Source organism: Maylandia zebra, linkage group LG4, assembly GCF_041146795.1.
Source record: "Maylandia zebra isolate NMK-2024a linkage group LG4, Mzebra_GT3a, whole genome shotgun sequence".
In the NCBI taxonomy this organism is placed as follows: Eukaryota; Metazoa; Chordata; class Actinopteri; order Cichliformes; family Cichlidae; genus Maylandia; species Maylandia zebra.
In genome coordinates, this window is record NC_135170.1 from 24,975,939 (window position 1) to 25,046,826 (window position 70,888).

Here is a 70,888-nt window from a genome sequence, read left to right on the forward strand (position 1 = left end):
CTTGTCCTTTACTGAGAATCGCCAAGCAAGTGTTTATCTTAGGAAGCCTCAAACAGTAAAACCTTTTGTTCTGCAATCTTGTCTGACGTGTTCAACCTGCTGGAGAACCACATATCACAGCCCATAGATAGTAAATCCAATAAAAGTGGACACAGTAACGTAATTGAACTGTTAAAAAGGTGAAGAAAACAATCACTTTGCTGTTAGAGCTGCTAACTTTAGTTGTGTTACCCTGTTTGTTGTTCAACACCCTGTTTCCAAGCAGGAGCAAATACCTTTGTGCGCAAAGCCAAGCTGCACATTCAACCCCGATCTCAGGATTGTTTAGTTTGTCTGCATTTGCCCAAAAAAGAAAGTCAAAATGGTACATTTAATATGAACTTGACCTTGGTTTATTTATTTTTGCAGACAAAATGAGATGATAGAACTTAAAAAACACACATACTTGCAAATGATATATTAAAAATATACACTAAGTTTAACATTAAACGTTTGAGCAAACTGTTAAAACACTTGTATATGGCAGTGCAGGTGGAGCCTCATGACAAATGCAAAGACTCATTTTGACAGTGTGCTGTGCAGTTATCACCACCATACTGGGAAACCCGTACACTCCTAGTTTCTGTCAGTCTCTGGGTTGGTTGTCTTGCTGAGCCAGTCCTACAAGTTGCAACCTGCAGAGGGTTCTTCCTTTCAGATATATTTGTCTCCATAATGGTAATATTAAAAAGTATTAGTTTATCTTTTAGATAATATACCCTGTTACTGGATTCCATATTGATAGATGGCCCCACATTGAGAATACATTTGTGATGATACAAGAGCACAAGAGAAATAGCCTCGAATTATTGACAGCAAAAAGTGAACATGTTCATACTGTGTGTGTTTTTAGACATAGAATATTTACATAAATTAAACCATTTGAGAGGAGAACTGTCTATATATGTCTTTTTCTCTTTAATTATCAAAGATTATCAAAGTGAAACTGCAGCATCTGTTATATGATTATTGTAGAAACATCTTTGAATGTTCTGAGCTACAATATTGGCTAATGACACAAGTAAACATGCAATCAGACTAACAACACAGGCTGATAACTATATTTATTTACATTACGTATGGCTAGGAAATTTTTTTTTATGTATTTTTCTCTCTGCTTTTACTGCAAGGGGTCGAAGGTCATTGAACCTGAAGCACTTGATACAAACTTAAGAAAGAAAATCATTAAATCTTAAGTCAGTCCAGTCAATCATCAAACGGATACAACACAGTTACTTCTCAGTGCGACTAACAAAATGCACAATATAAAGCACTGCCATTCTCAGACCTTTCAGATGTAAATTGAACATATTAGCTCGTCAGGAAAAACATTATGGGGCTTTCTTTCCTCCTCAGTAACAGATGGAGGTACAAACATTTTAATTGAAATAGGATTCTACATGCTTTGCTGGTATGAAGTGGGTATATTAGAGAGAAACAATGTACACTGTACTCAAGTATTGAAAAGCTTTGATACCTTATTTTGAGATATGTACATTTTGCTGTGTGAATGTAGCTAAGCCACAGATCAGTATATAAACTAGATCCAGCTGCAATATATACTGAATATGCTGTCCATCATAAAATATATTATCTCAAGTGCTTAAGGTATTTATCTTATGTCAGATATATTGAATGCAGGATTTGTATTTTTTAAGTAGAAAAGGAAAGCAGCATTTAATGAACAAAGTGTAGCAATGTTTCAATATAAGGAAAATATATCTGCCATGCTAATGGTGCTTTGTAAGTTTTTAGCTATAATTATTCAGTAAGAGATGCTTACATTTAATTCAAAAGTATTTTTTTAAATCGAAATGCTGAATAATGTTTTTTGAAAATCACAAACAAGTCTCGTAAAACTATTAAGTTATTTTTGATGAAAAGTTGGATTTTTAAATATAATCCTTTGAAAGTAAATATGAAATAGAACTGACTGCTGTGTATTTATGGCAGAGGATATGAATTAAACAGGCAGTCACTTCTGATGCTAATAACACTAAGGTCGAAATTAAGTATCAAAAACTGCTTTTTTTAAGACCTCTGAGGGCTGGCTTCCAATTTTTTAGACTCCTAACTTTAGAATAAACACTTTTAGGACTGGTTTGAAAAGTAATTTTATTATCTATAGCTTATATATAATTTCATGACAACTAATTACATGTTTAACTGTATTAGGTCTTGAGGCTGCTGTACCTTAAAAGTTAGATGGCATTAGATGACAAAACTGTGCAAAAAACATAATGTATGATGATACACTGATATTTACAATTTTCAACTTACACTGATTGTATATATTTTAACAATCACTCCCAATCAGTACCATCAAATGGTCATTAATTCTTTCCAAAATGTCTTTCCAAACTTCATACCCAGCTGAAATGTGGTGTTTATTAGTCTCAAATGAGTGACCCATGACAAAGGACTGCTAAGTCCTGTGTTTCAAGGCAACTTTCAAGGCTATATAAATAAAACCGATTTGAATTAAGTTGAATTTACCCAAAACTCAATAGAATATACTGTAATTTATGCACAGATATTTGTTGCATCTACTGAGTTTGTGGATTTATTCATTAATGTCAGTGCACATATGTGTCAGTCAATGACATACATGCACATACTGGTCAAGCAAGTTTGTCCTCAGTGAAGACAGTTAACACATTGTGTTTGGGTCAGGTTTAACCTGTTTTGATATTTGACAGCAGCAGAAACTCTGTTATTCTTTCAGCCCGAAATGAGACTATTCTGGTAAAAATTTAACCAGCATCTATTTGAAAGCTTTTCAGATCCAGTCAGTGTTAAATGAAGAAAATTAAGACTTTAGATGAATCTTGAAACTTTTTTTTCCAATGGGTTCCTGCAGAGACATCTGCTGGTCTTACAAGGGTCATGGGTGAATCTACAAACAGTGTTGCTTATATGCAACAGAGGTCATACAGAGGTTGGAGGGTGTCTTGACCCAGAGATGTGACCTGAAAAAGGGTGGTATGGTAGTAGAGTAGTTAGCACCATCACATCACGGTAAGGTGATTTTTTAGTTAAATAACAGCAGGGTCTTTCCTCCATTTATTCTTAAATAAGTTAGATTAAAATTATAGTAATTATTGTGTGACAATAGTTGCTTTGTCTAAAAGTGATTGTAAAACCTTTAAAAAAAAATTTCCGCTGCTCTTGAAACCATTAAAGCTTAATCATCCATTTATTATATACACAGACATGGCTTTATAAACATCCTAAACAGATCTGTAGCTCAAAATTTGAGGAGATTTGACAGGGGGAGTTTTTAGCCTAGGTCAAAATGAACTCAAACCATGTTGTGAAGGCACAGAATATGAACACTAGTAAGAGCTAAATGTATTTACTGGGATACTTTTAACTTGGCCGCTGGCATAAAGAAATGTGTCAGAAATATGTCACTACCAGGGACATCCTGTAGAGGGCATAGCTTAACTCATTAATGAACCTGCCTAAATTGGCACTGATGTACAAAATTTAACGGATGATATCTAATGGAGAGATATAAAGATGAGTATGGTAAACAGAGTAGATAAAACAGAGCAACAGGAACAGAAGAGGAATTTTGATAGAAAAAAAATTGCAAGGTTTCAGGTGGTTGATTGAAGTTATATAAAATTTAACTTCAATCATGTTAAACGATGTTTTCACAAAATAACTTTGCATACTGAGTCAGATTTATTCCTCAGAAAGTTATTTTATTATAGTTTATGATTTATGATGCAAATCTTTTCAAAACCTCTTTACTACAAACTTGACATTAATGTAGTCATAAAATATAGCAAATACTTGTGTGCACTTATATTGGTGATATGATTCTCCCATCTTACTCTCCATCTTAAAACATCAAGTACTCTACCTTCAGATATTTTTCAGATATCATTGTCTTAAAGATGACAGGATCCTCCTGAAACAGAAGAGGGCAGTGTAGTATGATGTTAACTTGTGATTTCACAAGCATTTGAAGCAATCATCAAGTAAAGACAGTTATATTTTTCTTAGTAATGAAAGTCTACTTTTCCATTTGCCTGGATTTGTTGTTCCTGTTTAGATGTCAAACATGACTCAGAAGTAAATTCTCAACCAGATGACCCATTATGTGTCCTCTAAAATCATCTGAACTCAGTGGAAGCAGGGAGTGTAAAAAGAGGCCACTTACCACCCCTGTGCAGTAATAACTACACAAGCCAAAGTTTCAAGCATTGGCTGTGCTCAGAATGCATCAGTCAACATGCGTCAAGGTCGACACGTGCTGGGTAGACCTTAATTTATTGCAAGTGTGTAAGATGATTGACACTCGAAAATGAGATGTTAGCAGACAGCACAAATAATTGTGATGCCTTCATGACTATGAATGGCCACCAGCATTTTGACAAGACAATCGTAGCCAAAAGCATGTCTACAAATCAAAATTCCTTTGGTGCCAAGACGCATTCTTGTTGTATTGCTGGGATTATGGCACCCAGCTGAATCAATATTCAGTTTGTATGTAATTTTGCTAAAACAATGTCTGACTCATTCTCTGTTCCTCTCAGCAGTAAAACCGCTCTGTGGTAGGAGTTTTTGTGCTAGCATGGCTTTTGGTAAACCAGTTTAGAGGATGTCCTGGCTGCAGACTTCCAGTGTCCATTCGCAAGACAGATCTTGAGATACAAGATATTTGCCCACACCAGCAACAGTAAGACCAAATTATGATTGGTGCTTTCAGAGATACAACCATGACTGATTATTGATCTCTATTTTTTTAAATTATTGAGATCAATTTTAAGAAGAACATAAATCCAGTTGTTGTACCCAAACAAGTACAAGGCTGAAGACAATAGTATCAATACTGTAGGCAATTGATACTGAAGATAGCCAAAGGGACTCAAGAATGTTCAATATGCTGTAAATGTTTCTTCCCCAGCTACTGAACATGTACAATAAACATGACAACATTGCTGTTTAAAATTATGGAACACAATATCCTGTATGCTCAGAATCGGTTTTTCAATCTGTTTTTGCACGAAAGACATTGTTATCTGCAGACAAGCTCTGCTGCCTGGTCAAAACCCACAGTGTCAAAATAGGCCCAGCAAGGGTCAGAGACAAAACATGGAGACAAGTTTGCTCACACTGACAATGGTAAGGCTCAGTCATACTCACTGGTGCTTCAAGAGAGACCATAAGAAAGTCAAAATCTACCTTTGCTCATTACCATTATATGTTAACAAACCGCAAACCAAGAGAGAACCAGTTTCTGTACCCAAAGCACAAGGTTGAATGCAGTGATGCTGCACTGTAATAGAGGTAAAAACAGCCAGGACGGTGTGCTCAGAATGTGTTCCGGGCACACATTAATGTAATGCTCTCATTACAACATCCTGGTAGCCATCATACTGCAGCAAAGTAAGCCCTCACTGCTGGTATATTATAGCCATCAAGAGACAAGAAGCACCTGAGTCACTTGGAGCAGATATTCCACATAAAGGACAGGAGTGGCTTTTCTATCAGTGCTGAAACCTTTGATGGTTTCAAACACAAGAGTTAGGGATGACATACTCGTGTGGTCTAATGCTCTTTCTGATACTGGAATTACAAAGATATGAATATGTTATGTCGGTATGCTACCCAACAGTGTTTAATTAGAACTCGCTAAAGATAAATAAACATGTTGGCTTCCTCAAATTGCTCTGCTTATCTCACAGCACAACTTTTAACCCTTTCACACACAGTGGTCAGCCAGTTGTCCACATGTAAAAAAAAAAAAAAAAAAAAACTCTTTGAAAAGTATGTTTAAAAAAATGAAGTTCAAAAATCTTTTTCTCATGCCTTAAGATGAATAAAAATACTTAAGAATCAGAATCAGCATACTTTATTAATCCCTAAGGAAATTATTAGGATTAAATTAGTGGAGTGTGAGGTGAACTAAACCATTTTGCCTAACTTTGAATGAGTGATAAAAGAAAGGCTCCAGTATTTAATTATTTATTTTAATCAAAGTACAGTCACACAATTGATTTATTCGGGCAACTTATTTGGATCTCAATTATTTAGAAATAAAAATGGCAAACAGATACAAACTCTTCATTCCAGGTTTCCAAGGGCTCCTCCAACTGCTTGGATCTTGGGTAGTTACAATTACTGGCCTCCATTAGGTTCTGTACTGTAATACTTTCCAATCTTGTAAATGAGTTTCAGCTGCTATCTTGTACACAAAGGATTATCACAACAGCCCATTCCAGATGTTTTATTTGGCAGATTTTTATACTACATCCCCTTCCAGATGTAAGCCCAAAGGTTCTCACAGAATCAAATTGGCAATGTGTAAACCACTACACTACAAGGCCATTTGTTAATACATTAAGAAACAAATTACTGTCAGCAATTGTAGATCTTACTGAGGAAGCCTGTAGGCTATAATACAAACGTATAGACACAAAATATCCTGGTGTGTTGGAAACTTGTCAGGAGCACAAATACTGAAGAATCAGCAGCTGCAGCTTGTTGTGGACGTTTCTGTTTTGTCTGCACGACCTCTGGCAGGATATTTCATTAATGCATCTACAAAGAACCAGAAACAACTTAAGAAAACTTACAATTTCACATTTAATAAACATCATAAAAGGCTCTGTTATTTTATTAACTTCCAGAATGAAATTTCTAAACAAACCCCCCTGCTTCATGTTTGAGACAAACAGCCACACTATTTAAGTTACATCAATTTTTTTTGTTCTTAAAAATACAGAGCACAATAAATGTAGTGATTAAATAAATACAAAAATGAATGAATAAAAGAGCCTTACCATTATCAAAATCTGCGCTAACCTCTCTGGGGCCTCGATATCTGGAAGTCGGAAACAGCCAAAATATCCATCAAACGAAAGACAAATGGTTGATAGCAAAATAGTCAAAATCTCCAGTAGCATCAAGAGAAAGTCTAGCCCAGTAAACTGAGAGTCACTGTGGATTTGGCTGGGCTGTGGTTCAAGCTGATCTATATCAGCAGCCTCATCAGCCATTGTTCTCGTTTGTTGTGCTTCTGCTGAAGATGTATGGCCAAGAACTAGTTTTGGGTTGCTGCTGCTACAGTGAAGTGCTCCCCGAATTCTTTCCTTAGCAAGATCTCTCTGCCCTTTTAGTCTGTGTGTGCAGGACCAAGGGTCTCTATCAAGTTTCAGTACGGGGTACCACTGTGGGTGGGAGTTATTCAGTATACCCCTAACTGTCTTAACCCGGTGTCCCTCAAAAAATCAAAACAACTATGTAATACTAAACAACACAGTGTTTTCCTTTTAAAACACTTGTGCTAATCAAACATATAAAACACTTGATATATGTAAGACGTTATCCCTCCTCACAGACTTCAAATTAGTTTAGTCCGCTGCCTACCAACCCCCAAACCTTACACAATGGTGTGAGTGTTGTTGAGTAGGTATCTCTGGTAGTATTTGGTTAGAGGGCTGACCTTTTATCTTAGGTTATCTTAGTTCTATTAAAATAAAGCACATTTAAAATTGTAACCAACCTGGTTGACTTTTTAAAATGTTAATTAAAATCCCAATTAAAGCCATAACTCACTCTGACTTTCAAGTGCTTTTAGTTTATTACAATTGTTATTTTTATGATTAAAAAAATAAATCTTTGCTTATAACCTTAGAGCTTTACAATCCAAAGATGTTCTCTTCCTAATACTGTTATAAATATATATTATACTGTTTTTAGTGAATGTCTTTGGAGATTCTCAGCCATTCAAGTTACTTAAATTCGGTAGTATACAAGCCTCTAAAAATCACTCTACGCTGTACATTAAGCATAAATGGGAGAGGGAATCAGGCCCTTGAGATAAACAAAATAATTGGGATTACAATAGACTATTCATTTGATACGTTGTATCTTGGCAAACTGCCTACGGCACTCCCACATAAAGATATTTATTTATTGAAAATACTTTTGGCTGGCTGCAGAAAGGCCATAACCCGTAGGTGGCTAAAGGCAGACCCTCCAACTCGGGCCCAATGGCGTGGGATAGTGGAAGAAATTTTTGGAATGGAAAGGCTTACCTTTGTCCTTAGACTCGAGCTCGAGAAATTTAAGAAGCTCTGGGAAAAATGGGTTGTGTACTCCCCTTTGCACTGAATAAATGAATATTACCATGATGTAAGTAGATGCTATTACTGGAACTGTGAATGTCTCCCATGCTGACCTTAAGTTTTGTATTCCCATACTGTAAAATGATAAATAAAAAGTTATAAAAAAAACAATTGTTATTTTTATGATTAAAAAAATAAATCTTTGCTTATAACCTTAGAGCTTTACAATCCAAAGATGTTCTCTTCCTAATACTGTTATAAATATATATTATACTGTTTTTAGTGGATGTCTTTGGAGATTCTCAGCCATTCAAGTTACTTAAATTCATGCAAGTTTTCCAAGATAATTTCCAGCATTGCATTCACTGCTAGTGAAACTTTCACATTCCTACATTCCACCCCACCCCCAAGCCCAAGGGTGGAGGCAGGAGCCCCTTGTAAAACATGACCTGTTGTTAGGTCATTTTATCTTTAGTTATTCATGTGTGATAGTTCATCCTGCCATGTGCCATTGTCAGGTCATCAAATTTGCAAATTTGATTTCATTTAGTGTAAATTTTCTCATGTAAATATACTTTTGCATATAAGGCATGTGGCTTTTTATATAGTCTAAAAAATAATTGTTACATTTTTCTGAAAAAAAACCCCCCAAACAAACGCAAAAAAACATAAAAAGGCTGGCTTGAGATGAAAATGTTTATATTTAAAACCTAAATGATCAAATACATGCTTGTAGGACATTTCAACAAGTACAGCCATGTGGCTTTAAAATGGCTCAAAGAAAAAACAGCCAAAAAAACCCAAAACAACAAAACAACACAATGGGAAGATTTAACAAATACATCATGGGCATGATGTGTGATGTCTGTGGAAGTTTACCCATAGACTTATACGAGTGAGTTGTTTCTGTAGGCACATGAGTTTTGTTGTTTACTACTGGAAATATTTGATCACACTTCATTTTTCTAGGTGCAGAACTATGTGCATCCAATTCAGTATTATTCTTATAGCAGCAAATCATGTTGTCTCAAAGCCATCCATAATCTATCCCAACAGGAGTTAGACATCACAGGTGGCTGTGGCTTAGATGGTTTTGAGGTGTGATGTTTGCTGTGATGACTGAAGTTTTAACCACTGCCATGAAGAATAGTGGAGATGTTAAAAATAAATAAAAATTCTTATAAAACTCTTAAATCTGTGATTATTAGACACTACAATTAATCCAACTAGTTAATCAGATTAAGACTGGAGGGTACCAAACTGAAAATGATTGACTATAGGTGTGTGTGTGTGTGTGTGTGTGTGTGTGTGTGTGTGTGTGTGTGTGTGTGTGTGTGCGTGTGTGTGTGTGTGTGTGTGTGTTGTGTATAGATACACACACAGCTTTGATTAGAGTGTGTGTGTGTAATTTCTTCTTTGCATAAGCCATTTATGCAAAGAGTTATTGTTTGTATTTATTACAACACACAAAACCAGAGTTCTAAAATCTTTAATCTTGACCAACTGTAGAAAAGGTGTGGGCCTCTTGAATCAACTATAAACAAGCAATATATAAAAATACAAAGTGCAGCAATAGGTATTTATAAAGTGACTCTGACGTTTTCAAACATAATTTGTTGGCCACAGCGATTCATAAAACAATGAAAAAAGCATTCTAAACATTTTTTTTCATTTTTCCAGTCATTACTGGAAAAAGTCAAACTATAAAATATTAAATATTAAACATAATAATAAATAATCGTCGGTTTTCCTGATAGCAGCTCATTGTGGGGCTTCCCATTCACAGGTCCTCTGGAAGGAGACTGGATTGATGCATCTGCAGACAGAAACAATGTTATAACAAAATGTCTGAGGGACGAGAACAAGCTACAAGTTAAAGTCAGCACGAGCTGACTCAGCTCATTAACTCTCTCCTTTCAACTGTGTACACCCAACAAGTCAAACGCAACAGGGAAAAGAAGAAAAAAAACTACAGAACATAGTAAATAATAAAGTCTTACCGTTATCACAAAGTGAGGCAATGTGTCAGTCCTGAGAATGGATGTTGGAGTCTGCACATCCTCATAGGTGACTCACCAGAAGCCACACCAGAAGCCACATCAGTGCGATCAAACAAATCACCACTACCAGGCAAATGCAGACGGATTTGGTGACCTGACAATCAGGAGGTTCAGCAGGAATTCCGACAGCAGTATCGCTGCATGTCGTTGGTCTCACGTGGTCGCTGATTATGAAAACCTCAGACCCATTCCTGTAGATGACCGTTTGGTTGCTGCTTCGGCGAGAAAGTGTCCTCAAATGACGCATCATCCAGTTTCCTCCACGCAACACACCGTCTATGGAGGCCCTCGCCGCAATCACAAGATACCCCATCGGGAGAGGAAGAGCCACCCCCTGTGTGGTGTCCACATCTGCAGCCAGGGTATCGTCAGCTGGGTTCTCTTTGTTAAGATAAGTGGCTTGACGGCAGAGAGGACAAATGATAGATCCTCGACTCCGGGCGACTACCATTATTTTGCTCAGGCAGTCCTGGCAAAAGACGTGCCTGCAGCTCAGAGTGCGTTTTGCAAGCAGAACATTTTCAAAGCATACAGGACACTCCTGTGGGGCCTCGTGTCTATTTTCTGCTGCCAGTGCCATTATTCCGTCGTAAAATCAGCTGATTACTGGTACAGTAGTGTTCTCCAACTTCTGTTCACAACACGGAACTTTCTGCCCTTTTAAAGTGTGTGGTGGAGCAGGGGCCTGTACAAAGTTGTGGCACGGGGTGGCACTACCCACACATAACCCCCCCAAAAAATCGGATGCCTCGCACAGGTGTCCAAATAAAATGGAATAAAATCATAAAATATTTAATAGCATAATGTTTTGCATTTACAACATTTATGCTGATAAAAAATATATTTAAAAAATATAATTTTTAAAAGAAGCTAGCCCCCTGATATTCCTGAAAATGGTTCAGTCCAACCCCCACCTCTAAACACAATGGTATGAGTCTCAATGACCAGTATCTGATATTGTCCTCTAAAGGGGCTAGCCTAGCTAGATTATTTAACGCCAGCATGTGCAAATCACACGACCAATTTAAGATTCAGTTAAACTTGTATTTAAAGTGCAGACACCAAACTATATAACAGTTTATAATTGTGTTGATAGGCCACATAAAACCAATCTAATCTAAATAAAATCTAATTAATCCAATGTAATTTAAAAGCATAGGCGATGCATTTTTCTGAATACTATCGTCACATTTAGTGAAATAACTGTAAAAACTGCACTTTCTAAGGACAGCGTTCACAAGAACTCTGTTTTTACGACAAACTCTTTTTTGAAATAGCACAAATAATTTGTGTGGCAACTTATTGTGACACCTAATTGTTCTGTAATTTTATTTTAAGTTTAGTGGTTTGAAATTGTTGTACAAAAAAACTTTTTTTTAAAAAAGAAATATAAATTTAAAAAAAAATGTAAATTTATATTTCAAGTTATGAAAATGATTCGTTAAACATGTTTGTGGTTTTTAAAGTCAAATTAGTCAAGGTAAATAGTTTTTAAAGGAGAAATACAAAGGTAAAATCAAAAGTAGTGAAAAACAGCCAATTAAAACCTGGACCCCAGAGGGTTAAACAAGTAATGTGTCAGATAATATTGTTTATCTTTATCACTGAATAGAAAATCGTCATTCATTCCGTTATTCTTGTACAGCGTCAGCTTCTGAGCCCAAACATGGCCTCTTATTACAACTGTTGAATTGTTATTTTTGGATTACTCAGTCGTGCTGGTCAATGTATACCTTAGTGCTGGAACTGGAGTTTCAGGTTTTACCTGACTGGTGAGGCACTTTAATGATCACAGTGTCAGGGTGTCGGGAGTCTTTGACCCACCCAGCATTGATTTAAAGCATACTGGAAACCTACATCATATTCTTTCACCAGCCCTGATACCCAGGCCCACAGCCTGCAGGTGATGAGGTAATCCCTCAGGTGTGGAGGGGGAAAGCTGACTTGTAAAACAGGTCCTTTTATTATGTTCTTTTCCTCTTTCCTCCCTGTTTCTGTTGTTCGTTTCATTCAGACAACTGCATACCAGCATGAGGTCGTCCAAAAAAAGGTGGTGTGAGTATTTCTTGTCTAAAGAAGAAATCAGAGACAATTTGCTTAAATTTTCCTTAAGTGGCTGAGTGTTCTTATTTTACAAGAGTGTAAATGTGTAATAGTTTAAGTTCTAGGGGACACAAGGAGTAGATGATTGACTTAAACAAACAGCACCTGTTTAAGGAGGGGTTCTGGCCTCCACCCTGGGGCTTGGGGTGGGGTGTAATGACAAAATGCGAAAAGTTCACTAGAAGTGAATGCAATGTTAAAACTTGCAAAAATGTGTATGACGACAGCTGAACAGTGTCAAAGTATCTTTAATATTCGTGGGTTCCTGTGGATTATCACTCTGAAGTCTAACCCGACCATAAAAATAGGACTTACTCAGATTTAGAGTAGAGGGAATCACAGAACTGAAAAACAGTAATAGCTAGTAAGAGTTTTTCCAGACTGTGTATGAAACTGAGTGTAAAATCTTTGCATAATTCTCCTGTACTCACAAACCAAACTGCACCTAACTGACGGACAATGCCGCCATTAGCTTCATAATGAAAAACATTTGTGAATCACAAAGTACATTTAGGTAAAAACAACAAAAAAATAAACATTGCCTCGAAAAGACAATAAAAACTCAGGTATTTTAGGACAAAATGTCTCAATTGAAATAAAGAAAACAACAGCAAAAAATCTATACGAAAAGTGGGACAATCATTTCTAGTTAGTGCATTTCTCACACCTCCACCAAGATGTTTGAGTATCCAGATAGACCTGCTGTAGGTTAGCAAAACAATCCATGTCAATGCTGGGTGGGTCTAAGACTCACAGATGACCATCTCTTGGATCTGTGCCTCACTATTCACGTAAAACCTGAAACTTAAGCAAGTAAGTCCAGTTCCAGCACTAATGTGTGTGCTGACCTGCATTATTTGAGAAAGTTAACATAAGATTACAGCAGTAGAAGGGGACATTTCTTGGGGGGAAATGGTCTTGCTGTCGCACAGCAAGAAAGTCCTTGGCTGGAATCCACCACCATGGCTGCATTGTGTGGAGTTTGCATGTACCAGGTTCATTCTGGATACTCTGGCTTCCTCCCACAGTCCATAGACAAGCAGTTGGGAAGGATTAATGTGATTCTATGTGATGTGATTCTGTCTGTCCAGCCGGTCCAGCTAGGCTTTTCCTAGTTAAAAAATCAAGACAAACAAAAAGAGTTTGGAATCAAAGGTTAAATGAAGACGGCTAACAGACTACAAGAAAAAAAGAAAAACAACTCCATGTGGAGGACAAAAACCATGGAGCCTAATGTCCCAGCCCAACATGAGAAACTTAATGAAACTCAATGAAAAGAAACAAATACCCTGATACCCTGCATCTATGAGATGACACAAACAAATGATACTGTGATGACATCAAGCAATAATATAAGTAATTTAAAACCCAGTTTGATGTAATTCTAAGCATTTTGTGACTTATGGTGCTTTGGAAAACCATAAATAATGACCGAAAGGCAATGATAATTATAACTATTATTGTTATTAATAGCACTAGTAGTTGCTGAATTTATTTTAAAGACTACTGTTTAAAGTCCTAGGCAGCCAGTCTGTCATTTGTTCAAATCCATATTCAGAGGGACTGCTATATTTGCATGTGACAAATAAAGGATTGATTGATTGAAAGCCGGTTGGAGCGGACACGCTCCATTTTGCGTAACTATTTTTAAATCCCGGTAGCACTGCAACCACGTAAGCTAGCGCAATAATTTTTTTTGCATATGAAACCGGAGGAGTTGTACTTACATCTTATGCCATCAGCTTGTCCTAGGTCACGGTTTCTTTCCACATATAGCTTTGCAAAAACTGCATAAAAAGCACTTGCAGCAACAAAAACATAATATTCCAGAAACACGCTTTGCCGATCCGATCAGCTGTTTGTAACACTTCCTACGTCCATCAGCGTGAACTATCACATGACCGCATGACCTGCCCGAAACCGGAAGTGACGTCATTTTGCGGAAATGTCGTTTTTTACCATCGTGGCCTTATGAGCCTATACTTGTGTTTTTAAAAGTTATGTTTGACTTTATGACTTTCTGTGTTGTTTCTGGGATGCTGAGGACTCATATTGCACTGCTGGAAATATTTTATTTTGATGCATATGCTGTTATTTTGCAAATTTGCACTATAATATATTTTTTCGTTTTTCCTGCAGTAAATGAAAATTGGTGTATCTCAAAAATAAAACTATGAAGACACTTAAAATAAATTTCCTTTGGTGGGAAACTAGTTTGTGCAACTTTTTTGTATTTACAGTTTTGAGGGATAAGCCTCTTAAATTTCTTTAACTAGAAATATATGTTAAAAAATCAAAAACGATTTTCAATTTTTTTGTAGTTTATTGCACTTTTTTGCAATTTATGTAATTACTATGCACTTAATGCAGACATATTATTAAAATTTGGGCTATAATAGTTGTATTGATGTACAGCAACTTGAAATGCTCCAAAAAATGGCTCCACAGCATGTAAAAATATACTATAAGCTCTAGCGGACTTGGTTCTATGGTAGGTCTTAAAGGGTTAAAATACGAACACATTCAGGTACAAACAACATTGATAACCTTTGAGGGTTCACTACCAGAGATACTGGCTCAACAACACTCATACAGCTGTGTTTAGAGTTGGGGATTGGACTGAACCATTTTCAAGCATTTCAGGGGAAAACTGCATTTAAATATGTAATGTTTTTTAAAATATTTGATAAAAATGTAATTACAAAACATTATGTTATTTATGATTTCAAAATTTTAGTGAATTTTAGTGGGTCACCAAGTCAAGACATCAGATTTGGGAAAGTGGTTGAGGGTGGGGTCGGTGCCACCCCTTCCCATCACTTTGTACAGGCCCCTGCTCCCTATACAATTAAAAAAGGACAGAAAGTCTTGTGCTGAGAACAGAAGAACTTGAAGAGCACTGCAGTGTACAAGTGACCTACAAATTCTAGAACAGGAAAATGGCACTGACACAGGAAAACAGACACGAGGCCTCACAGGAGGGCTCCATATGCTTTGAAACTATTTTGGCTGCAAAAAGCACATTGGTCTGCAGGCATGTCCTCTGCCAGGACTGCCTGAGTAAAATACTGGTGGTCGCTCAGACTGAAGGATCCATCGTTTGTCCTCTCTGCTGTCACCCCACTAATCATGATGAACAGAAGGAAGACGGCGAAAACCTGGCAGCAGATGAAGGCCACACACAGGAGGCCCCTCTTCTTCTCCCTGTGGGTTGTTTTCAGTTAGTGCCGCACACCTCCACAGGTGCTGTGTGCCACGGAGGTAACTGGGTGTCACCACACCTGAGAGAAATTTCTCAGCAAGGCGCTGAACAGACAGTTACTGCAAGTGAATCGCATATTTCCACTGGAAACAGGCAAGGAAGACAGACCACAGACAACTGTACTACTGTCAATATAACCGAGGACCGTGCTCCGGGGTGTACGGCGTATCAGCTCATCTGTGGAGGCCTCTTTTGCCTAGTAGTGCTGATTTTTTTTTATCTCACGGTGGCATATTTGGTTGCACCTGTGCGACCAACTGTTCGGGTAGCAAAAAAAAAAAAAAAAAAAAATCTGCAACCTTCCCTGTGGTCAACAACAAATCAGACTAAACTAATCAGAGATAGTAAAGGGCGGGACCTCTCTGATCGGCCGTGGTCCAGTTGAAAGTGTAGGTGGAAGTGTGAGGTGAGTAGCTTGAATAAAGCGATATCAATTCATTAAATCCTGAATCGACTTTTAAATATAACTGTGTTTTGCCAGAAACGCCAGATTCTCAGATTAAAGCTCACAAAACCATTTCAACAACAACCACACAGCAATACATATACATACATATCGTTATCGTTCTATCGCCCAGCTCTATTTGCAACATGAAGTGACGGCATCCTCAATAGTTACATTTTGTGCAGCAATGAGGAAAATCTTTATACAACAAAAAGAAAAGCTAGAAAAACACAACTATTATATACAGGTGGTCTGTTTCTTCACAATTTTCAACCAGAGCAGTTTGACGTTGAGGAAAGTTTCTTCATGTTTCAGAAGTTTCTCAGCAGTGGATGATATAAAGATGTGTGTGAAATGGACTGTTATGACTGGTCAGAGTTAACCTGTGAAAATGTGATAAATGTTAACTTTTTATAAAGAAGCAAAACACATTTAGTCTTTTGATTTAAATATATATTTTTAGACTTAAACAGGTTTAAAAGATTGAAATACTGCCATTATAAGATGAATAAGAATCAAAACTATGAAAAGTACTTGATTAAAGAAATGACAAATGAGCTCAATAAAAATATAGTTTTTAATACACTGGGAGGAGAACTTAATTCTGTTAGTTTTATGTATAAATGAACCTCAGTGTGGAGCCCCTCCCACTCTTCAAACTCTGGAGGGTAATTAGCTGAAATTAGATGGTCATCAGTTAATCCAGTTCACCTGAGCCTTCAGTCTTTAAAAGCTGGATCATGTGTTCACTGCTGTCTATTCTCAGTTGGTGTGACATCAACTTTCTTTGGTGGGGCTGGTGGTTTAGTTTAGAATTGGTGCTGGTTTGTTTCAGTCAAGCTCTTGTGTGGATCGGTATACCTGGTGTCTCCGCATACCTGGTGTCTCCGCTTGTGTCTTCAATTCATTCGTTAAGGTTTGAGTGTTATTTACTGATAATGACCAATTTGACTTGTCATTTTAGCGTTTGTCAATATTTCTGCTTTTGAGGACTCTGGCTGTAGTCCTTATTTTGTTGGGTTTTCAAAGATTTTTGTCAAAAGCCTTTTGTATCTATTACTGAGTAAATGGCCTGTATTTGTATACTATATTAGACATGAGCCAAGCTCCTCTTGTAGGTTGAAGGGGCTGATCTCAATAGGAGATCAACCAGCTTGTTTTCACTTTATTGCAATGGAGAACGTGGCTAAAGAAAGTGTCTTGGGAGCACTTCCCTGGTTACCAGAAGGTTGCCAGTTTCTGGTTGCCTTTTGGCTCTGGTGGAATCAGTGCATAAGTACCCACCACAAGTATCTGTCTGAAGACTAGGGTTGAGACTAGTTAGGGAATGGGTTTGCTACTTATGGAGCTTGGGCTCAGTGGGCTTTTAAACCTTAATTTGTTCTGTCTGCTTCTTGAAAACTACATTGCTTTAAACATTCAAAACTCTGTTAACCAGACTTGGAGCCTATTTGAAGACAAAACCGTTCTGTGGAGAAGTCAAAGGTTTTGGCAGGAAATCAGCCTTTTTTGGGGGGGTTGTTTTTTAATACTGGACTTGTGAACTGCACCAGTGCCGCTATATGATGCTCCTGTGTCAGTTCTTCGTGTGGGTTGTCTGCTGTAAGAAACTTGAGGGCTTCTGGTGTCTTTATGGCTGTAACACATCAGAAGACAGGGCTCAGCATTTGATGGTCACCAGCATGTTGATGACTGAGTTGTAATGGAGAGCAACCACACATCATTTCGCCTGATGTCTGGTAGAGAGATTACAGCACACTGGATGTTTAGTAATCTTGTTTTTCACGTTACCTTAATTTGTCTGAAGTGCCAGTGTGAATAAATCACCACTACCAGGCAAATGCAGTCTCATTTAGGAAGCCCTAGTGACAGCAGTATCGTTGCGTGTCGTGGGTTTCAGTTGGTTGCTGATTATAAAAACCTGAGTATGGGCAGAAATCTGTGCCATCAGAAACTGAATTTGAATAAGTTCAATTTGAATTTGAATTGCTCAGATTGAATCTGAATTGTAACTTGAATGAATGCTTTTGAAAACTGAATTTGAATTAGTCTAATTTGAAATTGAATTTATGGTTTGAAAATGATCATCACTAAATTGAAACTGCATTTTATCCTTTAAAAATTCAGCTCTCGAATAATTTCAGTTTCACTTCTCACCATTCAGTTTCAGTTCTACAATTCAATTTCAGTTCCAAAATTCAGTTTTTTGGAACTTACATCCGGTTCAAGCGCAGATTAATAGAACTAAGTTTTACTAGCGGACCGAAAGTGTTACTGACGGGAATCTACAGCGTCTTGAGCTGAATTAAGACTTCAGAAGTCATTCGTCATGTCGAATGACCAGCGGATAAACTCTCAGGTTGGTAATAAATGTATTACATGTATAAGAACAAGCGTCATGTTAACAAATAATAGCCGTACAGTAACTTTTATGCTTATTGTAGCTGTTAGCTAAAAACGCTAATTTAGCGTAGTTTGCCCTGAATTCAGCTTTGACAAACAAATATGATTGACTGTTTCTAGTAGAATTCCAAAGTTGTCATCTTGTACCCTCTCAGAGTACCCCCTCTGTATGCTTGCAGAGACCCCTACAGTAGGGAAATATGCAAAACGGGGCCCAAACCTTTGTATTTTAGCTTTATTTATGTCTTACACAGCATCCCAACTCTTTAGCTAACTTAATAACTTTAGCTAAAGTGAATAGTTAGTCTAATTCATTAGTGCAGCATTACTGGATCACCTCTGTTTGAAGTGATTTACAACTATCACTGAAACAGCAAACTTTGTAAATAAACAACACTTCTCATTCTCTAAACGTTTGGCCACAGCTGTAGATTACACTATCAGTGCTTGTTCACTCTTGACAATAATTACATTTCTAAATTCTCTTTGTGCATTTACTGAATTAGGTTGGCAAATGTAAAAAAAAATGGTTGACTACAGGTGTATGTATAAATTTTAGTAGTATTTTCCTCTTGCTGGGGAAACGTCCCCCTCCTATGTTTTATTATTCCGCTTTCAGCGTTTTTGCTTCACGACTAAAGCGTGCAGTTTACTTTGTGTGCACTAACATGGACTCGAATCAACCAGCGCCACCTCTGTACCTTTCAATTGTCTGTTTGTGCGTCATGCAAACCTTTGACATTAATGAAATGATATCATGTATTTATTTTTGGCCTACATCTGTTAAAACAAAAAATGTTAAATTACATACACAAAGTAATAGGAATCACCACTCCAATTGGTCATCGTGATTTTAATATTCTCTTTTTCCATAACAATGAAATACGCCTTGGAAAAATAAGACTATGTTGGTAGTTATAGACAGTCTGTATAAGTGTGGTTAATCCAGTAAACATTTGTAAGGAGATGGCAGTTACACAGTGATTAGTAATAAACAGAGCCAGTGAGAGTGAGTGGATTTAAGAAAGTGAGTGGCTCAGGCGTGTCGATTGGTTTGTCATCTGTTTTTGAGTCTGGACTAGACATAGAAATTTGTTTTAAATCTAAGTTAGGAAGATTCATGTTTTAAAACAACCACTTTTTGTGAGAAATGCAAGAAGTACATCTGCAGAAAGCACACAGTTACATTCTGTCCATCATGTGGACAAAATTGAAAATGTTGAACATTGAAAAACCGAGAACATCGGGCAAGTTCAAAAGAAATGTGTTTGTAGGAAGGAAAAACCTTTACCAAATTGTTCCTAAAAATAGTTATGTAAAGTCAAACTGTATGTCTGTCCTACATGTTTATGTAATGGAAAATAAAGTTGCTATTGTTTTATTGCAGTTTTTTTGACAATTCTGAGTGGATTTACTCACTACGGGTCAAAATGACCCGCAACAACAATTTTTTTTTTTTTTTTTAAAACATAATGCAAGGGCTAAGGGCTTGCATATGATCTTCAATTTGTAGCAGATCCACTATCACATAGCAGCTGGACCAGTCTCCAATGGAGCGTCAGTCCACTGCTGCCACCTGTGGCTAAGTGCCATAGCCTACTACTAGATTAACTTGTGACACATCTGCACCTGCATATGGTCACATTGAGTAGAGACTGAGTGGCTGCACTTACACCTAGTGCATTCAAATTCACCCACAGACATGTTGAAAGATGTAATGCCAGCAATGTAGATTGTCAACACTAAAAACAGTCATTAAGCAAAGACCACAGGGATCTTCCCCCCCCCCCCCCATGTTTATTTGGCATGCACACATTTGTAGTCGCCTTCTTTACAGGGGAAGTCCACAAACACTGCATGGTACCAATTTACACAGAAGGTACATTCAATCTGCAGGAAAAATTAGATTGTCAGAGTCATTCATCTGACGTCAGGCTGTTGAGTGACGCAATTAAACATGTTCAAATGTGCAGGTAATGTAGTTTTCTGTGCAAAAGCCTTATCTGTGAATCAGTCTATATTTTCATGTGTCCTTTAGGGGCTCCAGTCTCTTTAAAGTGCAAAGGCATGCAGGTTACCTGAACTATACGTTTTCTGTTGGTGCATCAATGTGACATTTCACCCAGTGATGTTTAAGTAACCCATTCAAGGTGTTTCCGTCTAATGGTATCAATTTGGTTATCTTACACACTGATCAGTTTCTGCACCTGAGCTTCTCTCACCACTGGCACGACATACCTGGGAAAGGTAATTGAAAATATATTCCACAATAGGGATAGACATATGAATGCTGACTGTGCTGACAGAATGTGTTGTGACAACAGTAGTCAAACAATCTGTAATATATTTGTTGAATACAAATGTTTTTGCTGTGAAATGATATAAACAAAAGCAGTGCTGATTTTGGAATCTTCAAGCGTATGATAAGCTCAAAATAAGCAAAACTGCATTTCATGTAGTTCAACGGGTTTTCTTTTGTTACAAGTGTATTGTGCATGAAAAGAATTCAAAGTGGTGATAGAGCCAGCTGCAGATGTGTCACAAGTTGATTTGGCTGTAGGCTATGGCACTTGGCCAGAGGTGGCGCTGGTTGATTCGAGTCCATGTTAGTTCACACAAAGTAAACTGCACGCTTTAGTTGAGAAGTTAAAACGCTGAAATCAGAATAATAAAACGTACGAGGGGGACGATAATGACGACTCGATTCTCCCGATCGTCTACTCTTGCTGTCCTGTGAACAACATCGGCGTGGTGTTAATTGTTTGCTGTTTTCGCAATCGCGTTGTGCATGAGAATATCACCAGGTAAACTCGCAATATTTTTAAACATTTTGTTGTTCAACAGCATCAAGACTGACGGGGTGTGTTTGAGTTAACCTCACAAGGGTCACAGATGATATCTTTGGCGTTGTTTGTTTTTTGTTTTTTGTTTTTTTGCTGATTTGTCGGTAGCAGCTCTTGAAAAGCAAGTCTGCCACACATCTGTTCGACCAAATCCAGTTAATCTGGAACACCGGTGTTTCAGATTAACTGGTGACGGTGAAAAAGATGTGTGGCAAACTTGCTTTTCATGAGCCGCTACCGACAAACCAGCAAATAAACACTGAATATATAATCTGCAACATTTGTGAGGTCCCCTTAAACACAGGCTTATTGCACTTGAACAATAAAACATTAAAAACTGTCACGAGTTTACCTGGCGATATTCTCAATCACGAGGCGACCGCGAAAACGGCAAACAAATAAACGTCACCACGCCGATGATGTTCACAGGACAGCAAGAATCAACAATCTTGTCTTGATAAATGCCAAATTATATACACAAAGTTCTAGAAATAACCACTCGTATTGTTCATGATGATTTTAATATTTTTTCCATAACAAAGAAATGTCTTCAACAAATATTACACATTAATATTTGACTTATTGTAGATAAAAAGCGTCCCCAACGAGCTGTCATCAGAAAAACTGACAGTTTATGAATGTAATTATTTTAATTAGATATCTATACAATTTGATACTTGTTTTTACACGCTTTTAAAAAAAACTGAAAAGCAACTGATCAACTTTTGTTTGGAGTTAAATTTTAGCGACCTCTAGTGTTCATCATGCCCGACTAGGGTCATGAATGGTCTGTTATCTCCCGGAGAAAACCAACGACCGTAGAAAACCGATATTTTCTTAGATTTGTTTTTGGGGGTTTAACAAAAACATTTTAAAAAGCTCACAGATAAGTGGCATAAACTTTTGGACTTTCAGTTGTGCTTTCATAGGTTTTACACCTTTTCCTACTGATTGATTATTCATACCATATTAAAGCAATTAAGTAATAGATGACAATGGCAGAAAAGCTCTTGTTTTTTATCTGTTTTTAACAAGTGTTCTACAATTTAAAACAAAATCTGTGAATGAACAAAGATGTTATGTTTTAAAGAACAGTTTTACACATTGTTTTCTTACAGTCTTACATTTTGGGCACTATTTTCTAAAGTGTTCATATGTGCTGTATTTGAGTGTAGAAATGAATTATTTATGTTGTCATTGGAATTGGGTAACCTGTCATGAGGGAATTCCCCACTGGGGTAGAGGGGAAAGCTGCATGGTAAAAGAGGTCAGGAATCTGTAGCAGCAGGGATTACTTAGTGTGGCAATCTTTAACAATTGGACACACTAGTACATAAATATTAAATAAATTATATACTCTAAAAATTATAGGCACATCTATAGAGTCTGAAAATCAGGCATAGTCTATTCTTAGACAATTTCCAGAACTGCATTTATCCCTGCTGGAACTTTTCCATTCCTTTGGCACAAATGTGCCACCTCCATGATCGAGATGAGTAAGGCAGGTAGGTCACAACATAGAGGCAAGTAAGAAATCCACCCCAGGTTGGATCCAGGGGCCCTTAACAAGTCCTGTTAGTATTCTGTGTTTAACAAGCAAAGAATGAAATACTAATGTAAATGTTTCAAAGGCAACTCGGACTATAAGATTATGTAAAACATTTAACCATGATGGTATAACCCTCAATTAACTTAATTTACCAGTGTTAGTTAAAAATTCCTTTGTATATATGTAACATCTGTTTACAGCATATTACGTAAGACCACGTGTGTTATGACAGGGCACTACAAAAACCCTTAAAATCACGTACAGTGCTTTTTAAGACAATTTTCAAGGTTGCTTTTGTTTTGAATAGTCATTTCCGATTCCTGTTCCCTGACTCTCCCTCACCTACACCTGGAGTGGAGGCAAATCAGAATCCTCCCTGAGGTGGAGAGACGAGCTGCTATGTAAAACAGGTCCTGTTGCCAGTGGGAACAGTGACGTGACTGACTGGTTCCCCTGGTTGTGAAGTTTTGGTTTGCGTGTTTTGTTCCAGTTTCAGTTGTCATATGGGGCTTTTTATGAGTATTCTTCAAAGATTTTCAATATTTATCCATCAGGAACACAATTCATTTTCCCAAGGTGCCACTTGAGAAATCAGGACCATTGTAGTGGGTCACACCACCTAGGCCTGTCACCTAGACCTATTTCAAAGGTACATCCTATCAAGACGAACATAGATATATGATTTCAAATTAAAAAGGTTTCTTGAACTGTCTTGTCCCAATTTGGTATTCCGTTCTCTTGTATCACCACAGTTCACATAAATGTTATAAATAATAATAATTTGAGATTTAAAAAAAGGCCACATCACTTGGTGTACAAGAGGCCAATCTAAGGTATCACAGTACTAAGCAGTTTTACAAATAAAGCTGACGAAGCATCAAAGATATCTTTATCACATATATTTGTTATCTTATATATTTGTTAGTTCGTTTCATGATAATCAATGATATTTGTCCATGTACTGTAAGTTTGAGATTGCTTTAAGCTTAACAGTCATTTATGTAGTTTGTGTGAAAAAGAACAATTTTTTCTTTACATGCTATTTACTTAAGTTTTTTAATTTATTTTTTTTTATGTTTGATATTTGCCCTTTTTGTTGTTTTTTCTTCTTGAATTATTTGATAGGCAGGGGTTTGATAATCATGCCTATTTATTTGACGACATTTCATGGAATAGAAAAAAAAAGTTATTGTTTAGTGGAGGTTCAGTCCGAAAAAAGGGTGTGGTGTGGTTAAATCGCGAAGATCTATTTCAGGAGCAGACCTACGTGTGATGTAACGTGAAATCACGTCATCACGTACGCCCCTGTCAGGATTTACGTTGGTTCCGGGAGACGCGTTGGCAATTTCCTAAACAGAGCTCAGTTACCTCATTGGGGAAACGTCAGTATCACCCGAGGCCCGGCAAAGAGGAGCTCTGCTTATCGTTGGGTGTTTTACCGGCTGGAAATCGACTCGCTGCTACGGAAGACAACAGTAGACCGACTTGACATGAGCAGGTAGCCGTTTAAATCTCTTAAATTTGACCTCTAACGCGTTTTTAGTGTTTGACCTGTCCGTGTAACCAGCTGTCGAGGCATTTGTGTGTGTGTTTTTTAGACTTTACTCTCCTAAACGTTACGAAGATTATATGGTTATTTCGGGATAAATATCGAGAAGTGTCACCTTAAATGTTTGCTTCATACACCTTTAAATCCCGCTCGTTCTGTGTGCTGCATTTTTACTTGTAACGCGAGAGCGAGCCGACAGTTTTTGGCGTGAGCCCGAGCCTCTGTGCGGTCATACCTCCCACTATCAGATACCGACACGTTCAAACGTCTAAAAATCATCAGCGTCGTTAAATCACAGCCTGTAGCTGCTGGGCTGAATTAGACCTTTTGATACATTTGAGATCAATACCAGCCGTCACATAATCGATAAGAGGTTCTTGGTCTCATGCTTTTTATTGAATCTTACGCTTTTTTTTGTCTCATTAAACATGTTTGTCTGTATGGTGGGCTAATCCATAACATGGAGACCAAAATATGGACCCAGGGCAGGGGTTGTGCCACCACACCCTATAAAGCTATACAAACCAGCAAAACTTCAAGAAGGAATCTGAAGAAAAATGTAGGATTTTTCTGTACAGGAGGGGGGAAAAGTGACTTTGTCAGCATCAACAGAGACACAAATGTGGAAAAGGAAGCACTCTCTTTACTTGCCTTCCCTTGTCTGTAATTTCCAGATCTTTGCTGGATTCGGGCCATGTCTGTAGCGGTGTTGTTGCAGTAGACAAACAGATCCAGGGATGAACCAGAGAGCTATCCAAAGGAAATGAAAAATAACAGGAGCTATCCTGTTCTGACTGTCTCTGCTTTTACCTGGTACAGGATATGACTTTGGGTTATTGTCCTGTGTAGGGCTTTGATGGGCTACAAGATTTAGCAGAAAGCACCAGATCCCTTTCAAGCCTCTGTATCCTAGCATTGAGAGAGATGTGTAGTGTTTGATCTTTGTCTAGTAAATCAAAAGAAACTTTTTAGGTACTTCCCTAGAGTGTTGTGTCTGGTCTCCTGACATCCAGCATGTTTTGTCAGAGGAAGCTTTGAAAAATTTCCCTTACTTTCTGTTACCCCCTCGTTATTATGGTCTGCAGCGCGCTGACACGTGAGGGTCTTATAGACGGGAAGCTGTTCATGACGGCATCTCTGAGGAATGCTGTAAAGGAAACTGCAGTCAAAGTCATCATCTCTCTGAGTCTAGACTTAGAAGCAACACCCAGGCCCAAGCCAAGCAAGCCACTAGATTCTCTTTATTTATTTATTTTATAGGAGACTTTTGTCGAGGCAGTTTACACAAAAATCAGAGCACATTTGATTTCAGCTCAGGGTTTTCCTGTGTCATGTCCACTTGCTGCTGGTCCTATCTGCAGGAAATCCTTAAAATCCAGGGCCAGATTATAAATATTCCCGGGGCTACAGCAGTGGTAGTGCTGGTTTTGGCAGCTGTTTCACCAGACCCACACATGAAGCCAACAGCAGCTCTTTCCAGATGTGTTTAATGATTCCCTGACAACAGCTGCGTAGGTCCATATACATCAGAGTTGAATTGCTCACCAGAAAAGAGGAACGACTGTCTGTTAAAGTGGTAACTCTGCAAACAGGAAGGAAGATGAAAAACGTACCCACTTGCGAAAAATGTAAGAACTGGACTCACATGTTGATCTTTTTAGCAAATGAACTCGTCATGTTGAGGTTGCATGAGTTGAGCGAGCTAAGAGGTTAAAACTTAATAATTTAATGCACATAACACTGAAGATTTCCCAGGTATATAAAGGCATTGGCACACTGAGCACACGTTATTATCAATTATTTGTGGTATTTGGAAGTAATTGCTTCAAACTGTACTTAAGTTGGGGGGGGTTCTTAGCATTGTTGATTTATGAGTAACTGAGGATGGACGACCTCATCCCACAGGGTTACGTGGTCAGGATGGTCTGTCGCTGAGATAGGGCCTTTCTTCTCCAGTGATGAATGAGGAGAATGTTTGATGGTGGCTCTGCTCTGAGATAAGAACGGAATGTGCTCCGCTTGATTTAACATGTCAGAGGATGCAAATGGCAAAACTGCTGAGCTGTCCGTTTACTAATTCTAATCTAACTGAAAAAATCTGTAAATGTAATACAAATGTGCCTTCAATCCTCAGGTTGCCCTGACATGGACACAGAGATGATTCCCAAATTTTCGTCAAAGGATGAGGAGGTTGATTACTGGAAGTCCCAAGCCCTCAAATATAAGAAAAGGTAGGTGGCATTTGTGTCGCATCTGACAGCAATGCATGCCTGAATTTATTTATGGTATGAGTTGGTGTGTATGGCTTCATTTCTTCAAAGAACAGGCCTGTGTGAGTTTTTCATTTCAGTTTGATATTAAGCCAAAATTAGGTTACATAACATACTGTCTTGAAAGAAAGCGGAGTTGGAAATCGAATGATAGCGATTCTTCAAATATAGCATAAGATGAAAAACAGCTTTTGGGGACAGTAGATGCTCATCCTTGCATAATAAGCAGCTGCTTTGTTTTGCTGACTATGTGGTTTGCGCAGTAGTTTTGAAAGATGTGATTACATAATAACTTTGTGCCAAAAGTTTCCACACAGGCTGTGTTTAGCCGTATAAGGCAAATGGCCAGAAAAGAGTAATGAAATCAGCACTGACAAACTTCATGGTTTACTCAATAGGAAATGACACAGGCCACAGGATGGGCATTAGTGTCACTTAAGAGTGTCATTTGACATTTGTTTAGTCTTCCTTTCCTATTTGTGGACGTACAGTCTATGAGAAGAAGTGTAAAAGTGCACAGCAGGGGTTAAAGTCCTGCTTACTTTGAGACATTCCTGTGGGCACATGGTGGAAAAAAAACATCAGTGCATGGAAAGAAAAGTGGCTTCAAGTAGATTTGCCATAGTGTGTTGCAGTTTTTAGGGCATGCATTTTCTCAGAATATCCTTCCACTGAAGTGATATTTTTAAACTTTTTATTTTGAGTTTATTTACAAGGCAACCGCAACATTGTTTATCATTATCATTAATAGAACTTTTTTTTCATTCTGATGTATGGAATACTATTGGCCAATTTAATCTATTAGGGTTACATAGTTATGTTACAGGGCCCTGTGTTTGCTGATCAAGCACCATGTGTGATGCTGGTATGTGTCGAACACACAACAACTGATTCATGCATTTCAGTGCTCTGTGGAGCCACTGTGAAGGCATTATCCCAGCACAGAGTCAGCTGACCAGTGTTACCAAGTGTCAGCTCGGCAGGAGAAAAATAAATTATATTAAGAAGCCTTTTCCTCTCTTTTCTACCTTTACATAAATGCATTTACAAATAATTACTATTTTATGCAATATTTAGTGTGTAAAAACATCCTGTTTCATAACTTTTATCCTCCTGTTTTTTTTCCCTGCTTGTGACCTTTAACCTGTTCCACTCTGGAGATGCATGGCAGCATGCCTGTTCTTCTCACCTATTTTTGAACCAGCTACTGTCACAGTTCAGCTGTCTCTTCAGAGCTGTATATTTAGAATGCTTAACTCGACAATGCTGAGCTGAACCCTTATTTCCTCTTTGACAGAGGCCAGACTACAAATACGAACCTGTAACTGGCTTTCATACAGGTTTATTTCTGGCCATTAGTGGGGTAGAAAGCTGCTAGAACATGCTTGGCTTGGCTCAGCTTGCAGGACAAAGGTCTGTCAGTTTTCTAGAGCTCATAGGCACAGTCATTCAGCCGGTTAGCTGTGCAGAACTGAATGGGGGACGATGAACAGGAAAGCTTTTATCACAATGACCGTTTATGGTTTTACCCACTCTCTCTGTATTTTTGCCATTTAGTTGCCATGAAGCCCAAGAGGAGTTGCAGGAGTTCCAGGAGGGGAGCAGAGAACTGGAAGCTGAGTTGGAGGCACAACTTGGTCAAGCTGAACAACGTCTTCGAGACCTACAGAGTGAAAACGAGAGGCTAAAGAATGAGGTTTCCAACCTCAAGGTAACGGGCCTTTTTGATCTTCATTAAGTGTTTACCTTTGGCTAGAACACTAATAAAGTCATTTGTGATTACCTAAGAGGTTATCTGATCTTTGTTGGATCCTGCACACAAGGTCTAATGCCTCATTTGTATGGTAGGTGTTAATCTGGGTTTTCTTAGGTAATCCTCCAGCACTTCTTAATAGGATGTCAGGATAAAGAAGAAGAAAATAGAAAACTGCAAGGCAAGCCTAGTTCTTATCACAGTAGACATGAACACTGGTTTCAGTGTGCTTGTTTGGTTATGCACATTGGTGACTGTACTGTACAACTACACCAGAGAGCTCATAAATTATGCCTTCCTTTAACAACTGTCGGACAACGATGTTCTTTGAAACCTTGTGACCGTCCTGAGATTCGTTCTGACTGATGCTGATCTTTGTAGTGGATAAAACGTTATTTTTAAACTAGATTCCTCATCAAGTAGCGTCTTTGTTGTCCTTGTTTCTCTTTATAGACTCACTATTCTCTTATCTGCACATTTTCCATGTCTTCCAGGAAAAGCTGGAGCAGCAATATGCCCAGAGTTATAAACAGATCTCTTTGCTAGAGGACGACCTGGGACAGACTCGCAGCATCAAGGATCAACTCCATAAATATGTCCGAGAGCTTGAACAGGCCAACGATGACCTCGAGAGAGCAAAAAGGTGAGAATGACGTGCAATGTGCAAATTCTGTTTGTATTCTAGCATTTACCTCAAACATGTCAGCACTCATAAAATACTTATCACTGTTTTTGTAGGGCTACAATAGTGTCTCTTGAAGACTTTGAGACCCGTTTGAACCAGGCAATTGAAAGGAATGCCTTTCTGGAGAGTGAACTGGATGAGAAAGAGTCTCTCCTTGTATCTGTGCAGCGGTTGAAAGATGAAGCACGAGGTAAAGATAAAGCCCACATAAATGAATTCTTCCCCTTTCTGGGCCGTGCATCATTTGTGCAAGAGCCGGTGTTTCTTAACTTTCTCTCTTTTTTGTTTTCCTTCTTTAGACCTGAGGCAGGAGCTGGCAGTGCGCGAAAGGACCACAGACAGGATGTCAGCACCCAGCTCACCCACTTTAGACATAGACAAGATTGATTCAGCTGTACAAGCCTCTTTATCCCTCCCAGCAACACCTGTAGGAAAGAATATAGAGCACTCTTTTATCAGCCCCAAAGGTTAGAATTATTCCTACTCCATTTTCCTCTTGTTTGAGTAAAAGTTGTAATATGAGTTAACTCTGGCTTATATGTCCTAGCACTGACCAACGGCTGCGGTAACTCGTCTCTGACTCCCTCTGCAAGAATCTCAGCTCTTAACATTGTTGGCGACCTTCTGAGAAAAGTCGGGGTAGGTGTTACTCACTTTACTGTTTTGGCTTTACATTTTAACAGCTCTGCACATGTTGCACTGAGGAGCAAGTCTTTTCAGCGACGCTAAAAGGAAAGATAATTATGATGATGCTAATTTGAGATTTCCTGTTTTGTCATTAGGCTTTGGAGTCGAAACTTGCTGCCTGTAGGAACTTTGCCAAAGACCAGGCAGCAAGAAAAAACTACTCCACAGACAAAAGCATGCTTCTCAACAGCAATGCCACCAATTTCTCTCACTCACTACATGCTACCTACTTCGACAAAACGTAAGTCTTTTAGCATGTGCTTTTCTCCTTTCCCTGTCTGTTTGTCCTTCTGTTATTTAGTTTGATGTTAAAATCGGATGCCCCGGCTGTGTGTATATCTTTGCTAATGTTGAGTATGTCTTTTGACATCTGCAGCACTGTTAATGGATTGGACCCCAGCACCTTGACTTCCATGACACCATCCAGAGCCCTGTCTCCACCGGGCATGCTGCCTTTGAGTGTGTGATTGAGGAGCTCCTCAAGCCAGAGAAAGCTCTAAAGAAACTCTTATCTCCTCAACACAGTCTGGGAACACAGAGGGTGTGTATGTGTGTGTGTGTGTATGTGTGTGTAAGTGTGTGAGTGAATGAAAACAGAGCTGGAGTGATGTGTGAATTTTTTAGCTCGGTGTGTGCAAGAGAGGCTTGTGTCTGTTTTGCAGCTCTAAGTGCATCTGTGAGTAGGTGCAGTCATTTGCACCAGTCAGCCAAAAAAGCATTGAAAGCACTTTCCTATATTGTGTATATACCCATCGGGGCATGGACCTGGTGGGCTTCTGGAGCAGCTGTGGTGTCTGGGGAGCACGGGAAGCAGATGTTTCTGGTGCCTCCCACACAGATGTTCAGTAAGTTTGGGAGCTGGGGACTCTGGAGATCAATGCCTTATACTCTTTCTCAGGCAGTTTAGGAGCTGTTTTGGAGTGTGGCTGGGTGTGTTCTCCTCCAGAAGGAAGGGCACTACCATCAGGGAGTGATATACCATGAGGTTAAGCTTAGTACCTGGGGCTTTGCAGCAGAACAGTGCTTCGTAACCAGGTGATCATCATTTTTCACATCAGCTTTTAGTGGTTTTAATGTTGTGGCTGACTGGTGTGTGTTCCTACCACATTCTCTTCTTGCTTGTGCCTAAAGCTGTACTGCACTGTGCTTGAATGAATGTCACTGCAATGTTTTGACCTTAAGATGTCAACTTTGAACTGGCACGGTTACCTAGGTGATTCCACAGTTCATATGAAGACTCATCCTTGACAACTGGTCTATGAGAGACCACAGCTTCCTTTGAACTTTCCTTCCTTTTCTGTTTCATTGCATTGCACAGTTAAACTAATTTCTGTTTAGATTTTTCTATATTTAAAAAGGGATATGTTCACATTAACTAATTTATCTCACAGTATACTTTAAAGTGAAATTTTCCTGTATGATTTTATTTTATTTTTTTCTTGCATGTGTTTAAATTGAAGAATGACCGAAATGAATGTTGACTGTTTAAAGCCATGTAGCCGTGCTGCAGTTGTTCCTCTTGTTACTGGCTGATGTCTGGAGTGCTTGTGGAAATATCAGCTTGTTCTCCCCTCTGGGTTAAACCTGAATTTACAGGTTTCTGCTGCTGTCGAGTGTATTCCTCTGCAGACGTCCACTGACGTTTTTTCAAGAGAACAGTATTGCCTTTTTATAATATTTAATGTATTGATTTTTTTTTTTTTGTGTCGTTCCAGGCTTATTACCTCATTGTGACATGTTAGGAGTTAGCAGCTATTAATTATTGATGGGTGTCATTTTTGGCTCATACAAATCAAACTGCTTAAAACTGACTCAAGGATTTTTTTTTCCCCTCAGTTTTATCTGGAGTTATGGTGCATTAATAACAACAACTATAATGTTATTTTGGCAATACTTACATTTTTACATATTTGGCTCTGCATCCCCTCACTTACATATCTTTAATTCCTCAGCGTCACCAATTTGCACCCTAAAGGCTCACACAAAGACTTGTATTCATTGTTAGTTGATCATTTGATGCCACTTGGGGCACAATAGGAGCCTGTTACTTAAATTGGTTCTATAGTTGGTGTATAGCTTGTATAGATGACAATTTTGCCTACCACTTTGTGGATATTGACATTTGGCAATAAGGTCCTATTTATTTCAGATTCTGTATGGCATGTGTTCGGATAATGGGTTTTACTATTGTACGGTGGTTAAGCCCATTGTATTATGATATCAAATTGTTTAAATAAAGATTGATATGATGGATGTGTTGTTTTTTTTGTTTTTTGTTTTTTTTTTGAAATGTACACAGTAGTAGTGAATCAAGATATAGTGGTTTTGTTTACTAATCAGAAGGTTGATGGTTTGATCTCTGGCTCTTCCAGCCTTTGTGTTGAAGTATCCTTAAACAAGATATTAAACCCAGCGCATCCATCAGGAGTGAGAATGTTACAAGGTTACAACTTGTTCGACATAGAAAATGAGCAATAATTTGAACATCTGTGTAAATGAGACTAGTAATAAGAAAAAACTTTGAGTGCACAAACTGAATAGAAAAGCACCATTACTAACCATTCAACAGTGTCCCAGGTTAGAAGGGTGGTAGTGGTTTAAAGGAGCTTCATGATTACACAGCACAAAGAGCGCTTACTTTTACTTTTCCAAAGCATCGTTTTCCCAAAGGTTTTTTTGTTTTGTTCTTTTTGTCACACTGCACAATGGTACAATTTGTCTTTTAATTCAGTGAAATATTGGTGTTGTCATAGATCTTAAAAAAAACAGAACAGTTCGGCAATTTAAGTTTCATAGTTTGGTTAAGAAAGTTTTATGGTTGGTTTAAAAACAACAACAACAACAATGTAATAATTTTTATTTATATAGCACCCACAACTACAATTTAAAAAGAACATGGAAATGTTCCAGTTTCCACTGTTCTGCATTTCAGGTGCTCTCCAACCGTGGACACAAAATTAAAGGCCCAACTTCTTCTCCATTGTTTCCTTTAATATGTTCTTCTTGATCTAGAAAAATATTTCATTTCATATTAATTATGTGTTATGAGTATATAAATACATGGCGGAAACAGATGGCATGTTGGTGTGAACGTTTCCTACCTTTCCAGAGACCGTGAGAGGGTAGCTGTCCACAAATAACACATAGTGTGGGATCTTGAAGTGAGAAATCTAAAAGCAAGAGTGGGCAAGCTACAGTCATGCTTCAATTTAAAGTGGTTACAGGTGCTAGCAGTCTTATGTTTTATCTCTTCCTACCTGGCCTTTGCAGAAAGCTCTTATCTCTTCCGCACTGGAACTCTGACCCTCCTTCAGCTTGATGCAAGCACAAACTTGCTCACCCAGCCGCTCATCTTTCACTCCAACCACCTGAAAGCACGGGAAGGAAGAGTTACAGTTTATACCGAACACTACAGCTGATTAATGCGTATTCTCAGAGGCTGCTTATTGCTTACAACAACCAAAATAGTATTTTTAAGCTCTATACCCACACAGAGACACTACTTAGTACTCATATGCTGCCCCCAAGTGGTTTAATCTTACCTGCACTTCCTTTACTTTGGGATGCTTGTAGAGAAATTGCTCTATCTCAACTGGATAGATGTTCTCTCCTCCTCGAATGATCATATCCTTTATGCGTCCTTCAATGGAGCAGTATCCCAGACTGTTCAGACTGGCTGTGTCACTGTACAGACAACAACTACACTTCCCACACTGCCCTCTACTCAACAATTGTGTATCTAGGGACATATGTGAAACTCCACCTTACCCAGTCCTGTACCAGCGGTCTTGGGAGATCACCTCTCTGGTTTTCTCTGGCTCATCCCAGTACCCATGCATCACACAGCTGCCTCTGATCAGCAGCTCACCTGAGGCCCCAAGAGGGACAATCTCCCCAGTAGTGGGGTCCACCAATTTAGCCTAAGGTTAAGGCATGCAAAAATACCACGTGTCACTGTGTTAGAGGGATGTGTAGATGAAGGTTTGTGTGGGAAAGAAATTATACCTCAGTGTGACCCAGGATGCATCCTACGGTGTTAATCTTCAGCTTCTCGTTGTCCTCTGGAAACCCAAGAAATGTAACAGGACTATTTTCAGTTGTTCCATAGCATAACTGGGGGAAAAATGATTTGCATATGTTGCTATGTGCTGGTACGTGCTTCTCCGGTAAGTTTTAGTGTTATCTGAAGAGGTATCATCTCACTGTTATCTCCTTCATATTCATGTCTGTTGTCAGTCTTCTCACAATCTCTGGAGGGCACGGAGAACCTCCCATGATCCCTAAAAATGCAGTAGCAAATATGAAGGGTAGACATGACACCAATTTTAACCCATTAAATGTGGTGTCATGTCTTTTGGTCTCTCACCAGCTTCAACTGAAGACAAATCATATTTTTGTAAATCTTGGCTTAGCAGATCAGTGAACATGGTGGGGGTACCGTACACAAAATTGCACCTGGAGTAAAAGAAAAGACATGGATGGTAATCTGTGAAAGTGCTTATTCTCGTACAGCTGGACACTTATGATAGTGAAGATGAGTGGTGCTGTACTTTTCACTTTGAATGGCCTCTAAATTGGCACAGCTGTTGTAGGCTGCGGAAGGAAAAACTAGCGTGATGCCGTGAACTGCCATGCTCATTCCTCCAAGCACGGAGCCGAAGCAGTGGTAGAATGGAACAGGCACACACACTCGCACCCGAGGCTGATGGTGAATAGAGATAAGGAAGTAATTCACTATTATTTGTGCTTTCTTCTTGTTAGTAACACGTACATGAACTTACTCTCCATCCGTAACCGACGCGGAGGCCCAGGAAGTAGGCATTATTTACAATGTTGTGGTGGGAAAGCACAGCTCCTTTTGGGTTCCCAGTCGTACCCTTATACAAATGAGCAATTTGTACAACAATGAGCAGAATGATTATTAGATCGTTTTCAATGCTCTAATTGTTGTTACAGGTCAATATGATACATGTGTGCCCTGGAAAAAGTTGAAACACTGAATGTTACTGATGTAAACTGAATGTTGATGGGGTCATCAAAGGAAAGCTTGCTCTGCAGATCCATCAGCTCTCTGTGGTGCCGACTCTCCCCTGCTTGCATCACATCATCTACGTGGAGCATCCCTGGCTGCCTGCTGTCGGTCACAATCACCATTTCCAAGTATGGCAACCTAAAAAAAAACATGACCATATCTTTGTCTCAAATCCTAAACAGCTTCAACTTCAACACTATCATTTTTTTAAAAGTGATAAGTTATAAAAAGATTTCATAGTCCCTTAATATCAGCAGAGGAGGGATATTTGAATCTGACTAACCTGGAGCTTTTAAATTTGCCTCCTGGTGTTGTGCCAATCTCTGGGCAAATCTCCCTCAGCATCTCACAAAATCTCTGGGTTTTAAAGCTGGTTGGACATACCACTGCCTTACACTGGACCTAGATGCAACAAATCTGTTTAAATACATTCAAATTCCTTTACGCTTGAATAATCCAGTAAATTATCAGTAACCGATGGAAGTACAGCATAGAAATTGTAAGCAGGCTAAACATTTCTATTCAATTTCAGGCTATTGTCCCAATAGGGCCAACTGACTGTACCTTTAGTATAGTGAACTCCACTTCCTTTACCTGATAGGCTGGGTTCAAGGGCACCTGCAAAGATAACAGTTCAAAGACAAAAGTTTTATCCATGCAAAGCTTCACTGTCTTTTTTCAAAAGACTACAGAAATCATACCATATCATTCAAATCAATTTTATTTAAAGAGCACCAAATCACAATAACAGTTGCCTCAAGATGCTTTATATTGTAGGTAGACCCTACAATAATGCATACAGAGAAAAACCCAACAATCATATGACCCCCTATGAGCGAGCAGGTTGGCGACAGTAGGAAGGAAAAACTCCCTCACACGAGAGAAGGAAGACAGGATAAAAGACATGCTGTGGAAGAGAGCCAGAGATTAATAACAAGTATGATTTAATGCAGAGAGGTCTGTTAACACATAGTGAGTGAGAAAGGTGTCTGATTATGCACATTATACTATAGGTGATGATGACAGATTACTTTTGAGCTGGTGAGCATAAAATTGTGAGATTACATAACAGCTCCTCTATGCAACTGTCAGGTTCAATGTCCTTGTCACTTACATTTGACTGTGTTTGATAACACAAGCTACGGTGCTGTAAAAGCTGTTTCAAGGGCATGTACACAGCTCCTGTACTAACCAGTATGATTCCAGCCTTGGCTGAAGCAAACTGGAAAAGGATCCACTGATATGTGTTTGGCCCCCAGACTCCCAGTCGATCGCCTCGCTTCAGCCCCAGAGCAAGAAGGCCTGCAGCAGCCTTGTCAACCTGCACAAAAATAAAATGACAAAAAAAAAAAAACACACAACACTTTCAAAAGTTAAAAATGATTAACAGGGTTCTGTGGTAAAAAGCAGCAAACTTAAATAAGCTTCTTCTGTCTTTTCTTTTTGTTTTTAAGTCTCTTTCTGATGTCAGTAAGATGGGCTTTTTCACACAGCTAATCTTATTTTTTAATTTCTTCAAAAGACAAACTACAGATGGTGCACAGAGAGTCACTATCAAACCAGGTTAATACTTTCCAGGAACCACATTTTATGTCCATGCTTTTCTTAAAATGATGTAATCGGGTTTAACAATCAACCAGATTCTTATGCAAAGTCATCACTGACAGTAAAGGTCCTACATCTTGGATCTTAATGGGAAAAGCCCATATTAATATGATTAAAACGTCAGATTCAACCACTAAAACAACAACTAAATACATATAAATAACATGTAAGGGTTGTCAAATGCATGAAAAAGCAAAAGCTAAATGGATGAAATCACGTACGTCTTGTTGAAACTGTGCAAACGTTTTTCGGATGCCATCCTGCACAAAGATCACAGCTTCCCGTTCAGGCCAGCGTTGGGCAGTTGCATCCAGACTCTGGCTCACAGTCAGGGGGAGTAGTGAGAAAGAGGAGGTGCCGTGGACATAGCTGGTGGTCAGTGATGGGTTTTGAGGAGGACTGTCCACGTGAAGAGCCCTGATATAGAACACAGGGTTCGGAGATCAGATGGTACGACCTGTGAGTTTAGTGCATTTTTAGTGATATTATTGCCGATAATACCCAACTGGAATCCACAGGTCGTAATTGTCATTAATGAGGAGATTGTTGCAAAGGCTCACCTTTTAGCACATTCACTTCACCAGATGCACCTTGTTTCTTTTCCTCACCTTTGATTGGGTGTGGTGCTTGGCCTTAATTGCACTCACCTGTCACTCGTTATATAAGGACTGCACTCACCTACCGCTCACTCTTTCTTCACTCCCACAAGGGGCAGCCGCTGAGGTGAGTTTCTCTTTGAGTCGCCTGAGTTCATGTATCATTTTGAGTCACTTAAATCATACTTTGTCCTTTTTAGAGATAGCAGTCCATGTGTCTTTCCTTCCTTTACCCATTATTCAATAAAATGACAAAACCTGTAAATGATTGACTGCTTATTCTCATTCTAATCAGATGAGCCCATGATGATGACTACTTAAACCCTGAACCTTCCTTCCTCCAAAACAGAGATTGTTTAAATATTTACCTTTAAGTCAAATAAATAAAAAATGCATTCAAACATGCACCAGTGCACAGTAATCAAGCTCAGTCTCACTGTTAAAAGCTAAGAACAATCAGGGCATAAAATGACTAATGCAATTAAAATGATCGTTTTGAAGAGCCAATGCAATGAAAAAACCTAAAAAATGATGAATCTTTATGCTGCTCAGAATTGCACATGTGCTAAAAATTAGTCACATAAACTTACCGGCACCACTGCAGTAAAGCTGCGGAGCATGATTTCCACGTGTTGCTGTATTTGAGTCCATTCACACATCTGAGACTGTGGGCACAGGATCCGAGCAGCAAGGATAAAATCTGTGTCGGCATTAGACTGACAGCTGGATCTAAGTAGAGTGAAAATACATCTAGGTTGCAAAATGCTGGGTCTTGTAAATAAATATTGCTGACTGCTGGTTTGCTCTGGATTTTATTACTTCATGTGTAATCTTTAACTTCCACTCACCCTCACTGGCTGACGTGCGTGTATATTCAGGGTTAATCATTTCCAAGTGAATGTCAGTGGTTAATTTCAGTGCATTCAGGATTGCAATCTTTGATTTCATTGATATTAAGTGTTAACTGTGTGCATGATGCACCACAGGCTCATGAAACCAAAGACAAAGTAAAAGCATATTCACCCAAATTTTGATTGTCTGCTTGTGTTCCCCTTGGAGTATTCCAGGACTACAGTGATCTTCTGATAGTCATCACTGATCACTTATCGCTCAGTCTGTCAGAAGAAATGCAGTTGTCTGATACAACAGAGCAGCCTACACTATACAACAGCGAATCTGGACAGTTTTAGGAGTGTATGTAGTCAGTATTAAATTCAAAGTTCAACATTTTTCTTTGTAACTCAGCTGTCCTCCTATCATTAACAATGTCAGTCTGTCTTGTCTGTGCAATCATTCACTGCAGTCCAGAGCAGATTATTTATTATTCACAGTTATCCACATGTTCATCTTATGTGAAATGCTACTAAGATTTTGTTTTTTGGTTTTTTTGTTGTTGTTTTTTAAAAACCAGCATGAGCACCTCTATAAAAGTAGAGGTTTTGGCAGTTTTCTGGTGTGGAGCATTCAGGTGTATGCTAACACAATCTCACACTCTTCCCCAGCAAATACACCCCAAGGTCAGGCAATGCAATGCTCAGTGGCACTGTAATAAAAACAAACTAACAAAACAGGAGCTACATCTCAGACACTACGGGGCTCAGTTCAAATGTTAAAGTCCATGACAATTAGAACAGTTAGAAAAAGACTAATTACCATGGGTTGTTTGGAAGGGTTAACAGGAAGAAGCACCTTCTCTCTGAAGAAACATGGTAGCACGGCTTATTCGATTCCCAGCTATTGGAAACTAGTCTTGTAGTCACTGATTCAAGTACGAACCTCTCTGTATACCAAAGTGTTCTAGAGCCAAATGTGAAGCCATTTGTCCGACACAAAGTTTGGCCATAATTTGTTTATTCTTAATAAAAAAAAAAAAATGTAACAGTTGTAAAATAAAGTTTCTCATTTTACCAGTATTTCTTCTTGTAGTGTTTTGTTTTCAGGTCTCTGAAAGATTATTAATTATTGGTTTATTTTGGCTTGAAATCAGCTAAAAATTTTACAAATTTTACTTTATTGTAAAAATTACCAGGTTTGTGGTTCATTTCATTCAGCTCTTTAGAGTAAAGCTGGAAAAATTAGTAAAGCACATTCATGCCAAATTACAGCTATTTACTTGCATTTATTATCAGAATAATTCATTTCAGCATTGAATGTTATGTTTAGTTGATTTCTATTTTTTTCTTCTTTTTTTTTCTTTGTTTCATTGTACTATTTGTCCTTCGTCCCTATTCACGATCGTCACACACACCAAACAGCAGATGGCAATTTTAAGCCATGTAGGCAGTTAAACTGTTTGACCGTCTTCCGTAAATGATGGAAGTGATACAAGAGTGAATGTTATAACAGGGTCCGAATCAGCAATTGGCCTTACTTTGGAGTCAAACTCATTGGGAGGTAATTGTTCCTGGCAGGTACTGAAAGTGACCATTATCCTATAATGACAGAGATTGAGTTGATTATAGAGAAACAGGATATAAGGGGGTGAAGAAGTGGTGTTTTAATGATCCTGATTGGGATACATTTAGAATAGTTAGTGATCAAGAAATGCAAAAGATTGATATGAATGTGGGGGTGGATGAGTTAAATTATTCTATTTGTGAGGCAGTTTTAGAGGCGGCAAGCAGGGTGATAAAAAGGAAAGAAGGTAGAAGGAAGAAGACAATTGTACCTTGGTGGACGAAGAAGTGTGATAAAGTGATTAGGCTTTTAAGATATTAAAGAAGAATCACAATTTTCAGAATTTCACTGAATATAAAAGATAACAAGCTAAGGTAAAAACAACCATTAAAAATGCAAAGAGGGAATTCTGGAGGGGTTTTTGTAATTCAGTGGGGAGGGAGACAAAAATACAGAATGTTTGGTCAATGATTAGAAGGATGAATGGTATGAAAAGGGAGTATCGTTATCCAATCTTGAGGGATGGAGTAGTAACATGAGATGAGAAAAAGGCAAATGTGTTGGCAAAAACTTTTAACATCCACAGTTCAGGCAATGTTAGTAAGGAAGGGCGATGAGGAAGAGAAATGACAATTACAGAGAATGGAGACTTATTGGAACTGGTAGAGGATACAGATGATTCATTAAATATTCCTTTTACAAAGACAGAACTACATCGAGTACTCTAGAAATCTAAATTATCAGCACCAGGAATAGATCAGGCATGCTATATCATGTTAAACCAACTCAGTGAGTCAGCTAAAGATCTTTTGTTAGAGTTGTATAACAGAGTTTGGGAGGGTGGAAAACTGCCACAAAGCTGGAAGGAGGCTGTGGTGGTGTCCACCCAGGAAATTTACAGGCCTATCGCTTTAACATCAAATGTCTGCAAAGTAATGGAACGAATGATAAATGAAAGATTAATATACTATACAGAAAGTAAAGGCTATATATCTAAACATCAAAGTGGGTTCCGAAGAGGGAGAAATGCAATGGATCCGGTATTGTGTTTGGAACATGAACTCAGCAGAAATAAATAAAGAGAATGTAGTTGCAGTGTTTTTTGACATAGAAAAGGCTTACAATATGATGTGGAGAGAAACTGGTGTAGCAGTTGTGGTCCCAGAGTTTATGGTGGAAATAGGGAAAAGGATTAATGATGGGCTTTGTTTGTTTGGGTTTTTTAGGGTTTTTTGAGTGATATTCCAGACCACACTCCATACCAGTTGGTGGCGGTAATGCACCTTTCAGTTGTTTGCCAACCGCCAATATATATGTAGAAGAAGAAGACAGTCTTCCGCTTCCTGTCGGCGGTCTGTCCCTGCGGAGTTGGTATGTACATGAAGTTCAGATTTATCAAAACAAACCTTAAAACTAATCGCCACAGTCTAATCTTGGACATCTTTTTCAAAGTTGTTCACAAAATGTTAGAAAAAATAAAACGACAGCAACGTATAAACTGTGTTTACTGCGTGCTAACCTCGGGATGCTTATGCTGCTAATGTTTAGCTACGTTTTAAGTTCATTAGACTGAAGGCACATTGCGTTAGCTGTATAACATAAGTGTGCGGATGGGACATTTTAATAAGAACAACAATAATAAATAAAAAAAAACAATCTGTTAAGAAAAACAACCCTTTAATGGCTCTCACTGAGCAATATTTTACCCAGAAAGTTAAAGCAGCATCGTTATTGATTGTAAGGTGATAATCAGTATGAAAATTATCTTCAGACAACGATTACATTATTTTAATTAAAAACAAATAAATAAATATTAAAAAGCCTTCTGTCCGGTCGCGCACCTTTGTGTTTCTGTAACATAAATCACAAGCCGATATTTTCCCTATGACAGCACCGATCAGCTCCACCGACTTTCGGGTTTCCCTGCATGGTGCTGTTCACCCAGTCAGTCTAACGTGGGCAGCTATATGCTCAGTGCTCATTCTCCATTTTTAGACAATGACCAGCTCAATGTGTTTTAAACATACCAGGATATTTTAAATATTCCCGAAAGCTTTCTTTGATGTGAGATCGATCATCACTGCAACTACACCATACAATTACACATACACGTATCTGCACTCAGATTGGATGTCAGCCCATGTTACGCTGTCATTGTGACAGTAAACCCGGTTAACCTGTGACACAACTACACCTGGAATGCTTTCCAAAAGTACCTCCTGTATCCTAGTCCTAATCTCTTTTCCTAAACTCTTACAAGGAAAAGTGGATAGGAGAATTTCTCAGGACTTAGGAAAAGAGAACAGCCTTACACTTGTCTCTCCTTAACGATGTGACTCAGGATGTCCGCCGTGTTGAAGATGGACTACAAAGCGGCACACTGCGTTCCAACCCTGTTGTTTTATGGGGTGATTTAAATGAGAAAAGCCTGTGAAAAAATATCCCTTATTACAAAGGCTGGCATTTTAAAGATGGAAGAACGTTTAGGGTAGAGCTGGGCGATAGAACGATAACGATATGTATCGCGATATAACTTTTACTCGATAGAGAAATTAAGCTATCGCGATAGACCTCGCCGCTCTTGTCCTCAAAAAAAAAAAAAAAAAGGTCAGCCAATCCAAATTAAGTAGCGCAGAGCCGAACCAATCACAGCCGCAGCGTCACGTCGCGTGACTTGTTATGTACAGCACAAGTGCCAAGCCGCACGTGTGTTTGTTTGGGAAGCAGCCAGCGGGTAATGGAGCCAGCGCATAATGGAGGACATGAGTGTGCCGACTAGAAAAATCAACCGAGCGTGACCGAAGAGAAAACAGATGATGGTTCCAATGCCGGAGAGATTGTCAAACGGAAGAGCCATAGAAGTTCCCTAGTGTGAAGGTATTTCGGCTATTTCAAGTCTGACAAAAATAGAGTAGCGTGCACTGTAAATTGTGCCGAAAGCAAGTCTGGAAATACAATAAACTGGTGCATGCGTCACACTGCGCCACGTTATTGTTTCGGTGAAATGAATTTCTACAATACTGTTACTGTTAATTCTACTCTCTGCAGTGTTTAAATGCTTACATATACACACAGTTACTGTCCGTCCACACATACGACTCTGTTCTGCTTCTATGCCCCAGCTTTGTTTACTTTTTCCCACCGAGGCTTCTAGACTTCTGATTGGCCAACATTTAGGCACGGTTAGGAATCTAGCGCCACCTGCTGCTTTGGCATGTTCATAGCAGCGTTTTCCTTCATTTCTCCCTTTATGTGTGGACGGGATTATTTTTTAAAACGAAAATGGAAAATCTCCGTTTTCAAAAATACCCGTGTACGTGTGTACGTAGCCTCAGTCTCTGACTGGAAGCGCTAATTCGTCATTCGGCTTTTGTCAGACTAAAGTAACTGTTAAAACTGTTTGAAAAGCTCAGCTATACAACAAGGAGAGATTGAGAATTTCCTTTTAGTTCTCAGTTTATTTGATATTGACAAAAGTTAGTCAGTTTTGTCTGTTCTTCTGTAAAACAAACTAAGATTTATTTTTAGAATTAATATTTTGTTTCTAAGTGGAATTGACAATTTAGTCTGTTTCGTTTGTCCTATTTTGAAACTTAAACGCTTTAGCGGCTGCCTTTTGTGTAGTTTGCAATATTTGCCTTTATTTATCTGAAAAAGTCTCATGTTCCTTAAGTACATCTACCCTGTTAAACTTATTATGGGAAATAAATATTTAACATTTCACTACATATCGTACTGTGTATGACTGTGTACGTGACAAATAAAAAAAAAAAAAAAAATTGAATTTGAATTTTAAATAAAAACAAGATGCTGATTATTTCACATTTTACTTGTGAGCAACGGCACATTTAAATCTTACAAATATAGTTATTTGGCTTATATCGTGATAGATATCGTTATCGCCTGAAATGAAAAAAACATATCGTGATATGAAAAAATCTCATATCGCCCAGCTCTAGTTTAGGGTCAGATTTACTAATGTCTGCAGCAGCGCAGAGCCTTCTTTTGATGTTAAAAAGCTGCTGGATTTACTAAATGGCCTCAATATAAGTTTGTCACCTGAAAGTTGGGAACAGAGGTATTTGTAGGAGTTTCACTTTCAGGAGAAGAATCTTTAAATGAGTCAAGCAAATGTAAATATGTTTCTTATGAAAACCAGTACAACCTTTTTATGGAATACTTTTATTTGTTTTCAGATTTTGTTTAGTGTCTTTCTGATGACTGAAGTGTTGCATTAAAAACAACCAGCACAGGAATCCAAATGTAAAGCTGAAATTGTGACAGCTTCAGTCCCCACCAGTTAATCTGAAACACCGGTCTCTGGTCTTGTTGTCCTCTTCAGCTCACACATTCCCAAACATGGCTGGGAGACGAGCTGCACTGAAGGCCATTGACTGGACGGCTTTCGCTGAGAGGGTGCCGCCCAACCAGAGGACCATGTTCAACAACCTGAAGACACGAAGTGATGCCATTGCTGCCAAGTGTGTATTCAGTCTTCAAACCCTGTTCCAGCATTTTACAAAGGCGCATTGCGCCCATAAAATAGCCTGATGTGAAGTCACCAGCATGCTCTTCTTTGCCACCCGTGTCATACATGTTTGGTATTATTTCTTAGTATTTAGTTAACTGTAATTAACTTTATTTAGACGACCTCTGCATCTGTTATTGGCATTGCATCATGAGTATGCCCAGAATACATCTGTGAAAGTGTGCAGATTTTGTCAATAGGAGCTCTTCTGTCATGTCTTGTCTGTTTACATGTCTTGTGATGACAGTAAGTTAGCTGTTGTGTGTTCACAGACTCACCTCTCTACCCGAGAAACCTCCTGCTATTGACTGGAGCTACTACAGATCTGTTGTGGCTAAAGCAGGCATGGTGGATGAGTTTGAAAAGAAGGTAAGCCTGCACTAAATGTACCGATTCAAAAGAAGTTGGCACCCACGCAACATACAAATAAACATAGAATGCAATGATTTGTAAATCTCATAAGCTCCTTTTTTTTATTCATAGTAAAACCTAGAAACGTGTTTGAAACATATCAAATATGAAAAATCTACCACTTTTAATAAAAGTCTGTTGATGGGTGAACCTCTGCCCACCTTTCCTTTTGAGATTCTGCCTATCTAAGCTGCTTTTTATATAACCAAGCATGCAACTGCCCTGTTGCCAATTAACCTAATTAGTTACAAAATGAGATGTTTTATTAGCAACGAATTGCAAATGAAATATGATTTGAATTCTGTTCTTTACATTTTACACAGTGTCCCAACATTTTTAGAATCAGTGTCGTAGTGCCTCTACGATAGCTTTAATGAAGAAATGTAAAATGTTAACGTCATATTAATATTACTGATATTTTCCAGTTACAGGCTTTTGGCAAAATAATCATGCTTTTTAATTTGCACTCATTTTTTCCAGCATTTTTTAAAGTTTAAACCAAAACAGCAGCCAGATTCACTTTAGTTACAGTTTTTCACAGGGGTTAGAAACATTTGAACCAGTGCTTAAAAATACTGGGAAAAAATTAGCAGCTGTGCTTTGTGTATTTTGCGTACTTGTGGCCTTTTTTCCAGTTACTTGAATGTATAAACCTTATATTTAATGTGTCCCACAGTTCAGTGCCCTGAAGGTCCCGGAGCCTGTAGACACTCAGACAGCAATTATAAATGCTCAGGAGGAGGAAGCGGTGAGTGCCTCTGTTTGGAGATGGTGGATGTAAGAATGTGTGTCCCATCCTGAACATAAAGCTGAGAAGGACAAAATCCAAAGTTTAATTTTGAAAAAATAAAAAAAGTCAAGCACAACATAAACACGGATAATGAACATGCACATGAATGAGTCTTTTGTAATGTTTACTTGTCTTCCAGAACAAAACAGCCACTGCCTACATTGAAGCATCCAAGGCTCGTATCGCTCAGTATGAAAAACAGGTGAGCCTTATACTTTTCATTTGTTATTTTTGGACAACTTAAGTGACATTTAACTTTTTCAACACCATCTTTCCTTAAGCTCAAACATCAGGCTATTTTCCGCTAGCATCTACTTGACTTGACTCGGTTTTGCATTAGGTGTTAGTACCTGGCAGCAGTTTGTCAGGAGCTGGAGCAGAAACACAGGAAGCGATGACGGGATTTTCACTTGCCTCGGGGGTCCAGAAAACGTTTGCACCTGTTAGATCAGGTTAAAGTATCATAGCCACACCCGAGACAACAGGTGACTGCTGGAAAAAGTGCACTGGGGCGCACAGCGTTAACATCACAGAATTAATTAGCAGAAAAGGCAGTTTGGAGCTCCACCTGTTTGAGGCGAAGGGCAGTCTTCAGATACTCTGTAATCATTATAGCATTTATCCAAGTTGCAATGGCAGCCTCCGCTCCCCCCTCAACACTTATACTCCCAGAAGTACAAGTATATGTATATATACACACGTATACATTATTATGTATACGTGTCTCCACCAACTCTGACAGCCACAGTTTAATTTCAGGCTGGCACACATTCAGAGACAGAGGAATATTAAATAAATTGGCAGTCCAGAACACAGTCACAGTCAGTGATAATAATGATAATAATAATGATGTATACTTTATTGATCCCCGTGGGGAAATTACTTGTTTTTTTTCTCTGCATTTGGCCCATTCACTCAGTGAAGCAGTGGGCAGCCACTGAGCAGGCGCCCGGAGAGCAGTGTGTAGGGACAGTACCTTGCTCAGGGGTACCTCAGAATAGCCGTTCAGTGGATTCGAACCCCCAACCTTCCGATCATGGGGCAACCACTTTACTCTGTATTTATCAGATTCAGGTGGGTATTCAGTAGCACCCAGTGCTTCTGAATATTGGGTGTTCATGGAAAACTGGCAGCACATTTTATTCTGAAGGAGAAAAAAGTCGGCTGAGACATTTCCACTTAAGGCCTAGTAGGGTTTATTAAAGCCATGTTTTGTTTTTTTTCTTTTTTCTGATCATCTTTTCTTCCTTTCCCAGCTGGAAAAATTCAAGAACATGATCGCATTTGACCAGATGACGATTGAAGACCTGAATGACACATTCCCAGAAACAAAGCTGGACAAAGAAAAGCATCCTTATTGGCCACACAAGCCCATTGCTGATCTGTAAATTCACCACACTATTTATATTCCATATGCTGAGGAAAGATCTGTCTATAAGTCTGTACATCAACTTCTCAAGAAATGAAAGCATCGTGTGTTTTATTTCTTTGTAATTTGGCGTAATTAAATCCTGAAATCGTGGCTCCTCTGTCTTGTTTTTTTGTGGTCATCAAATAGCGTCAAAGTTCATCAGTGTTCACAGACCCATTATAAACAACCTCTCAGATCCCTCGCAGGCAAACAACTGTTATTTTATTACAGGATTTCTTCCCAGGCGTCATGAACTCAACTTGATACCTTTAACTGTTTTCTTTCTAAATTTGGTATGAAATATCGCCCGGCTCTCACTGAAAACTCGACCCTTGTGGATACACAGTTTTTAAGCACACACTCGGCCAAGTCACACTCAGCAGAAAGGAGAGTACAGTTTCCCTCTTTCGTGGGGTCGGTGCTGCCTTTGGGGAACCCGCAATGCCTCGTCTTTGTCAGTTTTCCTCATCAGAAAGGCAGACGCAGCTCTTCCTTATTGTATATTTACTTCTGTGTGTCGTTAGGTAATCCCTCGATGTATGAATACATGCTATACACTGTTACGTTAGACAGTCAAGCAATCCATCAGTTTGTGGACAGCTATGTCTGCAGAACAAATGATCATCCAACCCTTTTATTACGCAGTGTCAGTCTTGTTCAGGCTTTGTTATGACTACAGTATAAATCCGCATTTCACCACAGATGGAAATACGAGCAGTCTCTCTGGGACTGGAGAGAGACTTTAAACATAAAGCCCGCTTTCTGTGCTCTCACTGCACTATTATTATGGCTTTGGTTTGTGGCTTAATGCTGTATGTAACTCGGCCCATCACTGCAGGCTTAATGGTGATAAGTACGGGAATGTACCCCAACCTCGACGACACCGACGAAAGCTGCTGCATTAAGAGGAACCTGCAGGGGGCGACATTGGGCTGAAAAAGCATAATGAAGCGAGTCGAGCCTTCTGTGTTCAGCAATGAAACATAGAGTAAAAACATTGCTCTACCAGCGTTTTTGCCTGTTTAAGCCTAATTTACTATGAAATGAGAACATTTTCTCAATCATGACCAACTTTTGGCAAACCTCTACAAGCAATTCTAGTACATTTATAAAGCACCTTTTACAGACAAAGTAACAAGGTGCTTGACACCTAAAAGAATACACAAAAGGAAAACATATATTAAAGAACACACATGAAACTTCCCAAATGCCAAAAAAGAATGCCTTAAGTGTAAAATGAGTACAAGGCACCAGCAGTAACCTACGCTTCAAAGACGTAACAAACATCTTGGAAGAGTAGGTCAGTAAAAGTTCGGAGAGGGTCTGTGGTGTCTTAACCATTCAAAGCTTTGAGAGTTAAAACAAGAACTCCAAAGCTAAGAGGAGGCAGAGTGAAGATACTCCAAAATATGAGAGATATGAAATCCCTAGCTGTATTTTAGACAGACTGAACCTGATTTAAAGATGATTTTTCAAGACATTTAAGTAGACAGTTGCAAATATTTCAGCGGGAAAAGATAAGAGCATGAACAATTTCTCCAATTCCACCTTGGAAACATTTCATCTTACCTCAGCAGTGTCCCTGAGATGAAAAGATCAAGTCAGCTTCCTGACATAAAAGCCTTAAAGGCAGGTAACTGTCCAAGATAACCCCCAGTGTTACACAAATTTTTAATCTACAGAAGATCTCGCAGATCTGAGGTATTGTTTGATCTTTGGGATTAAATATCTGAGCTACTGTTTAGTCAGAAATGTAATTGTTGAAAATGAGCTTTTAACCAACACTTGATGGCAGTCTAATATGTCTTTAGATCTGCAAGTTTAGAAATCTGGTTAGGTGGGAAAGAGCAGAACAGCTGGATGCTATCTGCATACAAGTGATTTTAAAATTTGCAACTACTTGTATAAGAGGTAAGTAGTATGGGTCCCTAAAGAGTGTGATCCTTTACAGTACAGTGAGCATCAGCAGTTCTTGTAATTAACTTAAAGAGTAATGCAGTAATATAAGACTCACAAAATTGCATGCAGATAGATTGCACAATAAAAGGAGATTCATGAGGATTTTAATTTTAAACACAAAGCAACACAAAATGGTAAGCAGACTGCATTTATGCTTCTAGTCTAGCTCGACCACTCAAAGCTCTCAGAGCCACAATCACCCACTTTGACATGTTGACTTGAGGAGCTGGGAATCAAACCAAACTTCTAATATATGGAAACCTCGGTCTGTCTTCTCCTGAATATTGAATAAATATGTTAAAACGATTCAATTTAAAGATAAAATGAAGAGTAAGATTAACATTTCGGCCTTGCTGTAGTTACAGACAAAAACTAGAAATGGAAATCTTCAGCCCGCTTCACATTTTTAGCAGAGTGGGCTCCCGTGGCCTCATCCATCCACTCTGATTTCTCCCAGTAAGACATTCCACAGTGGAGCGGTGATAATCCTCACAAAATCTACACAGCATGTCACACTACAGAGCGCTCGTCTCTTTAGTCTGCGACTGGGCAAACTCGACGTGACGGTGTTGCCACCTTTGCATACAGCCTCAACACAGTTTTCTGGAATAGATACCAAAGAGTGAGACTGAAAAAGAGAAGGAAACAGTCTGAAAAAAAGTCAGTGGGGATAAATTGTTGGCAAAAACAAAGCAGGGGGAAAATAAAAACATGCTTTTTTTCTTTCTTTCTCTTGATAAATGAGACCACAAACATATGTGTTTCATCCCCTCTTGGTCTGTAACTGTGTTCTTATTTTTCTGTTCTGCTGTGCAACACAACAGGTTCCCGACTGTGATTAATGGTCAGTGGGAGTCACCTGTGCTAAGCTACTATGCGAAACAGCTACACACATATGCAAGTGTGAGTGCATGACCCCCTGTAGTTATACTTTCCCTTGCCTCAGCCATTCTTTTCCCAGCTGACCATTCAGCTGTTGCCAACACTTGTCTGCTTATTAACTGTTGCCACGGCTCAGGACTCGGCGCACTGTTTTACAGCCAGTAATGATTTTAATGAAATCCCTCTGCTCTCCTGTGGCATGTAACCTGGAATACAGAGTATAAGATGTTTCAACACCAATGTGTATTAAAAAACTGAGCCAAGATGACTTGGAGGGCATAATCTTGGTGTGAAAGAAAATATCTTAAACATCCAAAGTGCTATTCACAAGTCTTAAGTCACCCCTCCATTCTTTATGTTGTAAATGTGAAAATACGAGCAGCCATGTATTGTTATTCGCTTTCTTGTAATTTCTCAGTTTGAAAAATGAAGTCATTGTGAATCTGATGCTTCAGTTTTTTTTCCTATTTCTTAAGAAAATCATTTTCAGATATAGTTCATCGACTGCAGATAGTTCTTAGGCCTGACACTTTTACAGTTTCTTCAATTTTTGGGTGGAGTCACTTTTTGGGGGGGCAAAAATAAAAATAAAAAAACCAAAAATGATCATTAGTTGTAGATTAAGTTTGAAAATTAGGGAAGAATTTATTGTTTTGCAACAGGCTGTTAGCAACAAAGTCATTTAAAATGCAATTTTCCTAAGTTGCCTTTTGTATGTAGACACAACACTGGTTGGACTTTTGAGTGTGGTGCCTTTTTATTCTTAAACACTTCATGGAGCAACGTTAAGTGGCTTCAAATAGTCAGGTACAAGGACTGGCTTGAAAATGAGTGAAAAAGGATTTAATCACCAATGAAAAACTACAAGCCTGAAGAACTGTTATAACTCAAGCACACTTTAAAATATTACAATAAAGTGTGGCTCCTTGAAAACAAAAAAGAAAAGAAGGGGTGGCTACGCAATTTTGTGAGAAATCTTGGATCCAAGGACTCTGGCATGGTTATTGGGATTGTTTGACACGAATGGAGCAGTGGAGCATTAGTCAATGAGGGTGGAAACATGTTTATTTGTTACCTCGCTAAATGTGACTTTTGCCACATTCATTTCTTGGTTTGTTCAGTGTTGTTGACATATTACTTTGAATTGTGTTAGCCTTAGAAACTGTCTCGCTGTCCGGACAAACAGTAATGTTTGTATATTAAACACAGGGAGGATGCACCTAGATCCTCTTTAGTGCCGTTGTCCCCCATTCAGAATCGATCCATCATTCTGTCCTCAGAGCAAACAGCTCACATCCGCTCCTGTGTGGAAATCTAAGTGTTCACTTCCTACCTATCCTTCACACAACCTATTATAGCCCTCATTTGGACATCCATCAAATGTCACATGTTAAATTACGCAATCTATCACGCTCTGCACTTGCACCGCCATGGGCTGATGATCTTTGTCATGCCACAATGCCCTAAAATGTGTGTTTCCTTTGGAGGCTAGAGGGCATGGCCCCGTCTACTCCAGAATTTAATGGCTGAATTTAGGCAGGAGCCATTTTTTTCTCCACCTATCCAAAGGCCACAGCCCCGGTCAGAGGTCAAAGTGGGTTGGCCCAGTTACCAAGGAGGAGTCAACCAACAGGGCAAAGCAACTGGTGCTCACTGGGCTGTGCAAACAGGAGATCTTCCTCTCTGACCGATGCATCTGACAGGCTGAGAGCAATGGGGCCTGAGCAGGTCACATTATCACAATTAGAAAAGAAGCAAGTGCTGATGAATGACAGGTTGTATAGAGCACACAACAACACGCTCATTCAAAGGCAAGATTGAGTCAGGGTAGGTGTAGCGACAGGATGGGCTTTTGTCATTCAGGTCTGTGAATATTTCTATAATGTTCCAGTTACAATGTATCGCATCATTGAATGAAAGAAAGCAAGACCGTGTTCTTATTAACTTGATGCAAAATATGCTCCTTCTATCCAGTTCAAAGTGAAGCTTCATATCTATAAATCCAAAGCTTGTGTTGTTTTGTGTTTGCAAGAAAATATCAGTTCAAGGAGTTTCATCAACTTTCTAGGGGCTGCAAATCATTCACGGCACGGTGACATCATGAGAAAGTTGTACCCCTGTTGACAAGTCCTGCTGTTGCCATGGGGCTGCTGGAAATGGCACTGTGGATCCCAGTAAATGAAGGTCGCTGGGGGAGGGGATGTGACGGCAAGCAAATAAAAGTGCCATTTGCTGCATGTTTGCTTGACGTCCTCCGAGCCAAATTCTGTTCCCTTATTGGGCCGCCGAGCATTGTGGGGGGAACTCAGAGTTGCTCCTTGCAGCGGGACCCCCCACTCTGGAGGACACTGGCATGTTTGCCGAGGGAACGGGGCACCTCGACGCTGCCTCTGGGATCCATGTGAGCTGACAGCAGCCGCACAGTCACTCATTGAGAAAGAGGACGGTTTAGGACAAAAGGCTGTCTTGTAGGAGCAGACTGCAGCACTAAATCACCATTCACACAAACAGAAATAATTAGTCATAATACAGACATCAGCCAAGAGGGAGTCATCTACATGATAAAACATAGCAGTCTGGCGTTTTTCTATCACGTGCATGAACTCTATTTTCATCAGCAGACTTTGGCCAATGCTACTCTGTATTTTTGTCTGGATGTGATCCCAAAACTTGTCTGCCAACTAGAAGATGGAGCGAAACCTTGTCTTGACAGGCTACCATCAGCCAAAACGAACCTACGGTGATCTCCAAACCATCTGATGAAGACAGCGTCTGGTTTGCTTAATGCATACTACACATTTAGTACGTTGGAACACGTTATTTCCCAATCTTCTTTGATACCTGATACTGAGACATGCAGGGCCATGCTCTGACCCTGCAGTTGCATTTTGCTATAGACACCCAACACCCTAGTCTTTAATCCTGCCATGCAGCCTTGTTGGGGGAGGTGACTGCAAGGAATTTTATGACTGGGAAACTCATGACCCACTGGGGATTAATAATCATGCAGGGAGGGGCCTTAACAGCTTGTTGAACCACTTTTTCTAAGGTTTCATCTCTGTATGTCTTGAAGTGGGATTGCAATCATGCACAACAATGCAGAGTGCAGCAAAACTGAGCAATTTATTCTATTCATCAATATAAGCAAACAGGTTAGACCAGGAGTGAGAACTCGTTTATAATTTGCCACATACAGCCCGGTTTCATCTGAAGTGCGCGGGAACAGTAAGGCTATTGCCCAACAAGCTATTAAAAAACCTGCTTCCCTTAGTTTAAGCGCTAACATGTAAAATGTGTTTAACTACACATACAGTCCCTGGGATATCTTTAAAAAGATGAAGCAGGTGTTTAGCAATATGTCTCAGTTTTTCCACATTATGAAGAAATGCTGCAGTAGCAGACTGCAGTGTGGCTCTCTGGGCTTACACTGTGGGAAAAATGGGCTTTATTTACTAAAAAAGCAAAATAAATTATCAGTAAATTCACAGATTTTTTTTTACTGTGTAACAAATAAACATTCTACATTTTTCAAATTAGTGGGCCAGATTAGTTCATTTGGTGGGCAGGTTCTGGACCGCAGGCCGTATGTTTATCAAAAAGGACCCCTAAAGTAGAACCTTTGTGCCACTGTGACCACTGCAAGAACAGTGAGTACAAATGCAGTTTAGACTAAATACATGAAAGCACTTACATAAATGTGCTTTACACAACATTCACCCACTCATACTATCACTTTTTTCTACATTTATGTGCTAATAAATCTAACATTCACACTTATGTGAATGAGTCAGTGAAAAAGGGGCAACTCAGACTTTAGTATATTGCCCAAGGATACTTTGGTATGCAGACTGGAGTGCCAGGGATCAAACCATCAACCTCTGGTTAGTTGATGATCTGCTTTACCTCTACGGCACATATAAAGGAACGGTCTAAACAAGTCAGAAACTGAACTGTGAGATTTCAGAAAGATGCGAGACATCACAAATGAAGCAGTAAGACACAACTATGTAAAACACAAACTATCAGCTATCCTTGAAAACAGCCACACACGCATTTCTTGATTTATGTAACCTTGCACTGAAGAGATGAATTCTCAGGCACAACAGAGGTCAGCTTGTGCAGCGTCCACAAGGAAACCAGAGCTCTGGGCACAGATTAAATATTGTAAGATACGATGAAAAGGAGATTGATGAACAGCACAAGGTAAATTTTCCAACATGATAAATATCCCACTTAAATAATCACAGAAGAAGAAATTTTCAAAGAAGATAAAAAGTGACTGACAATTGGGGCAGCTGGGGCAGGAGGTAGGGCTGGTCATATAATAACCAGAAGGTGGTTTTATCCCTGGCGTCTCTAGTTTGCATGCTGAAGCATCCTTGGGCAACATACTAAACACCGAGCTGCCCCTGACATTTCCATCTAAGTGTGAGTGTGTGTGTGAATGTTAGGCAAAATGGTTAGGCACAGAAAAAAAAGTTTTTGTAAAAATGTGTGTGTGAAAGGGTGAATGAACCTTGTAAGAAGAATGAAATAGAAAACCACTATAGAAATGCAGTATATTTACTATGGAGCAGCATTTTAAAGTAGTTAGTAGAGAAGGAAAACCCATCCAGCAAAGGCCAGCTGTCAAAAAACAAGGCGGTCGAAACAAATGTACAATTTTAGAAAATTGTACACAGCTGAACTGTAATTTTGTATAATAAACATACATCTACAATCCATAAACTGAAGTCAGTTTCATCAAATAAAATGAACACTAAACAATATAAAAGGCATAATAATATTCCACATGACAAATAGACAGGAAAAAGGGCAAATTTTAAATGGATTTAAAATCGGATAAACTATGTTCACCGTGTACATGTGACTGCATTACAGAAGTGTCACGGCAGATTTGTGTCAGCTTGGAGGCGTTGGGACTGCAGCTGCAGAGTAAGTTGTGGCTCAGTGTGGGTGGCAGCTATCTGGCCACTGGGGCGGTGTGTTTATGTGTGCTGGGGTTAGAGCCACGTGCACAGTGGAGGCATACACACTAACGCACTAGCATACACACACGCACACATGCATGCAAACAGAAAAACCACAGAGACTCTATTGATTCCGGCTAATCAAGGCGGCGGTGTGTTGGGGGTTGCCGCGCATGCATGTGTGTGTGAAGTCAACACATTCCCCACATTCCAGCACTTCCCAAAGAGGCACCGAAATATTAACCACTACACGAAACTCAGAAACTCGGCCTCATCCTACTGCAGGGGTTCTCCTGCTCTTTAACTTGACTGCCCTTCCTTCTGACTTTGCACCCTGGCTGTAGTTTCAACAGCAGTTTTTTCCCTTCTTTTTAAAAAAATTCCACCCACAAGATGACCATGCAGTTACTTCTGGCTGAATCACGCAGACAGCACAATGGCTCCACATATTTATGTCTGGTTGAGACTGATCCTTCTCAACTGGTAATACAACAAAATCTGACCTCGCCCAAGAAGGTTTAACTGATTGCATGTGTGCAATGCATTAATTGAATGCACGCCCTCATGACACGAGAGCCTCTGAAGAACTGCTCACCAGCTGGCTACACTGACTGGAAAATATACACGATGGTCATCATAATTGTATTTATATTGTTGATAGCTTCTTTTCTTTTTCTTTTTTCTTTTTTTGCAAAGCTGCTTCACTAATGTATAATCAAACACTTTTTGATTTAAGCCATCCCGTGGAACTTTGCACCCTGGCCTGATATTGGTTAATCTGTGATTTTTTTCCCCTTTAATTAATTGTTTAACTTTTAAAGGATAAGAAACAATGTGTACTAGAAAGAAAGAAAGAAAGAAAGAAAGAAAGAATATATTCCAAATTATACAAACTCTGAAAATATCCTCATAACACACAGGATGTGTACAGCTTGCCTGATATAGATACTTATATGAAATTTATATGAAAGGGTACACAGCACAGCAGTCATGTAGAGATGTAAGTGTGCGTAGGAAACACCTGAACACTCTGTGTTTGTTACCTGAAATGAAAATGCCGTTTGGCCCGGGAAAAAGGAGAGAGGGTTCTTTTGAGAACCAGTGAAGGACCCAGCAGTCAAATAATACCCACTTACCCTCCTCTTCCTCCTGCTCCTCTAACTCCATGGCTCCTGGTCTTAAAGCCAGAGCAAAAAATGTTCACAGTAAGGAATCATTACCATAGAAACTCTGTTTGCATTTCCCAGTGAGCAATTCCAGGACCTCTGGCTTTTTAGCTGGAATCCAGACATTCATTTCAATGGGCAGTGCTGTCTGGAAAAGCTATTGTCCGTGTGGGGCACCTTACTGAAAGACATTCTAGGTGCATTTCCGTTTAAAGTGAAAAGTCAGACAAAAGGAGCCTTGGCCATGAACTGGATGTCATCTCAACAGGCTTGGCTCACAGGCTGCATCAGCTGGTGCTGCACAGCTACAAGTTCCAATATTCCGATTCTTTGTGTTTTATTTAGAGGTGATGAAAATGAAAGGCTTTCATTTAAATGTGGTGCCTGAGCAGAGTTGTGCACGTCATTCAAAATTAGCGTGGTTGGAGAGCGCGACTTTATGCTGCGTGCCCCGTCACAGGGTTGTATTCAGGTTTGTCTTCAGTCGTCTCTCCCATACTAGACTGCTGCGCTGGAACAAAGGGGCCTTTCACATCGACCTTGACACACAGCCACCCCATCACCACAGGAACCAGTGCAGAGGAATCCACCCCAACTCTCTGATATCAATCTCTCTGTACCCCTGGCAGAGAGTCTCAGCTCAAAGCTGAGGTGAAGAAGCTAATGCACATCGTATGACTGCATTTTCATTCCAATGGAGAATCAGGTGAAAATGAAACTCTTTAACAGCTTTGTGAATATTGTTTGAGCTACTTTGACCCACCAGGTTTCTTTAAAATTGCAGCATTTAGGCTTAGAGCACTATTGTGTCCCTAAATTAGGTTCATTATGGCCAAAATGATTGAATATTATCAATGAGTATTATTTTCTAATAATTTGGTTTATAACATTTTTTTAAAGATTAGATATTGATACACTTCTTAAATAAAAGAGGTCTTTACTTTTTTGTTTTCTCAAATGTTGCTTTGCTTTTCATTCCTTTGTGTTTTGTATTTGTACCTACAGGCCACCATAGTTTTATCTAAAATATAAAATTAGAAATAAAAGCTCAAGTTAGTCAAAGTCAAAGCAGTTAAATAATTATCTTCCGATTACTAATACTTTTGTCTAAAATCTGCCACAACACCCACACACACACACACACACACAGCTTTGCACATCTGTATACATGAAGAGTATGCAAACATCACACATGTAAGCATGCACATGGGAATAAAAGTTTTTATTCTTCTCAGTGACAAAAAAAACAAAAAAAACAAAAAAAAAACAAAAAAAAAACTTTTTGGTTTCTTTTTTTTTTTTAAACAATTGTACAACCTGAAAAAAAATAACTCAGGTTTTAAACTGCAATACGTTTTTAAACAAAATAAGAGTCTTTCATTTTATACATCTGTCATAGGAAATAAATTCAGAACTGTACATCACGTTTTTTTTGTTTTTGTTTTGATTTTGAACAAAGCACACAGAGCTTCAAAATGTACAATATTCATTCACATTTTATACACATAAAAACCAAATGGGGTCTGCTACATTTAAAAGTTTGCGATTCCTCGTGCGTGAGAAAGGCGGTCTGAACACATTCCACGTTGCATCACCGGCGTTCGGCTAGCACGCTGCTTGGCAACATCCAGCAGCTCCAGCCATTGTCTCCAAAGAGTCACGGCGCAGCAGGAGAGGAGAGGGGCTCTGGGCCACTGGGCCAGTCTCCTCAGTTACTGAGGGCTTGTTCCATCTCCAAATGTGGGCAGATGACCTGCTCAGTTAGTGTCCACGTGACAGGGGTTGGTGCCCTGCTGCTGTGCCTCATGATACAACCGCAGGAAGTCTTTGTAGCGTGGTGCGCAGCCCATCCAGGCTTCCCCAAACCTCACGGCCCCAGTGAACAAAAACTCCCCCTCACCGGACCTCACCCCACACTGAAGGGGCATTTTGATACGGCCAGTCCAGCTCCGTACCCTGACACCCCCAGATACAAAGACCTGGGTTTTCTGTCTGTAAAGGCGACTGATCTCCACAGTGACAGATGAGTGCTCCTCCTCCTGATCCACCTTCCTAATGCTGCCTCGTGCCACTGGAAAAACCAAGCAGGAAGATGGGATTTAGAGACTGGTAACAGCAATATTTCAAACTGTGTGTTTGTATTGGACATCGACGCCAACCATGCAGCAGCAGGAAGCAGGAAGCCTATAATTCTTCAAAACAGCACTTACCAAAGTCACTTGTGCAGACAGCTAGAAGCACTTCAGTGTCACTGCAGGGCTGACAGGACGCTATGTGGAAATAAAGAAAGAGGGTGGATGAGTTCAGAGAAAAATGGTGTGCAAATAAAATTAAAAAATGCATGTGGCGTGATAAAAATCGTGTTAACAGGCCCACAGACTTCCAGTAAACACACATCTGTGGCTGTGTTTGAGTAAGTGTTCCTCACATACAGACAATTAGGGTCACAGTCATTTCCATCCTGACAAATGAATATTTATTTAGAAATGAGAGACCAGGATTCAGCTGAGCTCAGAGTTATACACCAGACAGAGGCACGCTGCTGATAGTAAGCACAACTCAAAAAGCTAAGAGTGTGTGTGTGTGTGTGTGTGCGTGTGTGTGTGTGTGTGTGTGTGTGTGTGTGTGTGTGCGCGCGCGCATGTCTAATGCTCCTGGGAGCTGTTCAGTCAGCTTCCCTTGCCAAAACAGGAACCCCTTAACACCCCATGACAAACAAGGACCAGATGACGGGTATAAGAACAGCAAAACTAGTAGAGGTTACATCTGACCTCTCACAGCACTCCAGCAGGCCTACTTAGACTGCAACTATAACATCAAGGGGGGCCCACATTCAGAAGAAGCAAACAGAGGATAGATTTTGCCGGTTTCGTGCACATCTTGCATTACACAGGCACAGGGCAATTAAAGTGCAGGTAATTTAGTTTCCAAAAAGAAAATGTGAATTAAATACAATAGCCCACATCAATTATTTAAAAGTCTGCTCCAGGCACCATTTCACCTTTGATTGGGGTCTGCATAGCAGCAACTCAGCCTGCCCCCTCGTCCAGACTGTTTTATAGCAGTAGAAAGGGCCCTTAATGAGAGCAGTCAACTCCGTGATTAGTTGACTCAGGTGGTCCTGTGGCTGTCCTAACCAGAATGCCTTTATTAACCCCTAGACCTGCTTTGGTTTTCCTTAGTAGTACTCTGAAGCAGGTGGGGGTAGGAGGAGGAGTGGGAGCAAAAAGAGGACTGTCTAGTCAGCAGTGGGTTGAGGGTGAGGAAGGAGCAGTCGTCTGACCACAAAATAAGTGGAAGAATGTTTAAAAAATGTTAACTCAGGTGGGCCCGGTGCACTGGAAAGCACCCTAATTTGCACAACCAGTCATAAAACTGAGCATAAATATTAATTTGGTGTGTGCAATACATCTAATAAGACTTCTTGCCAAAGCGGTGATGTTCACCCTTGGTCATATTTAGGAGCGCAGCTTAACCTTATTTTTAGCTTTTAGCTGGATTGTCTGATGATGGGTGTACAGAGGTGAGGGATCTTTGAGGTCAGCTAGTGTAGCAACACAAGGCACTGCGACATCACTAAAGAGGGCTCAAGGGTCAAACAGCCACAAGCTTGGATGGCTTAGTAGCAGCTGGAGAGCCAAGACTTCAGAGAGGCCAACCTCACCCAGAGCAGAGGTTGGTTTTTTTTTTATGTTTTTCTCCAAGGAAGTCAAACATGAAATAGAACCGCAGGAATGGGCTGAGAACCGAGTCAGCATCTCTTTCTGGCCCTCTGCACATGCAGCGCCACTCTGATCAGAACCACTTCACAGGAGCACAGAGGGATGAGGGATGGGAGGAGTGGCAAAGGAAGGAGTGGAGGGGCACATTAGAGTGTCCCTGAAACATCTGGGACCAGATGCATTCCACTGTAATGGAGCACAACTTGCTAATACCGCTCAGCAGAGACGAAACCCACTTCAAACAACTGGGGGGGGGGGGGGGGGGGGGGGGGGGGGGAAACGAAAAGGAAAAATACGAGAATGATAAATAGGCAAGAAAGAAAATTAAGAAGTAGGAAATAGTGAGACTGAGGACAGGAAAAGGGAGAATAAGTCAAGCGAGCTGAAAGGGAGGTTAAGGGAGTGACAGCAAGGGAAATACAAGCCTATATGGTCCTAGAAGTTCCTCCCAACATCTGGTTGGAGATACATTCCAATTTGATGGTGAGCAACTCAATGGAAAGGAAAGGAAGAAACATGAAAAAGAAGGAGGAGCAGCAGCAATCAATCTGTGACTCCAGGCTTCAGATGACACGAGACCAATGTCTTTGTGAATCATCCCAGTGCTATCTCAGGCCACATTACAGCAGCAGATTATACTACAGAGCTGAGCCGAGCGAGCTAATGCGGTCAAAACAACTCCTACTCTACGTTTAACCCTCTCTCTGTCTGTTTCTGTCTGCTGTGCCAGATAATGACGCAGGATGTGAATATGTGAACCAAGAGAGCCGTAAAAACAGATGTGGGCCTGATACTGCTCATATTTTGCTTTAGGTGGAAGAGAAGGGAAAAAAAACATAGCTGCACAGCTTGAAAATGTGCAGGTTTGGCAGGTACGCAGTGTGAAAATACACGGCTGTTTTTCCATTGGAGGCCCTCTGTTTGACTGTGCCCCTCCACACACAAGCCAGGCAAAAAAGAAGAAAAAAGAAAACAATAGAAGCTTACAGTGCAACGTTCAAGTCAAATCCAGTCAGAATGTTTGTAAAATGAGCTGAGAGGTGAACGTTTTATCCCGAAAAACTAAAGTTTAAAAGCCGATTTTGACCTTTTAATCCTCACGGTGAAAATATGAGTTTGACAAGAACCCCCACCCCCCAAAAAAAATCCTTAATGTAAACACAATGCTACTAGAAAAAAAAAGTCTTTGGATGTAGTATTTGCAGTGTGCTGGAGCAAATGTTAAGTTTCCTACTATTAGAGTCCAACCTAATAAAAGTTTCCACCAGTAGATGGCTGCATTTAGTGCTCGGTGTGCACCACAGGGGCAGAGCACAAAGGCACTCAGTTCTAGAGGGAATCTAAAGTAAGGCCTTTATAGGAGCTACACAGATCAAAGAAGCAGCAGTTTTCAGGGGTATCACTAAAGATGTCAAAGATGCATCTTACCAACGAGCAAGTGCGGCCCCGCCTTGTGCCTGTCGCTGACCAGCTCGTACTGGAACGCCGTAATCCGCCGACTGATGTCCATGTGGGGGACAGCCTCAATAAAGAGGGCCCCTTCCTGAATGCCGAAGCAGTGCACCTTGCCCTGAGCCTGGTCCTGCTCAGGCAGCAGTAACCTCAGCTTGCCGTTGCGGTCCAGGTAGATGTTGGTGCCGCTGGACTCGGCGGAGGGTTTAATGCAGACAGAGAGCCGAGCGGCGGCGGGAGAGACCATGTTGGGTCGGAGGTTGACGATGATGGCCCCTGTGGGATAAAGCCATTCCAGAGAGCCTTGGGAGCAACGTAGGTACACCTGCTCCACATCCCTGGTGTGGCCTTCATGGGTCAGACCGCTGGATAAAGAAAAGAAAAAGGCACAACATATGAAACAAGCTGCAATAAAAGTGGCATTTCTCTGGAAAGCTTTAATTTTTTTCAACCCCCCTTTACCCAAATAAAGAATAAAGAGACTTATTCACTAATCTAAAAATGATTTTGGGGGCATTTATAGCCTGAATTAACTGACCAAGTTGAAGACCTCTGGCAGACCCAAAGGACATTAAACCACATTCCTCCTGAAGCATTATTAAGGCCGTGCGCAAGACTGGCTGCATGACCAGTCACGAGCCGGAGCAGCCAAAATGACCTCAGCTCCCAACACACACTCCCCGTACCGCATTGTTCCGCCCAGCGCTTTGGCAAAACGCATCACTGGCAAGCTGCCTTTGGGAAGGGTTTGGAGGCAGAAATGGATGAATGGAGGGACACAGGGGCTTCTGGGCAGACAACAGCAGCAACAGTAGCTGGGACTGCAGCATGCAAGTGCAAATGCAGGTCACGCACCGAACCTCCCCTTGCTTTCAAGCAACCAAAGAGACTGGAAGAGACTTGTCCGGGCAGCACTTCGGCCTCTGGCGCCAGCATGACCAAATGACTCCCTCCAGAACTTAATGCCTGGTCGGGATTTGAAAACTCCGGCTCTGTCAGTCATTCTGTGGCAAAGCCTGAGGCAGGAAGCCATCAGCAGTCTACCAGCATACACATGCCAAGCTAGCGGTTTGACTCCGGAGGAGAAACGCCCAGTTTCCTGAAAATGAGATGCTGAAATTCAAAATTTGCCATAGATCTCAAAAGGAACCCGCAGCACATGCTGAGCATATGCCTCTGCAGCCCCATAACCAGGCTCTCCTCAGCATGCCTCTAATTAAGTCCTTTCTAACTTCATCACTTCTGCAGGCAATTAAAGGAGATTAGTCAAGAGTCTGCCTAATGAACAACAGATTATTGGTGGAAAGCTCAAAAGTATGGGCAGCCCCTCCTGACTGCAGGATGATGAAAAACAACAACAACAAAAAAAAAAAAAAACACTTATTTAAGGCGCAGTTCTGAACTGCAAAACAGATTTCAGCAGATGTTTGATGGGAGGTGAAACTTTCCAGTGAATGCTTCATTTCCTGACGTTTATCAATCATACATCTCTGTGTGGCTACCTTTAATACTTTGAGCCTATGAGTGTGTGCATATGTCCCACACACACACACTTTCTTTAGGGGAAGGGAGGGGGGGAATAAAACATAAGTAAAAAAGATAAATAAATAAAATAAAAAGGCGATTTGTGTGTGGGATGTCATAAACATGTTATTTTCGTATTCCAACGTCCTCCCATCATGTTATTAAAATCTTTGGTTGAACCATCGTGTCATTCATACGTCCAAAACAACCCCAAACACACGTGTCTCTGACATTACTACATTTTTCACACACAAAAAATTACGGTAGTTTCTTAACTTATATCAAAAACTACACAAATCTTTTGTTTCCTACAGCCACCATAGGGGCTAGCTTTGTTTTAATTTATGGTCTAACCCTGCCGCCTGCTTCCCACATCACCGCGGCGACTTGAGTTTCAGTCACAGTCATTTCAGGTCGCCACCAGCAGCTTTCATGTTTGCTCACATCCTCGCTTTTTCTTATTTAGCAGTTTAGTTTGACGTTCAAAATACATTCAGTTAAAAGGGGGGGGGGGGGAAGTCTGTAGACCTCACCTGCCCTTCCAGCTGCACTGGTCGCTTGAGTATTGGCAGAAAGAAATCCTAAAGAGAAGGAAAAGCGGCAGCAAGGAGGCCAGCATCGGGGTGAGCATGTTTATCTCGCCTCACTTAGCCTCCTCTTGAGTGAAACTACGATAAAGTCCACTGCCGTCTCTCCAGCTGCATAGCGTTTCCATGTGCCACGGTCCGCTCCGTGCGCTCCCCGGGGTTTCTTCTTTTATTCTCGAAAAGTTCAGGGGATTAAAAGCGCTTTCCCCATCAAACACACACACTCACTCAGTGGCTCCGCGCAGCGCTGACAGCCCTCCGTTAAATGTGGAGTGAGTTCAGCTCCGAGTCTGCCTCAGCAGCCCTGATTGCGCTCTACGTCACACCCGAGCGCTCTGTGTATGCTGCGTTCAGGGGCCTCATCTCAGACTCCGATTTTAGAAGTTCGAAATTTTGCGGGTTTGTGTCCTTCCAAATATTAAAGTTGGTTGAATTTTAGAACGTTATCTGTTGTAAATGCGCCATAATGATATATGGTATATCAAATGATTGATCTTCAGCTGGCATAGCTGAAGAGGGGTTATTTGTGACAGAAGCATAGCAGCAAGAGTGGAGAGGAGACCTGCTGTCATGTGTGGTTTGGAGACGGTGGCACTTACAAGAAGTCAGGAGGCCAAGTTGGATGTGGATCTGGGATAGTTTGGACATGGTCATAGGAGGTTCGTGGATGTAGTGAAGGAGGATATGCAGAGGATTGTTATGAGAGAGGAGAATGCTAAGAAAGGGCGAGATGGGGGCAGACGATTTGTTGTGGTGACCCCTCAAGGAAGCAGCTGAAAAAAATAGCTATGCCACATTTAGATTAATAGAAGTTAATTACATCACCAGGAGATTTTTTTTAACAGGTTGGGTTGTAGTCAGTTGTCTAAACACAGATCATTTTCTCCGAGGGGAGACAATCCTATTCTGTGACTGAAAACACCAGAATGTTTTAAAGAATAAGTATATGGCTAATATCGAATTCTTGATATGATTGCTGATTGGAGTTAAGGTAACTTGCTTAAAACTGGTTAATATAATCATGTCAAACAATCCCCAATATCCCTGTTATTTTCTGTGACTGTTTTCTGGTTAGTTGCTCGACTCATGTAAAAGTTCCGACAGCACTTGAAAGTTGCATAAAACTTGTGTAGAAACCACAGCAGCTCCGCAGTTGCAACACTTTGACATTCGTTGAATATTTCAACAGAATAAACTTTATTTATTTTTGTAAGAAATCAGTCTATAAGAGGTCTTTTATATCCCTCATATAAAGTGTTTTATAGTTCTGTGGGTGTCTGTCTCTATGAACAGAAATACTATTGTTTCCCGATGCTGGAGCCGCAAAGATCCCTGTCAAATAATGAGATCTTAGTGCAATGAGGGTAAAGAGGTAAGGAAGTAAAGTGGCAGGTATTCCTGGCAGTGTCCTTTCAAAGGAAAGGTGCATAGACTCAATTACCTAAAAGTGGTATGTTGGCAATACTGACATGCTGGTGAAACTCTAGTATTATAATGGTTTAAAAAAAAATCCCCATAGTCCCTCTTTGTAAGTCAAATTAAGTTTAGCCAGTTGCATTCTTGCCTTTAGCTTTGCCATATACTTTTATAGCAACCATCAATTGTACATTATACTGAGATCTGAGGGCTAAAAAAGGGCTGACTATCAGCTGTGGTCTCATGGTTTGACTGGAGCTCTGCAGACATCTGCAAGTACTGGCCACATGAAGGAGTTAATTAATCAAAGTCAAGTACTGGTCAAGTAAAAACAAATTTGCATGTTTCTTTATGGGAAGTAATGATGGTATTATCCATTATGTCTGTTAATAATGTCACAGGGGCTCTGCGATTTAAATTTATCCTGTAATAGTTTTCTTTTCCCCCTCTTTCAGATGAGAGGGATTCTGGAAGGGGAGAGTGGGGAGACCATGGCAAAGACCTCACCACCATGTTTGTGTTCTTGGTGCCTTTTTAAACATCCATTCATCAATCTTTTTCCATTTATTCAATTAAGGGGGATTAGCTGAAGTTGCTGCTGCAGGGCTGTCTTTTGAAACATCTTTATTTAAATTATCTGACAAATCATGTGACTTGCTGCGTGTTTAATCCCACTAATGTGTGAAGTTTGTGCTTTGTACTGACAGTAGCTACAGCCATCATTAATATAAAGTCTCTGGCCCCAGACAGCTCTCAGGGACTTCAGATCTATTTTGTCTGTTGATTTGTGACTTGTAACATCATAGTTTACACATAGCTCTGTTTGCGAGTACAACAAGAGGAACTTTACGATCTTCGGGGTTGGTTACAGCATCAGTAAACATAAACTTTTCATTGCTCTAGTAATGGATCCTACGCAACGACTTCTTATGAAAAAGTTGTTTTGTATCTGGAAGCCATTTGGCATGGGAAAGAAACCTGTCTGACAAGGAAAACCAGCGCAGTTTGTAACTGCTATTTTTTTCCTTTCTGCTTTCTTGGGATTTTAAATTGGTTGTGGTTGCGGTGATGATTGACACCTCTGCGTTTCTGACCTGACATGCAGGGTGCATGTCCTAGCTTGGGCAACTCAGAATCCCCTGCAAACCTCAGAAGGATGTGCTGATGAGCGGTTAATAGGACGAGAGTGTAAAGTTGCTGTAACAATAAGGAAAACACAAATCCACAGCCTTGTTCCAGGCATTGTGCAACTTTTTTTGTTTTGCTTGTGTAGTAAGGATGAGAAGCCTGGCTGGTGTGTGTGTGTGCGCGCGCGCGCGTGTGTATGATCTGCTTTTTGTGTTATCTTTGCCACTGCACTTCTCAATGAGGTAACAGAAACACAAGACGTGCCCAGGCAAGACATCTGAGGATCAATCATAATAGCAGCTGCACTGATACATCACAGACACACAGTGTAATTACAAATAATGACCTTGCTTAAATTTAATTAGTGCGTTAAACCTAATTTGTACTAGTCTTTTAAGTATATGCCCTCACACTGAGTTATCACGTGCTACATGTTTCATTTAATGAGAAAGGAAGAGCTCTGCTGTGGTGAGTGTAACATCTATCCGTTGAGCAGTGTTGTGGTTATTACAGTCATTACGTTTGTGTTGTGTTTAAACTCTGGTTCTTGAGAATGTGTGATGTGGTTTCCACTGTTTGTGCAGCAGAGATCAGTGCTAAGGTTTAGCTCGCAACAGACCCCCAGTGGTCCTGTAGTTGTAAGGTTTGTGGAGGACAGAGATCCAAAAACGGGGATTTTAATCACTGGACTCCTGTCTCTCATATCTGTCTTTTTTATTTAAGTGAGACATTATGACATTGCCGCACATTATTAGGCACAATTCATTAGTACCGGTTTGATAGCACAGATTTAACAAATTGCTGGAAACTTTCCTCAGATGGTCCATTTTGATATAACAGCGTCACACAGTTGCCCCAGATTTGATTCTACCACATCCCAAAGGTGCTCTCTTATAGATTGGCATATGTTGACTGTGGAGGACATTTGAGTCATTGTCATCCTAAAGAAACAAGTTTGAAATGATTCGAGCTTGGTGACATGGCTTGTTATCCTGCTGGAAGCTGCCATCTGATGATGTATACACTGTGGTCATATAGGGATGGACATCAGCAGCAGCAATACTCATGTAGTCTGTGGTGTTTAAACAATGCTCAGGCCCTTAACCGTTGATAAATGCAGGATTGATTTATCCTTTCTTGTAGTTTGTGCCAAATTCTGAATGTTGCAGCAGAAATCGACACTCATCAGACCAGGCGCTGTTGTTCCAGTCTTCCCTGAGCCAACTTTGGCGAGCTTGTGTGAATTGTGGCTTCAGTGTTCTGTTTTTTAGCTGACAGCAGTAGCACCCAGTGTGGTGTAGCCCGTCTGCTTCGAGGATCAATGTGTTCTGCATTCAGAAATGCTCTTCTGGACACCTTGGTTGTTACGAGTGGTTATTTGAGTTATTGCTCTCCTCTCTGTCATCAACAGGGCATTTTTAACCCAGAGAATTGCCCTTCACTGTATAGTGTCTCTTTTCTGGAGTATGCTCCGTAAACCCTATAGATGCTTGTGTCACAAAATATCAGCAGTTTGTGAAATGCCAGTCCATCTGGCACCAACAAATTAAATTACCTTCCCCATTCTGATGTTTGAACGTCAGTCCCTCATCATAACCATACTTAAATGCACTGAGTTCCTGTCATGTGATTGGCTCATATTTCCACGCCACAAATTTTTGAACAAGTGTGGTCAATGAGTAATTGTGCATGCTGGTTCCAGTTTACCAATAACAGGCCACTTTCAAAACTACATCATCGTTTGTATGAGCATTTACACATGTTTGAAACAATAAAATTATATGAAGCTGCAGCCATACCTACCTGGCAGTCAGGTTAGACTGACTAAGTGTTAAAGAAGGGATTTATCCTATTATTGCCTTCAGCTTGTTATTGCAGTTGCTTGCTCTTTTGCTGCCAGTGTTTGTTATTTTCTCTTCGGCCACAGAATCAAGGAAGCAGGCTTAGCTCTCACTCTCCACCTGTCAGAAGTCTCAGTAGTGCTGGTGGTGTTGGGGGGAGGCAAATCATGAGTCTGAAAAACAAAAAAGCTAATCATACGGTGTGCTCTTACCGTTGTTTTTTAGACTGAAACTTGGCAGAGAAGCCCTGATGTTCAACAGAGAGGCACTGAAGTGGATCGTAAATTAAAGGATTAAGTGAGTTTGGTAAATATGTGTTATATAGCCTGGGATAGTGAGCTAGAGAATCAGTGGAGTTTCGGGAGTTAGTCGGGGGAGTTTTGCGGGGGAAGGGTTTGGTTTTTTTGTCAAGCCTGTTGTCCCAAACTCTTGCTGAACATGGCTTATTCCTTTAGGTAGCCTCCAGGTGAAAAAGCAGTCATAAAGTAGATTAGGCTGCTGACAGGATGTGATTTATATATGTGTGTGTGTGTGTGTGTGTGTGTGTGTGTGTGTGTGTGTGTGTGTGTGTGTGTGTGTGTGTGTGTCCTATTCAACTCTTAGTTTGTCTTTAATGGTTTCACTTTGGTAAAGCAAGAAATCAGACTTGTCTGCAATAAACTAACTCTCTAACAGTTGTTAAGAGAACCATTTTTTTAGTAAGTACGGAGGATGATGAATAAACTTATTGTTCACTGTGCTGCAAAAACTAAAACCTCCTAAACAGACCTATTGTTGTCTGTGGCATTTTCCTCTCTGGGTTTATTTATCTGAAGTTTGTCTGGAGTTCATTTTCAACAGACTTCCCCTGAGTGTTAAACCAGTTTGATGAACACACTGTTGCTCTTTTTCCAAGCTAGTCTCAACCTGTTTTATTGAGGCTACTATCTTAGCCAGACACACGGTAAACCGCAGTCACATAGCCATGTCCGATATCTTGTGGTATGCGCAAGCAGATTGGAAGGCGCTGATAGCATCAACAGGCCGTCTGCCTGTCATCATCCTTCTCTGGCTGTCTTCCAGATTGTCACATTCCTCTCAGTAAACAGGAACCCTGTCATTTTGAAGTACCGGTCATATCTGAGGACTGACATGGTGTTTGTCTCTCTACCAACACCTTACATCATTTTGTCAGTCCTAATAACTTCCTTCAATGATGTTGTTCTTCCCCACAGTGCAGTTCCCACATGTCATCAGCACTAGTCAGTGGTTGAACTGTCGATGGTAAAATCCAGTCGGTGTGAGAGCGTGTGGGAGGGTAGTGACATATTTGAAGTATGCAGCAACTGGAGCATCTCACTCAAAATTCAAAAAAAGTTTTGCAAGGCAGCGCAGACAAAGCCATGCTTTTGATTCACTCCCAATGATGATGTATAGGTCATGTGTATGTGCTTGAGGGGGAAATAGAGGGAAGAGAAAAGCAGGGAAAAGGCTCAACACAGTGACATTGTCAAGTCCATGCAAATCAGCCAGTGATGCCTCCAAGCTGTTCTCATCACTTTCAGCTGTCAGCACCTTTATAATCTCTGCAGCACAGAGAGACCTGAGCAACCACAGCACTGAGGGTGCATAAGAAGATTGCGGGGGACATTCTTGTAAAAGTAGCAGCACAGACAAAGGGGAATTTAACTCTTCTCTCTTCAGATTTCACAGAAATCAAATATGGATGAGTCCTAAGTGTGCAGTCAGCCATTTTACAGCCAAGTTTGGCAATGAAACCCCAGAATCCACTGTATAAGTGTATGTTTAAACCACCTTTTCTCCATCACAGGCAAGACGACTTCCGCTCACCAGATTAGCCTCAGTGATCGGATTCTCATGGCTTCCTCTGGCCCACAACCCTCCTTCTTCTTCGTGGCCCTGTGGCATGAGAGCTTCCTTGATGGGTGCGCTCATTCTTCGATTTGCATGATCAGTCCAGGATGCTGGGCACAAAAAGCTTCAGCCTTTAGGCTCGCTGATGCTAGGTGACAGCCATGATAGACTCAGGAACTGTGGGGGTGGGAGGGAAGAAGCAAGATCGCCTTCTTTTGTAATTCCTAAGTTCTCTGGCTCACACAAGGAGATCGGCTCTTTCTGTCTATACCCGCATACTCTGGCATCGTTCCTGGGCAGCACCTAATCCTTAAGTCTCTTGGAGTCTCTGCAGCACATTCTAAGATTGGAGTAATATTGATTTCATAAAGGCCAGTACAGCAAAACAGATTTTTTTTTATTGGAATTTTAACATCACGTCTGCTTTGTGCAGTCAGAGATGCAGCGATCTGACAGTGCAGATGCGGTTTAGTGAAACTCCCTGGGTATTGTCGATTGATGGTTGTTGAAGTTATGTTTTTGGTTTAGGCTTTCTTTTTTATACTTAGAGAATGCGATCTTTGAGGAGATGCATCCTGGCTTTTGCCATGTGGTTTAGGGTGAAAAGTGAACAAAGACAACTTAACCATGCACACACTTGCTGATTTACTTTTTGAAGCCGTGTATAAACAAAAGAAAGCCAGCTACAGCTACAGTGATGAAAATGATTAGGTACAGTTACTAAAGTACTGCAAATGACCTAACACTAGAGACATATAATGTAGTTCTTACTGTTACACGTGCATTTGACAGCTTTATTTACTTTAGCATTTACACACAGGCGCCACAGCCCTGAATTTCTCCAGATGTCACCCTACAGAGGTGCACGTGAGAACACAAACCCCTACACTGAATGGGCTCTAACCTGCCAGCCTCCTGGTCCAGAGTGTGTGTAATGTCCAACTGCCCCTATGTGAGAACAGTACAGATACATGTTAGGTAAAGTCACTGCAAGCAAGGGGGCATCCTGCCTCCTGTAGGTTCAATCCAAGCAGCAACCTTGCCTAAACTAAATGCTATAGGTACTTTCTTCAATTACTATAAAGAGTGACTGTGTCAAAATGGCTTTGATGGCTACATAAACATGAAAGTTCTAATAATAATAATGGATTGCATTTATATAGCGCTTTTCGAGACCCTCAAAGTACTTTACAATTCCACTATTCATTCACTCTCACACACTGGTAGAGGCAAGCTACAGTTGTAGCCACAGCTGCCCTGGGGCAGACTGACAGAAGCGAGGCTGCCATATCGCACCGTCGGCCCCTCTGGCCATCACCAGTAGGCGGTAGGTGAAGTGTCTTGCCCAAGGACGCAACGACCGAGACTGTCCGAGACGGGGCTCGAACAGGTAACCTTCCGATTAAAAGACGAACAGCCAACTCTTGAGCCACGATCGCCCGTTATCCAGAGCTGTAGCTGCTGGTCGGTTATGCTAAGACCGGTTAGCATAACCAGAAGATGTGTCATCATCAGCGGATGAGTGTAGAATACATATTGACTAACAGCCAATCAAGACGTCCTGTCATGGGTAAAATACAAAAGCATAAGCTGGATTCCCTTGTTGGGTGTTACAGCAAGTTCACATGAGTAGTCCACTTCATAACCTGTAATCAATCTTAATTTCACTAACAGCGTATTAAAACGGTAGACTGTGTATGTTGGTGGTTAGTTAAGTCCCATCTTTAAGCCTCAGGTTCAACAGTTTATGAGTATCTTGGTGTTCTGAAACTGGATGTGATGAGTGAGGGACAGGTCTGATTAAAACCGAGGTATACTTTATGCTCATACAGGGTCACACAATCTCAGAATTTACGCAATATATCATGTTTTATTCAGTAAGATT

General features: G+C 40.0%; 5 protein-coding genes across 7 annotated transcripts in view; 3 read left to right on the forward strand and 2 right to left on the reverse strand.

The window, feature by feature from the left end:
* The window catches only part of LOC101485926 (RING finger protein 222), a 1,839-nt gene extending 901 nt beyond the window's left edge, over nt 1–938 (forward strand). The window contains exon 1 of the mRNA XM_004559493.2: nt 1–938. This exon is cut by the window's left edge and continues 901 nt beyond it. The gene's annotated coding sequence lies outside the window, so the exon portion shown is untranslated.
* Nucleotides 939–16,755: 15,817 nt separating this feature from the next.
* On the forward strand, nt 16,756–31,985 carry ndel1b (nudE neurodevelopment protein 1-like 1b). Of its 2 annotated transcripts, none has more exons than XM_004559495.2 (9): nt 16,756–16,909; nt 26,472–26,568; nt 28,165–28,318; nt 28,855–29,003; nt 29,099–29,235; nt 29,345–29,512; nt 29,593–29,684; nt 29,828–29,973; nt 30,109–31,985. In XM_004559495.2, the coding sequence occupies exons 2-9, from the start codon at nt 26,483–26,485 to the stop codon at nt 30,197–30,199; spliced, it is 1,023 nt and encodes a 340-aa protein (XP_004559552.1). In that variant the 5' UTR covers nt 16,756–16,909; nt 26,472–26,482; the 3' UTR covers nt 30,200–31,985. The 2 variants fall into 2 exon arrangements, with proteins under 2 accessions (XP_004559552.1, XP_004559551.1); XM_004559494.3 differs by lacking the exon at nt 16,756–16,909 and adding an exon at nt 24,109–24,286.
* Nucleotides 31,986–32,572: 587 nt separating this feature from the next.
* Nucleotides 32,573–37,860, reverse strand: LOC101486716 (medium-chain acyl-CoA ligase ACSF2, mitochondrial). Of its 2 annotated transcripts, XM_004559496.5 has the most exons (16): nt 37,556–37,850; nt 36,591–36,786; nt 35,957–36,085; nt 35,329–35,382; nt 35,048–35,166; nt 34,740–34,902; nt 34,514–34,609; nt 34,283–34,434; nt 34,099–34,187; nt 33,936–34,012; nt 33,738–33,845; nt 33,501–33,652; nt 33,275–33,416; nt 32,990–33,100; nt 32,834–32,902; nt 32,573–32,740 (listed from the first exon to the last, which is right to left on the reverse strand). In XM_004559496.5, the coding sequence occupies exons 1-16, from the start codon at nt 37,675–37,677 to the stop codon at nt 32,690–32,692; spliced, it is 1,830 nt and encodes a 609-aa protein (XP_004559553.1). In that variant the 5' UTR covers nt 37,678–37,850; the 3' UTR covers nt 32,573–32,689. The 2 variants fall into 2 exon arrangements, with proteins under 2 accessions (XP_004559553.1, XP_076739365.1); XM_076883250.1 differs by lacking the exons at nt 32,573–32,740; nt 32,834–32,902 and having other exon boundaries at nt 32,991–33,100; nt 33,275–33,372; nt 37,556–37,860.
* A 2,728-nt stretch (nt 37,861–40,588) lies between these two features.
* Nucleotides 40,589–46,613, forward strand: atp5pd (ATP synthase peripheral stalk subunit d). Its single transcript, XM_004559497.1, has 6 exons — nt 40,589–40,733; nt 43,705–43,843; nt 44,163–44,259; nt 44,978–45,049; nt 45,231–45,293; nt 46,348–46,613. The coding sequence occupies exons 2-6, from the start codon at nt 43,722–43,724 to the stop codon at nt 46,477–46,479; spliced, it is 486 nt and encodes a 161-aa protein (XP_004559554.1). The 5' UTR covers nt 40,589–40,733; nt 43,705–43,721; the 3' UTR covers nt 46,480–46,613.
* A 10,339-nt stretch (nt 46,614–56,952) lies between these two features.
* metrnla (meteorin like, glial cell differentiation regulator a) lies at nt 56,953–63,068 on the reverse strand. Its single transcript, XM_004559498.5, has 4 exons — nt 62,711–63,068; nt 60,630–61,018; nt 57,690–57,749; nt 56,953–57,550 (listed from the first exon to the last, which is right to left on the reverse strand). Exons 1-4 carry the CDS (start codon nt 62,806–62,808, stop codon nt 57,237–57,239), a joined length of 861 nt encoding a protein of 286 aa, XP_004559555.1. The 5' UTR covers nt 62,809–63,068; the 3' UTR covers nt 56,953–57,236.
* Between the last annotated feature and the right edge of the window lie 7,820 nt (nt 63,069–70,888).

Coding starts and splice junctions, on each gene's coding strand:
- ndel1b (XM_004559495.2), top strand. CDS start 26,483: ATGGACACAGAGATGATTCCCAAATTTTCGTCAAAGGATGAGGAGGTT. Junction 28,319..28,854: donor ATGAGGTTTCCAACCTCAAG/GTAACGGGCCTT, acceptor CATGTCTTCCAG/GAAAAGCTGGAGCAGCAATA. Junction 29,513..29,592: donor CTCTTTTATCAGCCCCAAAG/GTTAGAATTATT, acceptor TATATGTCCTAG/CACTGACCAACGGCTGCGGT.
- LOC101486716 (XM_004559496.5), bottom strand. CDS start 37,677: ATGCCGACACAGATTTTATCCTTGCTGCTCGGATCCTGTGCCCACAGT. Junction 36,787..37,555: donor GCTTTACTGCAGTGGTGCCG/GTAAGTTTATGT, acceptor GTTCTATATCAG/GGCTCTTCACGTGGACAGTC. Junction 32,903..32,989: donor GAGCTTTCTGCAAAGGCCAG/GTAGGAAGAGAT, acceptor TCTTGCTTTTAG/ATTTCTCACTTCAAGATCCC.
- atp5pd (XM_004559497.1), top strand. CDS start 43,722: ATGGCTGGGAGACGAGCTGCACTGAAGGCCATTGACTGGACGGCTTTC. Junction 44,260..44,977: donor TGGATGAGTTTGAAAAGAAG/GTAAGCCTGCAC, acceptor TGTGTCCCACAG/TTCAGTGCCCTGAAGGTCCC. Junction 45,050..45,230: donor ATGCTCAGGAGGAGGAAGCG/GTGAGTGCCTCT, acceptor CTTGTCTTCCAG/AACAAAACAGCCACTGCCTA.
- metrnla (XM_004559498.5), bottom strand. CDS start 62,808: ATGCTCACCCCGATGCTGGCCTCCTTGCTGCCGCTTTTCCTTCTCTTT. Junction 57,750..60,629: donor GGGGCCGCACTTGCTCGTTG/GTAAGATGCATC, acceptor ATTTCCACATAG/CGTCCTGTCAGCCCTGCAGT. Junction 57,551..57,689: donor TGTCTGCACAAGTGACTTTG/GTAAGTGCTGTT, acceptor TGGTTTTTCCAG/TGGCACGAGGCAGCATTAGG.